Below are 71,683 nucleotides of genomic sequence, written 5' to 3'. Positions count from 1 at the left end.
CCGCCTGATGAAGTAGTTTTTCCTAATATCTAACCTGCACCTTTCCCTCTTCAACTTCTGACCATTACTCCTTGTTCTGCCATCAGACACCGCTGAGAACAGTTTTTCACCCTGCTTTTTAGAGCTCCCCCTTCAGGAAGTTGAAGGCTGCTAGGTTGTTGAAGGTTGTTCCCAGTTGGGAACAGTGGGCATTGAAGTCAGTGGAGCTACCCTGATTTATAGCAGCTGAGACTCTGACCCATCTGTTTTCATGAGTGACTACTCAGCTGTCCCCACTGTACCTGGCCCTACCACAAAAGCCCATTGAAATCCATGGGACTCTTGCTTTGCCTTCAGTGAGCCTATGAAATAGGCCCCCTTTAAAAAGAATCCCCTAGTAGCAATAAATGCTCCTGTAATATCATGGCTCAGAATTTAAACAGGAAGGTCACTTGTTATGATTCCCACATTGGACATAATTCAGATGTTCTGTAGATGAAATGTACTTGTTTAATGGTCATGCAAAATATTACAAAGGGAGCAATTCCTTGGAGAGTCGTTCGTGAATTTCCCATTTCTCATGCAATTAAGGTCTCTGCTCTAACTGCATTTGAGTCTCATTGAGGTTTGCCTGGACCCTATATCCAGAGGTACAGGGTGAAATCCTAGTCCAATTGAAGTCAATGGGACGCCTCCCTACAGTGGGGCAAGGATCGCTAAACGTATCTTTCCCGTGGGACTTCCTGCCGCAGGCTCACTGAGCACCGTACATGGTAATGCACTGAGCATGGAGGTCTTTGGACTGGGCTCACAGATAGGAGAAATGAAGCCGTAAGGAAAATGGCAGCAGGGTGAGGAGTCGAAGGTTGACTTGATGGAACCAGTGTAACCCACCCACCTGTGTGTGGTTCACTGTCCCATGTAGTGGTACTGTGACCACTTCACAGAGGAAAGAATAAGTGTCCTCTACGGCTTTAGCTGAGAGCCGGCTGGCCTTTAGCTCAAGCTGTAGAGGTGTTTGCGCTAAGCTCCCCAGGTTCAAGTCTGCCTGTAGGCAGTTACACTTGCTCCTGCCACGGTTTTCAGAGCCGTAGTCTGTTCATATGAAGAAGCATGTATGAGACAGGCCCTTTTACATTCTAGTTCCAGCATTGACACAAACTCCTCTGCAAGTGGACAATGTCCTATCCCTTCTCTGCCTTGCTTTCCCCTTCTGTGTAATGGGCATGAGAACCCCCCTCTCATCAGTGGGTGTGGTGAGGATTAACCATTTAATCCCCATGAAGCACTTTGGAGATAAATCCAATGTAATTGATTGTATTCTTCGGCGTGTACCCAAAAGATCGTTCGAAGGAGGAGGGAGAAAAATTGTTGTCCTTGACCTCTGAGGAGAGGACAGAAAGCAATGAGCTGAAATTGCAGCAAGGGAGGCTTAGGTTGGACATTAGGAAAAACTTCCTGTCAGAGTGGCTAAGTATTGGAATAAATTGCCTGGGGTGGTGGTAGAATCTTCATCACTGGAGAGGTTTAAGAACAGGTTAGATAAATATCTAACAGGGATGATCCAGATGGTACTTGGTCTTGCTGTGAGAGCAGGGGACTAGACTTCTTGACCTCTCAAGGTCCCTTCCAGTTCTAGTGTTCTATGATCCTATATTCTGCCTTCGCTTCTCTTCCCTTGCTTTGCCTGCCTTTTCATTATGCCTGAGCACAGAAGTCCTCTCGAAAGACGCAATTTTGGCAGCAGGCCTGGATTCTCAACAAGCTGCCTTGTCTCATCTTCAAGCCGTTAGTTTCAGCCATGCTGTTGAGAGACGGCAACTCGGGATGGATGGGGTTTTGCTGCTGCTTCCTTCCACGGTGAAGCGAAAGCACAACTCATGCCTGCAAAACTGCCCAGCGGCCTCCCTCTTGCAATGCCGTATGCAGGGATAGCTGGTTGAACGCAGGCTCCCTCATTCTGCACACCGCTGAATAAAACCAGGGATAAATTTCAGACAACACATTATCCTCAGCCCAGGCTGGTACTGGTGGCAGCCAATGTCCCCTCTAATTTTTCTCCATCCGTAGGCAGAATAAATTTTATGTGCGATAATTCCTTTTTCAGTAATTTGACAGAGACCTAAAGACCTAAAGGTATGTGTGTTACTGAAAAGGAATTATCGCACCGTTTTGGAAAGGGAAACGGCTGAGCTGGCTTTTATATTCAAATTCGGCACAATAACACATGGTTTAAATTGTGATGGGAACTTTCTGAGTCACTATAGGGGCTTGTCTGCATACTTGGCTCAGTCTAATTCTTGACCTTCCCCCCAACCCCTCCACTCTCTGATTTGCTCACCTTGATTATCTTTTTCTGATTTGTCGTCCTTGCTTACTGTTTTTGGTTCTCTGTGCCTTAAATATGGAGTCTGTTCTGGTCTGGCTATGGTCTGAAGAGGTGGGTCTGTCCCATGAAAGCTCACCTAATAAACCATTTTGCTAGTCTTTAAAGTGCTACTTGACTGCTTTCTCTTTTCCTTGTGTTTGTGCCTCTTGTCTTTCTATATCTCTTTCCCATTTCCCCCAGGATTTCAGTGGGGGACAGTTGGAGTGGAGCAGAGCAGATGCCCCAGGTGTCTGGTAAACTCCTCCCCCACCTTTTTGGCTTGGCCACTCCAGGGCAGGGTCTAGCATTTACCTGCCTTGTTGGGTCACCAGCTACCGCAATGTTGCAAAACACGTCTTCCCTGGCTAAGACGGAATCTTATTTTGTGAAAGGAGAGAGCTGGAAAGGTGAAGGAATGGACACATTGTAGGTTGTGGGGAGAGAGTGTCTCACCTCCCATGTGGTGGCTGGGATTCAGATGGAGTTGGTGGAGGTGGTGGTGCCATCTTGGTCCTGTTCACCAGCTAAGTCCGGTCAGAATATCTCTCAGGGTTAGTGATAGATAGGTAGCCGTGTTAGTCTGAATTCTATCAAAACAAACCAGCAGTCATGGTAGCACTTTAAAGACTAGCAAAATAATTTATCAGGCGATGAGCTGTCGTGGGACAGATCCACTTTTTTGGAAAAAGCTCATCACCTAATAAATTATTTTGCGAGTCTTTAAAGTGCTACATGACTGCTTTTTTTTTGTTTGTTTTCTCAGGGTTAGGATGAAGAAGGTCAAATGGCCATGGAGATGGAGGGGGGTAACAGCCATGGTGTGGAGTCACTCCTTCACCCTCTTTCATCCAGCTAGTAGATAGACTCTTCCCCCACCCCCAAAATCTCTTTAGGTGTGCCCCAGAATGGATCCCCTTGTTGCTTTGTCCACCAGGTTGATCTATCTTCCGACACACCTGTTTCAGTTCACCGTCTTCTGGTTCCATGCTCACCCTTCCTTAGCAGGCATCCACTTAACACAGACCTCAAGACCTTTGGGTTAGTTTTCATTCAACCTGGCTTCCCCCTTCCCCCACCTTTTCCAATCAACCCTGTTTGTTTCAGATTATTGTGACATTTTGTGAACTTTCCCATGTCTTGCAATTGAGCTCACAACTCGAATGAATTTGTAGGCTCCATAGTCCCAACACTGTCCAGCACATGTTGACTTCCATTGTATGGTGGGTGCCTAAACCCCTTAGGCTCAATAGAAAACAAGTTTAAATCCACTGAGGGTGATTTTTTTCAGGGGCTGTCAAATGTCAGGGTGAGCCTGTCCTTTCCGCTGAGGTGCTACATTTCCCCCCTCCTCCCCCACTCTCGGCAAATTACATGGACAGCTGTCAGAGGCTTAAACAAGAAACTAAACTAACTGCAGTCAAAGCACCTGAAGACACAGCAGTCAGGTATGGTAAGGGTGACATACTGTACATTCCTGGTAACGCAGCTGGGCTTAAATATGAATAAATATTAATGTCCACCTGTAATGAGGTCCTTTGGGCTTTGGGAAGCATCTTCCACTGACACTCTTCCTGTCATCTTTGCTTCTTCAGCCCCCATGTGACCGAACATCGATTCCAAATTCTGTTCCTTCGTAAGTGGCTTTGAAATCCTCTTTTAATTACTCGGAAACAGCGATGGAGATTGGCTTGACAGAGGCGGGCGGGGTTGGTTATATGTGTCCTAGAATGATCTGCTTTTAGTGGCAGTGCAGTTGTGTAGAACTGACACCGTATCTGTCACCACCAAACTCACTCCCTCTACTCTCTCTGGACAGGACAGAGCAGAGAGAGAAAAGATCCAGAGAAGGGCAATCAGATAATCGGAGGGTCTGGCAGGGGAAGTGGCTTTCCCGGCAGATAAAAATCAGTCAGGCCTATGCACAGTGTTCTGTCTGATTTTCTTTTTTTTTTAACCACCCCTGAGTGGAATGAAGTTTCTGTGAATCAGTATGGAGATGATGCATCACTTTCAGACTGGTGAACGTAACAACATTCATATGGCCAAAGGGTTCTGAGTGCAGGAGGGGTCTGAGGCCTGGGGCAGAGAGTTGGGGTGCAGGATTGTGATGGCTCCAGATGGGGGATGCAAGCTCTGGGGTTGAGGGGCTCAGGGCTGGGGCAGAGGGCAGGGTGAAAGGATGTAAGAGTGGCACTGAGGGCATGGGGGGCTCTGGACTGCTCTGGCCATGGTTCGGGAACAGCGTCTGGGTCTGGGTCACTTTGTGCTGCCCAGGCCACAGTTGCATTTGGGCCAGGGGAGAGGCACCTGGTTCAGACCATCCCTCTGCAGCCACCAGCCTGGAGGCTAGGTTGGGGTGGGCTAATGTGGGCGTGTTTCTAACCGTCACGATGGTTTTGTCACACAAAGGCATCATTGCGCAGCTTTTCGGACAGCAATTAGTAACGTTCTTGGAAGATGTTGAATTTAAAAATAGAAAAACTTTGCAATTTAGATAAAACTTATTTTTGATGATCATTTTTAATTTTCTTATATTTTTACGGACTACCTGCAATACCCTTGCAGACCCCCAGGGGGTCTGTGGGCCCCAGGTTGGCAGCCACTGCCTTATGAGATTCACGGATTAGTTGGTGACTGCTTGGGAAAAAGTCCTGAGCTTCCCTGGGACTGATCTGCCTTCCCGCCCTCGAGCCATCTTTGCTGATGGTGGTCCCTTGCGTGCCTTTTCTTCCATCGAAGAGATCAGGAGTCGGCAAGCCAGAGATGCTCAGCAGGTGATGCTCGGTCCTGGCTGGAACTGAGCAAAACGCACTAACATAGAAACTTGGTATAAACTGTCAGAACTTCAGTGGAAGAAAGGAGAACATTTGAACCATTGGTCCCATTACTTCTTTCTGCAAGTTCTAGCCCACTGAAGCCATGAGAGATCTCCTAGGGCTTTTCTCCTGACTTGGGGACATTCATGCTGGGATCCTGTCCAAAGCACTAACAGTAATGCTGGAAATAATTTGCCAGTCTAAATGCACTTCCACCAGCGTTCCCTGTAAGCTGCGTGCTTAGGCAGGTGCCCAGGAAAGTTTGAAATGCTGCCCGGTTGACACATATGCACCTAATAACATTTATTCTTCACACAGATGGGGGGGGGGGGGCGGAAAACTAGGTGGAAAATTGCCTTGGTTCCGCCTGGGTCTGGCTATGAAGATTAGCACAAAAACACGTTTTTAGAGGAAACTCATAAGGATAATACCAGCAGTTGGCTGTCCCTTCTAGACTGGGGAGACTTACCTGGTTCTTTCTTCTGGTCAATACTGTACAAAGTGTTCCCTGGGCTCTTGTGGGATACCAGAACAGCAATGTGAGAGAGGTCTTAAAAATGCTGCATCTCTGTGCTTCCCTCTAGCAGGCATCCCCCAGGACACAACTTTCCTTCCTTGTTGATACCGGAACCTGCCACCAGCTCCCAATGTGGCTTGTGCGTGACAGGGATTCCACAGCCTCCTTAGGTATTTTGTTCTAGTGCATAACGACCCTGATAATTAAGAAGATTTTGTCCAAGCTAAGCCATCCTTGCTGCAATTTAAACCCATTGCTTGTTGGGTTTTCCCCCTCCTCCCATGCTTTTTTATGCCATCTCTTCTCCAAATGAGCCACAGCCCCTTTTTTGAGCGCCGTGGAGTTGCAGCAGAGATGGATTGGGCCCAGCGTTGCCTGGTGAGGATGTGGCTGCAGCAACATCTCTTGGTAACTATGGGAAATGGATGTTGATGGGATGAGAGCGGGCAGAGGGAAAGCTGCTTAACATCCTTCAAATGATGCTCCCTGGAGGAGGCCAGATGCTAGGTTTTGCTTCATCACTGGCTTCAATTGTCTGAGCTTCCTGACAAAGCTTTGCACTAAGTGACATCTTCATTTCCTGCCGTCTAATAATGCTGGACAGCTCTGAAAGCTCCAGACTTGTGCTTTCCCTTTCCCCTGCTTGGCAGCATCTCTGTTTTTTTTTTTTTTTTGCTGGAGAAGGCTGGTCTCTTAACCCTCTCCCTGCTTTTCAGTGTAGGCACCAGGAAGAGAAATCTCTGTGCTCAGGTGGAACAGGGTTGCCATTCCCAAAGCCTGTTCTGGACTCTATATCGCTGGGGGCTTCTGGGAGTGCTGGGCTTCTTAAGATCGAAGCCCTTATCCAGGAGAAAACATGTGGACTGTGGAAGGTTCCAAAAGAAGCCATCAAAGAACCATCAGATGTGGAGGCTTTGGAATCCTTGGACCTTTTCTCTTGATGTCTTCATCCTGCTGTATCCTAATCCTCTGTCCCAGCCCTGCTCGCCCCCCATAAGCCAAACCCCTTGCCCCTGCCCAACTCTAAGCCCTTCTGCCACACCCACACTACATGAATTATGTCTACCAATATGGACATCCCCTCCACACTGGGGCACACACCACAATTCATTCTGCGTGTGCGCAGGGGAAAAAAAATAGAGGGAAATTTGCCCCTCTCCCACTAGGTCAACAGCCCTGTCAAAGAAGGAAATTAGGCTGGTTTGGCATTATTTGTTCTTGACAAATCCTTGCTGGCTATTCCTTATAACTCCGTTATCCGCTAGGAGCCTGCAAACTGATTGTTTAATAGTTTGCTCTGGTATTTTTCCAGGTATCAGAGTTAAGCTGACTGGACTGTATTTCCATGGATCCTCTTTGTTCAGTAGGTACAATGTTTGCCTTTCTCCACTCCTCTGGGACCTCTTCCATCCTGAGTGAGTGCTTGAAGATAATTGCTAGCAGTTCTGAGATTGCTTCGGCTCCTTCCTTAAGAATACTAAGATGAATTTCATCAGATTCTGCCAACTCGAATACATCTAACTGAGAGAGGCTTTAACCAGTTCTTTCCCTATGTAAGGAACAGTCTGCAGAAAATAGACACCATTGCTATGTGCAACACATGGAATCCCACCTCAAAACTTGTCTAAAGATGGTCAGTTCAGTGGTATGTGGTGCTGTCCCTTGCCCTTCGCTGACCAGAATCTAAATATCTGCATGCCAGCTCTTGCAATTTTGAGAGCCTTAGGTTACTTGTTTATCATAAATCCTCAGCTCCTGGAGGCATGTGATTTAGAGAAAAAAAATCCACTTTTCATTTACAAAAGTAAGTTTCTCGCCCTCATGATTGCTTTCTGGTTTGTGAGACTTAGGAATACATTTGCACCATATTTCCAAGCTTTTATATGCAGAGAGAAGGAAACCCCCCAGCTCCTCAAAAAATCTCGTGACTTCTTTTTGAGGCCTGACTCATGATTCGCTCCCCCACAGAGCTCACAGTACTAGATGTTCTGTAGCAGTTTAGCATCTCATGAGCCTGATTTCCCACCGGCTTCCACAGTGGAATTAGGCCAGTGTGATGCTGAGGTGAGAATAAACTTGGGTCCCTTGTCACTATGACAGCTATCCAGGCTCTCTGCCATACGACTTTGGGTTTCACATCTCTGCCTCTAAGATTCGTTCCCAAAGGTTAGTAATGTTGGTACAGACTCCTTGGAGGAAGGCCTGTGGCCATCTTCCCATCATAGTGAAGGCTGAAGGGGGTGGAAGAAATGTAACAGTTTTCATAAAAACTTGTTACAAGGATGAGGATGAAAAATTGCTCTCCTTAACCTCTGACGAGAGGACAAGAAGCAATGGGCTTAAATTGCAGCAAGGGTGGTTTAGGCTGGACATAAGGAAAAACTTTTTAATTACCGAGGTGGTTAAGCACTGGAATAAATTGCTTGCAGGGGGCAGGAGGGAACTATGGAAGCTCCATCACTGGAGTTTTTATGAGCCACTTAGACACCCACCTGGCAGGGATAGTCTAGTTCTTACATAGTCTTGCCTTGAGTGCGGGGGGCTGGACTAGATGACCTCTTGAGGTCCCTTCCAGACCTACAACCAGGTATAGACTTGTAGAAGTGTGGGACAGATGAACGGTCGGTCTGTCTTTGCATCCACACACTAGCGTGGTGGTTGTGTTACACCCTGGCACTGACTGGCAAGGCTACTCTTTGGACTGGTGGGAACTGCTCTAGGTAACATGCACCCATGCTAATCCCCACTTACTTGATGGATTATCTAGTGTGGCAACACTGTGGGTTAGCCACTGACACCTGAAATTGGGCAAAAGCCCCAGTGCAGGCCAGGCCTGAATTGTCCTACTCAGATTGTCCTTCCTGAAGGGAGGCTTCCAGCTATCGCTGGCGGATCGGGGCTGAGCACTTTTCCAGGGGGCTGAAGCTCCTTGGGATTATTCCTTCGTAGGTTTAAAGCCAGGCAGGACCACTAGATCGTCTTGTTCGATTCCCTGCCTAATGCAGGCCATAAAATTTGTGACTAAGCCAGGGGGTGACTGCTGCTTAATGGATGGTCCCAGCTTTCTGGTGGCCAAGCAGGAAGTCCAAGCAGCTGCCCCATTTACTGTGGCTGGCAAGGCAAGATGTTCTAGCTGTGCTTAGGGAGCCAGACTTAGGACTTGGGAGATGCAGCTGCATTCCCTGCTTTGCCACTGAGTTCTTTCATGCCTCTGGGCACGTCACTTAGCCCCAGTGGCTATTTCTCGTTGGTACACTGAGGATAACAGCACTTTCGTCCCTCACAGGTGCATTGAGTGCATATAGAATCAGAGGCTCTGAGATACTGCAGTGACGGCAGGGGTGGGGAGTGGGATTTTGATGGTGAACAGTAGCCCCTCTGCAGGGTCCATCATCTGCAAACCATCTCCCAGGAACAGTCCATGAAGTGTAACTGTACCTGGTTGAAAAGAATTTTGCATTAAAAAAATTTTTAGAAAAGGAAAAAGCTTCCAAATGTTGAAACTTTAAGCTCTTTCCAGGGGCTGGTCTACCAGCATGGGGGAAGGAGGAGGCTTCTCTTCTCAAAGGCGTTCCCTCAAATGCCGATGTTGGAGAAATTCCAAGCACCTCTAGTAGGGATTACACTGTACAGGAGGGAAACTGGGGGTATGGCCCTGTGCTGCCATTTATCCAATCACTCCAGCTGCAAAGACACAAGAGATGAAAACCTGCTGCCGCTGATGCCTGGGGGTGTGGGGGACAGAAGTTCACCCCTGAAGCTCTAACCCCTTCCTCTGTGCTTTTCCTACTAGACTATCTGCCCTCAAAGCATTTGCTTTTCACAAACCTTTATGGAAGAGAGCCAGAATGCCAAGATCTGGGATATTAATGTAAATCTGCTGAGAAATTAATGTAAAAACTCACAGGGACTCTCTTCTTGGTATTCCCCTAGGGGCACACGGTTCCCATATCTCTGTCTGATTAGGTATCTACTAAGAGATATATTTATTCTGCTCAAAGCCTGCAGGGTTCCAAACACGAGCTCTTTTCTTCAGCTGAGTTAAAAGAACATTTCCCAGTTGATTTCCTTAGGGATGGCAGGCAGCTCTCTCGTCCCCCAGCCCTTTCACAGAAGTAACACCAAATAGAGTAAGAGCTGAGAGGTGGGATGAGAACTGGGTTATGAGCAGAGGAGGGGCTGCTGGGTGACAACAGGTTAAATGAGGCATTTAAATTTTTAAAGCTGCAGCAGCAGTGGCAGCCATGACACAGGGGTGTGTGATTTGTACTCTAGTTAGTAAGACAGCCCTGCTGTCCGGCTGAGCAAGGAGAAAAGCACCGGTGCATTTTCTGGGGTGTCAGGGTGGCCGTGGAGACGAGGCACTGGCTCTTTCGCTAAAGACTGCCTGTGATCAAGTTTTTAGCCCTTGAGTGTCACGGCATGAAGCCCAAAGCCTGACAGCGTATGTGAATGATATGGCGCTGCTCTGGACTATTGCTAAGGAATACCACAACATTCTGGGTAAGGAGAGCCCCCAGAGACTGTGAGGCTGCTGGACTGTGGCTGAAGTCCTGGACAGAGCTGCACTGTTCTGGGATCCAACCAACCAAAGTCTCCCTTGTGTAGCACCTTGAGTTGTCCTTTTCTCTTGTGGAAAGTGAGTGTTCAACCACAATGTTGGCATGCAGGGGTGGGTGACAGCCCCTTGGAGGGGGCGCAATAGCTCAGCGGTTAGCGCACTGGCCTTGTAAATGCAGGGTTGCAAGCTCAATCCTTGGGGGGGGGGGGCTTTGAAGAGTCTGGGGCAGGTTAGATTTAAAAAAAAAAAAACCTGTGGGGGATGATGATTGGTCCTGCTGTGAGTGTAGGGGATTGGACTTGATGACCTCTCAAGGTCCCTTCCAGCTCTATATGTTAATCTCCATGTTTCTAATTGCAAGCCAGAGAGCATATTGTATTACAATAGCACCTCCTGCTCCCATTGTGCTAGTTGCTGTCTACATGCGTATTTGGACTGACCCTACCCCAGAGACACAAATAGGCAAGACAGACACTGAGTGGAGGAAAGGAAGAATTAACTGAGGTAGAGACACACCAACCACCAACCCCTACAGTCAAGGATATCACTCAGATCTCCCCTTGCCATGAAACCATCTCTCTTCAAGCCCTTGCTTGGCTTTAGAGCATAACAGTGGCCATATTGGGTCAGACCAAAAGTCCATCTAGCTCAATATCCTGTGTTCTGACAGTGGCCAATGCCAGGTGTGTCAGAGGAGTGAACAGAACAGGGAATCACCAAGTGATCATTCCCAGCTTCTGACAAACAAAGGTGAGGGACACCATCCCTGCCTATCCTGGCTAATAGCCTTGATCGACCTAACCTCCATGTATTTGTCTAGCTCTTTTTTGAACCCTGTTATAGTCTTGGACTTCGCAACCTCCTCTGGCAAAGAGGTCCACAAATGGACTGTGTGCTGAATGAAGAAATACTTCCCTTTGTTAGTTTTAAAACGGCTACCGATTCATTTCATTTGGTGACGCCTCGCTCTTGTGTTATGCTAATAGCATAATGAGTAAGTAACTCCTCTTTGTTCACTTTTTCTGCACCAGTCTTGATTGTATAGACCCCTTTCATATCCCCACTTAATCCCCTTTGTTCCAAGCCGAAAAGCTCCAGGTTTTTTTTAACCTCTCCTTCTATGGCACTTGTTCCAAACCCCTCATCGTCTTTGTTGCCCTTTTCTGAACTTTTTCCAGTGCTAAGATCTCTCTGTTGAGATGCGGCGACTACATCTGTGGGCATACCAGGAATTTATATAGGGGGAATAAAACACTCTCTTCTTCTCTACCCACTCTTTAGACGATTGCCTAACATTTCATTTGCATCCTTCAGTTGTAATAGGGCCTCATGTTTGAAAAACATGTTGTTTTAACAGCTCCCTCGGTAAGGTGAGGTTTGGCTTCCCACCTTCATGGCCATAGGGCAGTGTGAAGATGGGCTTGGAGAGGTGCCTTGTCATACTCGTAGATTGCAAGGCTGGTTGTGTTCATCTACCTGACCTCTTCCTGGATGAAAATGGCCACAGATCTTCCCCCCCAGGTAATTCCTGGAGCCGGTCTTTTAGAAATGCAGCCAGTCCAATGGGACCTTGAGCAGCTGTGGAAATCTGGGAGGAAAAAAATCATGGTTTTCCCCTTTCTCTGTTTGCCAGCGTGTTTGGGAGGTGTTGGTGAGATCCTCTCATGCATACAGAATGGTCAGCACTGCTGTATGTTCATTGCAAAAATCTGCCTGGAAACCTGGAGCTCTGTGGTCGCTCTGCCATGCCTCGTGGGGAACGTAAACTTTGGGCCACTGTGGATGTATTATAGAGGAGTCCTGTTGTGGGGGGAGCATTGCTGGATATTCTAGTGTGGGCTCCTTCCCTTTAGCCTCTTGTGGTCTCTTTCCATGTTCTCAGGTTCCCATGTACTGCACTAGCAGGTTGTGTTTTGGATTCAAAGAGCCGGCTCCCTCCCCACACTCACTCCTGGCATTGAGATTTCCACCCATGCCCAGCCCAAAGCACTCCACCTGTCTACCTGCGCAGTAGTAGTGTAGGCGTTAGTGGGCAGAGGTGTTGTCAATGACTGCCTGAGAGGGAGTCACTAAAGGGTCACATCCTAACTCTGCCATGCAAACCCTGCTCTTACAGAAGCATGTAACCATCATGGCATCAAACCATAGCCCAGATCCTTAGCTGCTGGAAATCAGCATTACTCCTTTGAAGCCAGTGCATTTATGCTGATTGTGCCAGCTGAGCACCTGGCTTACTGGTTAAAAAAACCTACTCTGGGGGTGCTAAACTCTGTGACAATCTCTCTGGGTGTGCTAAACTCAGGGACAATCTCTCTCTTTAATCTAGATTACAAGGATGGCCATGTGGTTTAGCCAGGAGACGGGATTGGATGTCGACTTCTGGCTCTGTCACAGACTTTCTGTGTACACTTGGACAAGTAATTTAGCCTCTCTGTGCCTCAGTTCCACATCTATAACATCCCAGCTTGCCCAGTATGATCATAAGCTCTTAGGGCAAGAGCTGTTTCTTATCATGTGTACGTACAGCTCCTGGCACAGTGTGGGCCATGATTGCAGTGGGGCATCAGAGCCTTCGTGAGATACGCACACTGTATAACACATGCAAGAACATCAGCCACACTCATTGTATACTCCAGTGCTGGGAACTCTGGGATGCGGTGGACGTTTCACCTGGCTGGTTCTTATCCACGTGCTGCATTCTCTGCTGGCAGTACCCAGGAAACAACTCCATTCTCTAGATTCTGGAGTCAGGTTTCAGCTGCCTTGCAATTTCTAGCCTTCCCCCTGGAAACTCCTTTGTCCAGATGCTGCTGGCATGTCACCAACAGCCCTGGCCATCCTTTCTTATCCGGTGAGCCATTCAAATATTTATTCCTCAGCGTATAAAAAGACTTCACTCAATTCATATTCTCTGCTGGTATTCCTTGGAGAAGAGTGCGTCCGCTCAGCACGACTCCTCTGACACCCGTAATTGACTTGAATAGATCGTGTCGCTCCTTGGAAATGTCGCTAGGCTTTTTCAAGCACCGTGCCGGCCACTCGGGATCAATATGTTTCTTTAGTTAAGCATATTAGCACATGATTGGCAGCCCTAGAAGATTAGCTCCTTTGCTGGGGCTTTCAGATGCTCATTTTTTTTCCCCTCTATGTCAGCAGTGATGCTGGGAGCGGAAAACGAACACTGGAGGGGAGAAACTGCGCACCACGTGTCTTATGGCTGCTTGTGCTTTCTTACAGGGCGCACCTCAGTCTGGCAATAGGAGCGGCCAGGGAGTACAAGGCTACTGGCAAATATGTCCTTCACCCTCCTCCCATTCCGGAGCACCCGCCCGCTTCAGTTCACCAACATTTAACACGCCCAGGGATACTACAACAATTGCTTCCATGACAAGGTAACAAGTCAGATTCTCTGCTGGCTGGTCACATGCCACAAGGTGAATCTGTGGGATTCTTTGCCATGAGGTGCTGTGAAGGCTAAGACTGTCTGGTGCAGGGTCCAAGAAATGAAGGAGATGGGTCCATTAATGACTCTTAGCTGGGATGGGCAGGGGTAGCGTCCTTGCCTCTGTTTGACAGAAGCTGGGAATGGGAAATAGTGGATGTATCACCTGATTCCTGCTCTGGTTATCCCTGGAGAACCACCTGGCGTTGGCCACTGTCTGAAGACCGCACACTGGGCTGGATGGACCTTTGGCCTGACCCAGTGTGGCTGTTCTTATGCGTGTGCTGAGACAGTGTTAGCTAGGTATGCGGCAGCTCACTGGCATACTTTAGGCAGTCCAAGGTAGTGTGGCAGGGCCACACGTGTGTGGTACATGCAGTGTGGTGCTGTGTGGAGGTTTAATCCGTGAAGCAGTGTCTTCCACTGGGCCCAATAGAGACTCCCCCAGGGCAGATTCATCCTGAGGTCGGGCCTACAAGACAAGGCATACAACACAGGCCGGGCGTACACAGGTGGTACACTGTGTTGGCTGGTGAAATTCGTCTGGTTCAGTTGGTGGGGTAGGAGCAAAGCATGATCACTGCAATGCCCTGAGATATTTATGCACCCAATTTATGCACCCAATTTGCAGTGAAACTACCAGGAGCGAGGCGCCTAGCTCTCTTTAAAAAAACCGGGTCCATCAGAAGGAACATGTTCAGTGCCTATGTCGTGGCATACGGGACAAGAATTCCGGAGAAGAGCAACGGAAACCATGAAAGGTCTGGAAGATGAGCAATGAGATAAGACTGAAGGAACTGGGAAGGCATTTCTTGAGAGGCTGGGAGGTGCCTGGCTCTGAGAGAGGGCATTCAGTTAGGGCAGGGTGGGAGGACTATGGCGAATACGGAAAGATGACACCTACAAGTGTGGCAATCTATGAATTCCTATTGGACCCTGCGGGGTTAGATGGTGCTGGGTCCTGCTATGAGGGCCCTTGAGGTCCCTCCCAGTTCTAGTGTCCTATGACTTAGCAGCCAGCCCCCCAAGTGGTACCAGCACCTTGTGACCGGCTCACTTCTCCAGGGGTGACCTCAGAGTGGATGAACCACAGGGTGAGAATCAGCATCATGGCTCCACCCTCTGTTGGCTCATCTGCTTGACACCAAATTAGGGTACGAAACCTCCTCTGCTTTTTGGTTTCCTGCTCTCTCCTAGTAAGGAGCTCTGGACCCCCCAGGCTGTGTCTATACTTGCCCCCAACTTCGAAGGAGGCATGGTAATCAGGGAGATAACTAACGAAGTGCTGCGTATTCACCACAGCCCTTTATTAGGCTAATTTTCCCCCGTAGCCACTTTGAAGCTTCAAACTTCAAACTTTGAAGCTGTGAGCACTTCACAGTTTGAAGCTTCGAAGTGGCTGCGGGGGAAAATTAGCCTAATGAAGTGCTGAGTATTCATCGCAGTACTTCATTAGTAATCTCCCGTGGCCCTGATTACCACAGGAAGTTGGGGGCAAGTGTAGACACAGCCCCATTGTTACAATGTCAGTGTGTCTTGGCTTCAGTTACATCCTTCCCACACCTGGGCGGTACGGCGGTGCTATTATCCTCACAAGAAGGATGGGGTCCTGAGGTTCAAGGTCGTTTTAAAGGGGAGGGACCTAAAGGATTTAGGAGCACAAGTCCCATGGCATTTTAAGGCAAGATTTCTTGCTCTTAAGCTGTGAAAGTGAAGGCGCAGAGAGCAGAGGTAACGGTGCAGAACCCTGATCTCGTGTCCCATGCAATGCCTCTTTCCTCTGACCTACCAGCTGTCTCCACTCAGAAAAAAAGCCTCCCACTGGAACAGGGAGGTTGTGCAGCTCAGAGCTAGGAGAAAGAAGAGAGCCTCAGAAGTTTCACGCCCTCCACACACGCACACACCCTTTGTACTGCGGGATGGAAGCAGCGGTATCACAGGAGCTCAAATCTCTCCTTTGTACTGGTGATGCAGGGGGGTGTGCAGCAAGGAATGTAACATCTTTAATTTATAAAGCGACTGATCGGCAACTTGGAAAATTTGGCCCATGACCTTCTCCCAGGCTTGGTGGCGCATTATCTGCCCGAACGGGCAGCCAGCCACCCGGCAAGTAGATTTTTAGAGAGAGAATCTACGCCTACCTGTACTTTTAGGGTTAGAATCCTGTATAGACACATGCTCTGAGGAATGCAGAGTGGAAAAACAGCCCCATCACATCACTGATGGTTTGAACGCTTGATCCCCTGGAATTGCGTTTCAGGTCCCATGAACTCGCAGGGCAGAGAGTAAGGAAAGAGTTAACTCTCCTGGCCTGGGAAGCAGCCAGAGCAAATGTATCCCAAAATTGTAGCCATCACAAGCCAGGGACAATTATTAACGCCTTGGAATTTAATGTGGCAGATCGCTTACGCCCCCAGTTATATTGGTTTGTTCAATTCCAAGGCACTCGCGGAATTTTCATTCTGCAACACATATATCATGGTGATCTTACAACCAAGCGGAGGGACTTTGCTTCAGCAGGACTAACGACCGGCCCCAGCCCCTTTCTTCCCATAATTCATTTCACATGCAGGAGTTCATCATGCAATCGACAAACAGGGTTAATTTCCTGCAAATAATTCCTCCCGCTGTCCGCAAGCCTCAAGCGCTCGTCATCCAGAACAGTAAAAAATGTTTGTATTCCTTCGTATAATTCATCACGCAGCCCACAAATCTCCCAAACTCCCTATAAACAATACCGGATGCAAAGGGCAGCATGAAACAGTTCATCAAGGCGTTGGCGCATCTCCAAGGGTCAGGCCGACGGAGAAGGGGAAGGGAAGGTGGCTTAGCACACCAAAGCTGTCAGCTGGGTGGGACAGCTCTGCTCATTGGATAGCTTCAGCTGAGTCCGCATGGGGTGTTTGGCGTATCTGCCTGCGTGAGGCTGGCCCCTACTGGCATCACTCCTCATGTGGGGTCTTTCTTCCAACCATGTCCCACATACCGCTTCTGCTAATTACCACTTGTCCCATAAGATTGGCGGCCTTTATGCTGTGCAGTTGTGGTTCAGTTCGCAGACATCAGGAGCTTGCGTGAGCGCTCATCGGCCTAGTTCATGGGGGGCTGACAGCTTTCACAGGCCCCCGGGTCAGGTGTATGTGGGGAGAGTGGCTCTGTGTGGCTGGAAGGGGTGGGGCCTGAGGGTGGAAGGGGTGGGGTCTGAGGGCAGAAGGGGCAGGGCATGCAGCCCTCAGCACTGCCTGGAGTGTGGCTGCTGTTATTGGTGCAGTAGCAGCAGTGGTGGCCAGGAACCATGGTGCACAAGGCAAATGCCCCCTTTTGCCCCCTCCAACCAGCGGTCCTGCTCTAGTTACTCTCTGTGGGGTGCACCATCTGCCCTTCCCATCTGAGCTCTCCCCAAATCCACCCTTGCCAAATTCTTCATTACCAGTCTGTGACAGAGGTCACCGGCTATGACCAAGGCGTGCCGTGGCTGTGGGCGCCCTGCTAATCAGCCAGGTGGCACTTGAATCTCTCCTGGGTGGCCATCCAGGTGCTCAGCTCACAGGGAACACTGTTTGGAGTGTTAGGGGCCAGGCCGTAAAATAGGATAACCTAAGGCTGCCATCCGAAAAGCACACAGATAGGTTCCCAGCAAGGAAGTAAGCAGAAGAGCCAGAGGTCCCTCGCTAGCACAAGGTGTGAATGACCACACAAGGTGCAGAGCGGAGGAGAATCAGCCTGGGCCTTGAAGTTCTGCTCCAGACTAAAGCAGGTGGGAGGTGAGGGGTGGGGATTTGCAGAATTTGTGTCAAGTTTGCAAAATAGCTTTGGTCATACTCCATATGCCCATACTCCTTAATCATAGGCCCCTGCAAAGCTCCCCCATGTTATTGGTATGATTATTACTTATTTTATTGCATTATACAATTGAAGTAAAATTTCTAAATAAAAGCTTAAAGCTCATGAAACCTTTTGTTTTGGATCAAACAAAAGTTTTTTTTTGGCTCAGACAGTGATCTGAAAAATCACTAATTCTCTCACGGCTCCACTGCAGACTCTAAGTCTGGGCACGTTCAGATCTAGGGGTCTGATCTGAACCCACGTGTGAATAAAATGCCTGCACCTAAAATAACATTCAGGAATGAAATCAGTCACCCGCCAACCTTGGAAATCTTCACCAGTTTCCCAGCTGGTTCAGAATGAAACTCTTTCCTTGTCCTACAGTCTTGCAGGTACTTAGAAATGCGCCATTCCCTTGTCTTTTTGTCTCATGTGGAACCTGCAAGGAAAACGCAGAAGAGGAGGACCTTGGACACTGTGGAGAAAGATCTACAGAGACTGAGGGACAACAACTGGGGTATTCCTTGGAGGTGGGGGTGGGGGGCACACCAGCTAGAAGATTTGTCCCAAGACAGAGTGAAGTGGAGGAGAATCATAGATGTCCTATGCTCCACTTGGAGTACAGGGGTTTGAGTCAAATGAGCCAAGTCTTGTCTTTTTGGGCTAGATCTTGGCTTCTAAGCTGTTATTTCACTGTCTGCTGGGAACACATTCCCTTGGTATGTCTCACCTCATACAGTTCCCTCTCAAACGCTGACTGAGGCTTAAGGCTTTGGACCCAACTTTGAAAGTCCTCTATGGATATGGCCCAACTAGTTATGTGAGTCCACAGGGGATCATTGCACCAATAATCTTGGACACACACCTCCCCCGGCCACCCAGCACTGGGGTAAAAAGTGACTTGTACTAGTGAACAGCCTCAGACTGAGGGTAGCCACTGAGGCGTCCACCCCTGTTTCTATTAGTGCAACATAGCCTTCTAAAAATCTGCAGAAATGGTCTTACCCAGGAAAGCTCATTACCTGATAAATAAGTGTGTTAGTCTTTAAGGTGCTCCAGGACTGCTTGTTGTTAGGGCAACACAATTACACCATGTGCAGAAATTCCCCTGTTTACGCAAGGCCGTGGTTAGCACTGTGACGAGCACAGTGGATCCTGGGTTGCACCAGGAAAATGCTCTGTTCTCATTTGGAGTCCCCTTGATTTACATACCAGCTTTTTCAGTCTGAAGCTGTTCTAGGTGACCCCAGTCCCTGATTGCTATTTCTTCCCCCTCGTCCCTCATTAACCCTCCCAGCCGCACTTCAGTGCCATGACCCCCTGTCTCCTCTGCTGCATCTTTTTGAAATGAGAGGTTTTTAAGTGTGTTTCTAAGCAGCAGCTGCTGCCTGGCTTTTATGAGGAGCTGCAAATTAATTTCTTATCCAGTGGCATCGGAGCTATCCATTTCCCACCTGCCACATTCTCAAACGAGCTCATAATTCTCCCCTGATGGCTGAGCGGCTGTGTGATGGGCCTCTCCCAGCCTCAGCTCCAGGCCCTTTGAAAGCCGGGACTCTCTAGGATCTACTGGTTGAGACCTCTTGCAATCTGCTGCTGCTCCTGGCTCTCACATGAGGTCACTGACTGGCCTTGGGGTGACCCGGCGCCTTTTGGAGGGGATAACTCACTCCAATTCACATCTAGGCTTCCTGAAACTGGCTTTGCCTACCCAGACACAACCAGTGCTAGCCCATTCATGAGGCCAAACCTTAATAAAGAGCTGCTTCCCAGAGAATTGTCAATGTCTTTTGCAAAGGGGAAACTGAGGCAAATGGTAGCTGCGTTGCGTATGTCAAGGTCACTTACAAACCACCCGGCTGTATACATAACTGGCCCATGTCATCTGTCTTCCTTACTTACCTTCAGAAACTCTGTTTTTTCCTTCAGAGTCCGTGGGGTTAAGCCTGCACTGTCTGGTGGTGCTGGCCCTTTCCCATTCACTGAGGTCTGAATGTGGATCTGAATTTCTCGCCATGTGCAGTGGTGGTGGTGGCTGGGCCTGGGATCTTTGCTGGTGGAGAAAGAGGCCTTCTGAAGTTTGGATTCGGCTGCAGCAGTGTTCAGATCTGAGGGCTGGTCCCAGAACACCAGCATTTTCTGCTTGCTGTCACCTTCCTCTTTCTTCTGCAACAAGAGGAATTGGTGAGGTCACCCTACACCAATACAGAGGTGGAAAAAGTATCTCAAAAGTTATTTGAGTAAAAGCAGAGCTGGTTTTGGGTGGGAGTATTCCTAAGTACAAGTAACCAGTGTCCCTCTGGAAAACTACTTGAGTAAGAGTACACACATCACATCGTGATAGTACTTAAGTATCCGGAAGTAAAAGCAGCTGCATTTTTACTCAAGTAACTTCTGGGGTACTTTTTCACCTCTGCACCATTCCAGACCTTCTTACAGGGACCACCTGTGAGTTCCTAAGGTTCAGAGGGATTGGAGCAGAGGAAGTAAATGTGACCAAGAGGGAAACTGTTTTTAAGTCTGTTAAAAAATCTGAACCGATATGTATATTTCCATCTAAGTGCATAAGCTGGTGTCTCCTCCATTGATCTTCCACATCTGTTAACTTTCACTTACACAGCTCTGAATGGCACCAGACAGCTTCTTCAATGTGTAAAGTACATTTCTAACTCTTGTGGTTGCCCAGAAAAATCTAGAAGACCTCACCTCTAAAGGCTCAGAAGCCAGATGGTAAATACAAAGAACCTGCCATTTGCTGGGTTCAGGAATGGACCACAAGCTCAATAGGAGTCGACAGTGTGACGCTGTTGCAAATAAAGCAAATGTGATTCTTGGATGCATTAACAGGAGTGTTGTGCACAAGACACAAGAAGTCGTTCTTCTGCTCTGCTTCACACTGATTAGGTCTCAGCTGGAGTATTGTGTCCAGTTTTGGGCACCACATTTCAAGCCAGATACAGAGAAACTGGAGAAGGTCCAGAGAACAACAACAAAAGTGATGAAAGGTCTAGAGAGTGTGAGCTATGAGGGAAGACTGAAAAAATTGGGCTTGTTTGGTTTGGAAATAGGATGACTGAGAAGGGACATGATAGTGGTTTACAAGGACCTAAAAGAGTATTACAAGGAGGAGGAGAAAAATTGTTCTCCTGGGCTGCTGAGGATAGGCAAAAATCAATGGGCTTAAACTGCAGCAAGGGAGTCATTAGGAAAAATGGCCAACAAGGTTGGTCATTAGGAAAAACTTTCTAACAGCCAGGGTGGATAAACAGTGGAATAAATGACCTAGGGAGGTTTTGGAATCTCCATCCCTGGTGAGGTTTAAGAGCAGGTTAGATAAACACCTGTCAGAGGTGGTCTAGATGGTACTTCACCCTGCGGTGAGGGCTGGGGATCAGACTTAAAGACCTGTTGAGGTCCCTTCCAGTTTTAGTATTCTATGATTCTCTGACTGCAGAGCAGAAGCAGGTGGTGGGTGGAATGAAACCAGTCGGGAGATAATTGGAACTCTGTAATGTTGGGAAATACAAGTGGTCTTGGGAATGGGAAAGAATGATGCGCCACAGTCAGTAGAGTTTCACAGCTGGGGAAAACATTGGTTAAAAACAGAAGTTGCTTTGAAACTTAATTTGCGTGGAATGAATGCCCTCTCCCTGTTCGGATCAGGGGCTTTCAGTGGTGAAATCGGGGATTAACTCCATTTTTTCAATTTCGAGGTTTAATTTCTGTGCAAGCGATTTCAGATTAGAATTTACGGGTTAGTTTATTCCTTTCATGTAACAGACCTTCACTGTGGTATTTTTGTTTGTTTGTCTTCCTTTCAAAACCCAGATCCAATGGTGGTGTAAACTAACATAGCTGAAATATTTGAAGCGAAGCGAGCCGTATCAGAATGCACCAGCTGGGGCTCTCACACATTCTGTGATTTCAAAATACAGTAAGTACAAGATTATTCTGCTGTGCCGAGGGCCTTGGATTATCAGACTATAAAAAGAAAGGAGTAAAACAGGGTGAGATGTTTAAATATAAAAGAATCCAATCAAGGACAAGAAATTATATAACAGACCTGGTGCAAGTTAAATAAGAAAAAATAGATTCTTGAAATAGGTCCGTGTCAATGGGACTTGTTGGGAAAACGCAGGCCTGGGAACTGGATTCTGGGTTCTAAATGATTCTGACACCTGCTTTTCGAAAGAGCTCAGGACATTGGGCATGGAACTTATGTGACAGTCTGGCAGCGAGTGCCACAGTAGGAACCTCTGGGTGCTAAACATTTTTGGGGGAGGAGAGAGTGTGGAATTCCATTTGCCTCAGCTTCTCCTTTGTACGAGGCATTGATAATTCTCTACGCATGGGGAAATAGCTCATGTTCTGTGCTGCGGAGGTGTCACAGAATCATGGAATCTTAAGGCTGGAAGAGGCATCAGGAGGTCATCAAGTCCAGCCCCTACCCAAAGCAGGACCAACCCCAACTAACTTATCCCAGGTGCTGGAATGGCTCCAAAGGTGGCAGTGAAATTTGCATGTCAAGGAGAGATTGAACCTTGCTATCATGTGTGACTAGTGAGTGCTGTCACTTCCTCAGACAGGCAGCATTGTCTTCTTGAGTACTGAGTAATGCTGGAGAATTTACAGTTCAATCTATTCATTAGGCTAAAGTGTAATGGATGTGATGTACTATGGATGTGATTTATCTTGACTTTAGCAAAGCTTTTGATACAGTCTCCCACAATATTCTTGTCAGCAAGTTAAAGGAATGTGGATTGGATAAATGCACGGTAAGATGGATAGAAAGCTGGCTAGAAGGTCGGGCCCAGCGGGTAGTGATCAACAGCTCGATGTCGGGATGGTGGCCGGTTTCTAGTGGAGTGCCCCAAGGTTCAGTTCTAGGTCCTGTTCTGTCCAACTTCTTTATCAATGACTTGGACGAGGGGTTGGATTGCACCGTCAGCAAGTTTGCGGTTGACACTAAGCTAGAGGGAGAGGTAGATACGCTGGAGGGTAGGGACAGGGTCCAGAGCGACTGAGACAAATTGGAAGACTGGGCTGCAAGAAATGTGATGTGGTTCAATAAGGACAAGTGCAGAGTCCTGCACTTGGGCTGGAAGAAACCCAAGCATTGTTACAGGCTGGGGTCCGACTGGCTCAGTAGTAGTGCTGCAGAAAAGGACCTGGGAGTTGTAGTGGACGAGAAGCTGGACATGAGTCAACAGTGTTCCATTGTAGCCAAGAAAGCTAATGGCATATTAGGTTGCATCAAGAGGAGCGTTGCCAATAGATCCAAAGAAGTGATTGTTCCTCTTTGTTCGGCTTTGGTGAGGCCACATCTGGAGTAGTGTGTCCAGTTCTGGGCCCCCATTTACAGGAAGGATGTGGATACACTGGAGATGGTCCAGCGGAGGGAGACCAAAATAATTAGGGGGCTGGAGCATATGGCTTATGAAGAAAGGTTGAGGGAATTGGGACTGTTTAGTCTGCAGATGAGAAGACTGAGGGGGGACTTGATAACAGCCTTCAACTTACTGACGGGAGGCTGCAAAGAGGCTGGAGAGAGGCTGTTCACAGTGGTCATGGATGGCAGAACATGGAACAATGGTTTCAAGTTGCGGTTGGAAAGGTCCAGGTTGAACATAACGAAGAACTGTTTCACGAGCAGGGTGGTGAAGCATTGGAATGGTCTACCCAGGGACGTAGTGGAGTCTCCATGCCTGGAGGTGTTTAAGTCTCGCCTCTACAAAGCTCTGGCTGGGCTGATCTGATCTTAGAGCAGGGGGCTGGACTCAATGGCTTTTTTAGGTGTCTTTCAGCTCTGTGATTTTATGATTCTATGATTCTATAAACATTTTAAATGATCCATTTCTAAAAACGTCTTTGACTTGATGGTGGAGTCTAGCCTTCGTTCCTGATCTTGCGAGCAAAGTGAGGAGTGATGTTGCTAAGAGGAAAGGAATTCACTTGTACACTTTTTTCCAGAATGTCTGACGTGGGCTGAGGTGTAGGAATTTTTTTGTTTTGTTTTTTGTTTTTACATTTAATCAATGTGTAAATGTAGAGTTTATCAAGAGGGCTGCTTGCAATCATTTCTGTCCCCACTGCGAGGTTCATCAGCTTGTGATTTTTCTCTCCCATTCACGTGAAGTGCATTTTGAGATGCACATGGGGCCGTGGGATGGACTCATGCAACTTGTAACTCCAGGTCCTGCTACGTGTGGTGTACTGTCCCATCTAGTGGCCAGGAGACCACTTACAAAGAAACCGATGAGTATGCTCAACAACCTTAGTTAACACCTAGCTTTAAGCTCCAGAGACCCCCAGTTCAATTCCATCTGGAGGTGTTACACAATGATTACTTTTGGAGAGAGAATGGCTTGTTTAAAGGGCTTTTACGGGATCAGTTATTTGTGAGGAAGTTGGCAGACAAAGCATTCTTCCTGCCAAGGGCTTCCCATGCCGTTCAGTGCATCATTGACTAAGCTGTAAACAAGACCCGGTTCCCAAGCCCCCGTTCAGGGAAACCTGTCCGTTCAGCACGTGCTTGTGTCCCAGTGAAGTCAACAGTACTTATGTATGTCCTTGAAGTGCTTACCAGAAGCTGCATCCCAGAGCTCATCTGCTGGCCTAGGGGGAAGGCTGCTCTCTTGTGGGTTTGTGAAGATCTGATGGAGGCTAAACTCCCCACCACCAACTTCCTCATGTTCCCTGTGTTCTCTTTCCCACCTTGGCAGGGTTGGACACAATCCAGCTTGAGCGCCTAGGTTGGGGTCAGCATCCAAAATAGCAAGAAGAGCCATTTTTTCCAATTCGGTAAAAAGACTCAATAATTCAACAGCTGCAATGCATGTGACTACAAGACGGTCCTTAACATATAACATCAAACCAGACTTTTTGTAGCCCCTCTTTTAAGAACTGCACATGCACACACACACACACAGTGGTTTGTAATGCGATACGTTTACTGCAGGAAGTTCACAAACTTTTTACATATTCTGTATCTTCACACTTTAGGGGTGTGTGTTTGTACCACTGTCTTGCTGACTTTCACTCCCAAACCTTCTCTCTCTCTGGAGGACACTAGGGGGAGGTATCCGACTTTTCGAGATCACGTCTCATTTGCTATTTAGATATGAGTGGCTCATTTTGGGGCTTTTAGACATTCACTGTTTATCAAAAATAACCAGGAGGGATTTTTTTCCCTAACTTTGCACTTACAGGCTACATCTACACTAGCCCCAAACTTCGAAATGGCCACGCAAATGGCCATTTCGAAGTTTACTAATGAAGCGCTGAAATGCATATTCAGCGCTTCATTAGCATGCGGGCGGCCGCGGTGCTTCGAAATTGACGCACCTTGCCGCCGCACGGCTCGTCCCGACGGGGCTCCTTTTCGAAAGGACCCCGCCTACTTCGAAGTCCCCTTTTTCCCATGAGCTCCTTTTTGAAAGGATCCCGCCTACTTCGAAGTCCCCTTATTCCCATGAGCTCATGGGAATAAGGGGACTTCGAAGTAGGCGGGGTCCTTTCGAAAAGGAGCCCCGTCGGGACGAGCCGCGCAGCGGCGAGCCACGTCAATTTCGAAGTGCTGCGGCTGCCTGCGTGCTAATGAAGCGCTGAATATGCATTTCAGCGCTTCATTAGTAAACTTCGAAATGGCCATTTGCGTGGCCATTTCAAAGTTTGGGGCTAGTGTAGACACAGCCATAGTGTCGGGAGCCCCAAAGAAGTCCTTAAAGAGCTGCATGCGGCTGTGGAGGTGCAGGTTGCAGACGCCTGGCCCAGTGTTAAAACTCTCTCATTGACTTCAGTGATGCAGGGACAGGTGCTAAGATAAACAACTTGGTTAGGAATGCCTCAGGCCAGCAGGAGGCTTTGGTGTCCATTGACTTGCTTTCTGAACAAAATCTGCTTGAGCATTCTGGCCCGTGGATGAAGGTTCGGTGCCTTCGAACCTCTACCAAAGGGAAGTCCGACCCAGGTGATAGAGAACTTGTTGTGGTGTGATAATTACATGTGGATGGCAACCAAGATGCATGTTCTCGGTGGGGAAAGCAAGTGGCTGTAGAGGTGCTTCATGGCAGGGAGGCAAGGGACAAGGAGGGTGATTGGAGCCTTAGACTAGCACATCTAAGGCCCCCAACTGGCCGTGAAAGGGTCAGTGAAAGCCCATGGACCCAGCTGGCTCTGCCTCACAACACCTGCAGCAAATGTTGGGTGTGCTAGGGAGGGGGTGACCTAGCCCAGGTCAGGGCAGGTGTGATGGAGACCAGAGCTCTGCTTCTCCTGATAAGAAAGAAGTGTGCTGGCAGCCCAGCTGAGCCTCTGCTAGAAGGGACAACCAGATCCCCATGGATCACTGGAAACGTAGACTGCTTTGAGACCAGCCTTGGCGACAGGAGTGGGGTCCCACAGCAGGCTTGTGTGATGCCCCTGATTTGAGTTGTGGGTTCTTTTTGTTCTTGGTTTTCTTTGGACCTCAGCATGGGTTGGACTGACCTGTGCCTTGGCTCAAGTGAAAGCACCGCTCGTAACACGGGCCTCCCAGCTATGGGTTTGCTGGGAGTCTGAGGAGTTTCCTTTAACAAAACGGGGTTTGCTGAAGACCTGCATGAGATCTTGTTCAGTCAGGGTCCCAATGAGTGGGGCAGTTTATTCAGGTAATGTGTGTACTGCAGCTCTATTTCTGCTATCCCCCATGTCATATCCTCTTGGTCATGAATATAGCACTTGGTGAGGGCTGTCAAGTTTTGCTGGAGATATTTGCTCCCCTTTGAGTTGGCATTGGTTGTGCCTGTTTCCTGGGAGCATTTGAGCCGTCACATTTTGTTTGTGGAACACAAATACCAGCTTTTAAACCAGCCAAAGCCTGAGCCAAACCGCTCTGACTTCTCCTCCTCAGCCAGAGCAGCACGTGCGTCAACTTTTGGCCAATGACTGAGTTCAGACAATCACAGAGTAGTAAACCCAGTGGAACTGGTTCACTTTATATGGGATGGGAGTCACAGGACATAGTCCTTTGGAGAGAATTCCCCAAGCCCTTTGCTGGAGCCTTGCTCTGGAGAGTGTTAACTGGGAACTCGTAGAGCTAAAACCAGGACTTCTCTGTGACCAGGGATCACACTTGTAAAGGTATTAAACCTTGTCCACACTAGGTGCTAACGGGTGTTTACAAATGAGTTATCTAACATGGGTTAGCTAGTATGCTTTAAACCACGGCTTGGTTTTTCTTGTCTGGAGCTGCATCCTAGCACTAGCAGTGAAGAGCAGGGCCAGGCCTGTTTGAAGTGGCAGGGGGATTTAGCCAGGATACCAGCGGTACCATCCCTATCCCTGCAAATAGGGCATGCGAGCTTTAAAGACTCAGTTGTTGCAACACCTGCGTTGGGCCTAATCCAAAAGCTGCCTGTGCTTGGGCATTGACTTGCTACTATTGATATACTTGGGAGTCAAAGAACCATAGCTTCCCGCCAGGCCAATGAAACCCAGGTTTGAAAGTTATTTGAATTGCGGTTGTGGGCCAGGGCCCCATTGTGCTAGGTATTGTACAGGCACAGAATGAAGAGGCACTCCCTGATCCCAGTGGGTAAATGGAACCTGGATTATCTCCCTTTGGGGTGTACACCTCTAGTATGGTCAGCTTCAAGCCCATGATTGCGAGTCAGTCTAAGTCTAATATGGCCTTTGCAGTCAATGAAAACCCCTCAGGAGAGCACAGTGTGTGTGTGTGTCTCCTTTGTAACAGGCTGCAGTAGCTCAGTGACTACATATAACTCTGAAAACCCCGAGAGAGCTTACAAGGTACTGTATTTGGAGAACAAGTTGTCACACTTTGCTAGTTACATGCCATCCCTGCTCCATTATGGCATTGTGTTATCACTAGGCGCTCAAGGCAAGCTGTGCTCATAGTGTGTCTTGTCTGAGCAGAAAGAGAAAGGACTAGAAATCTTATGAGTGTGCAAAGTGCTTCAGGATCTTTCAGATCTGTACCAAATCATCCCGAACGTACACCTTGTGGGGAGCTGAAGGAAACTTCCTGCAGCTGCTGGAACCAATCAGCAACCACTTTCCAGTTGAGACATTCAGTTTCGTGTAGAGGTTGACCAGGCTGAATCAATAGCAAAGTAAAACAAGTCCAAGAAGCATGGAGTGAAGGGCAGGGATTTAGAAAAACAACCGGCATAATATACAAATGCTTTCCGTGCATCCCACTGGTCGATTTCTGGGCTGGGGCCATGGGGGCAGGACAGTGAAGGTACTTTAATTTATGTCTGATCATGGGGACCAGCTGTGGCTGTGCCACTGCAGTTATTAAAACTCACCTCTGTCAGCGCAGCCTTGTTAGCTGTGGATTTACAGCGCACGGGAGAAAATATTGATATTTCATTCCTGATGTCACGCGCAGTGAACGGCTGGCACTCTCCTCTCCCCCACATGCTGGCGTCCCCACATGTAGGCATTTAATTCCTTCTCCAGGGCACCATCAGAAGGTGTGTGTGTGTGTGTGTGTATGTGTAAATTTCATTCTGCTGTCTGTTGAGAAGGCTTCTATCTGCAGCTGTGACAACCCTGCTTCTATTGAAAGCCACATTCACGTCTCATTTAAGTAGCTCTCATGTCAGTGGAATCTTAGACCGATGCTTTAAAGTGTTCTGCCCGTCGCCAGTAAACATTAGGTCCCTCCCTTGAAAGGTTTGACTTTATTTACATGGTGTCTGGTTTTTTTTTTCCACTTCGACGGGAGTGGAAGAAGCTGGCTGTTGTGAAAAGCTAGAGGTAAGTGCTTCAGAAGATCTGGCCCTCAAAGGGCCACTAGAACAAAGATTAGAAGAGTTAGCTTCATAACAGGGGACTCTGTTGCCCATGTAACTGTTGCAGAAGAATGTTCTCTAGGCCTTCTTTGCTGCACAAGCTGAGGGTACGTCTTCGCGACAGGGAAGATCAACCCTGCTGCAGTCAATCTTTCAGAGTTTGATTGAACATGCTTAATATGGATGTGCTAGATCAAACTTACAAGCATTGGTACTCCTAATCCTCATTAGGAGTAAGGGAAGTTGACAGGAACATTTGCTCCCATTGACCTCCCTTAGTGGAGATGGCACAGAAGCCCAAATTAAGGCACACCGACTCCAGTTGCGTACTTAACGTAGCTGGAATTGCGTACCTTAATTCAACCTTCCACTGTAGTGTAGACCTGCCCTAACTATCCCAACACAATGGAGCTAAGACTTTCTAAGGCATCTCTCAAATCTTTCATCCAGACGTCTTCCCTCTTCCCGTCTTCCCTCTTGTAGCCCCAGAACAAAAAAACAGTCCAGTAGCACGTTAAAGACTAACAGAATAATGTATTAGGTGATGAGCTTTCGTGGGACAGACCCATTTCTTCAGATAGCCCCAGAACTAGTTTTAAAAAGTACTCGGGCTTTCTAGTGCTCAGAACAGCAGCTCCCATTAAGATAATCATGGCCAGATGTTTCAAAAAAAGTTTGATGCTCAGTTTTCTGGGTTCTTTTGAAAATCTAATCCAAGGTGATGAGTTACTCGAGGACAGCAACTGTGTTAAGTTTGACTGGGTGATTATTTTCCTGTCCACTTTGCTATTTGCTGATGTAGAATTTTAACTTTAAACTTGCAAAATTTCTTCCTTTTTTGTATTCACTGAGAAAAAAGATATTTTAAGGTTGTAAATTTCTATCAGGAAATTCCTCTGAAGTACAGGTTAACATAGTATTTTGCCTGGGAATTTTAAGTACACTACACTGTATGTATCATCATCCCACATATATATGGACAAATCTGCACTTCCCCCTGCCCGTTGTATCAGACTACATAGGCACATAATTGGATGATACTGAGAACTCCTCTGCTGCAAAGTGTTAATGTGGAAATAAATGAAGTTTATTCAGAACTAATGGCCCAAGCCATCCCTGGGCTGTAATTAACAAATAGGGCATCTGAGATTTATATGGGCAGTTGAGAATGCTGCTGCATACAGCTCTGGTTTTTATGGCCACGGGAGGGCAAGATCGATGGGGAATCCATTCATGCCAAAGGTTTAATGGATAGTAGAAGACTAGCTCAGCGTATCAATTACTGACTCCCCCTTTCTAGGAGAGATGGGGGTATCTCCTGCCTCCACTCCAGCCACTGACAGGACACCGAATGGCAGGACAATGCAGAAGGTTGCTGCTGATGTTTGGGGTGACACTACGAGAGGACATTTCCATATTTCCACTTCTGCCTTTTGCTCCCCTCTTTCTTGGCTGTAGGCGAAGATGCAGGGAGGAGAAGTTTCCTTTTCTCTTCTCCACTACCTCCACCCCAGTCCTCCTGGGCAAGATGGAGCTGGCTGGCAGAGATATGTTCTTGGAAGCAGCTGGATTTATGTGAATTCTGGGTTATTGCACTTGGTGCTTAATTAGAAGGCAAAGTGGAGTCACGGTTTGTAGAAAGGATCATTCACCCTGGAGACCTGGTTCCCAGGGATCAAGCAGCAGAAACTAACCAATGCAGCATTGTCCCGTTTTGACCCACATGGCCAGTCAAAGTTTGGGGACCAGTTGGGAGCAAACATTGGTGGCTGCCAGCTGTTTCTCCGAGGTGCTTGTTTATTCAGGCTTTTTGGCTTTGAATGAAGATGGAATCAAACAGCAGGAAACAGCTGCTTTTGCTCACAAGACAGACCAAGAATGCTCTCTTCAGCCTGCACTCTTGGCCCCAAACCATCTCTTTAGAGTCCACCACAAGCTTTCAGTTGCTTGTAGTGGAGTGGCTGCTCCACTTCACCTAGGGAGGGCTTGAAAGCAGGCCAGAGGGAGCCTGCACAAACCCAGTCAGAGAGAGGCTTACAGAGAGCCACTTGAAGGGCTGCTTGCTGGGACCACTCTGATCTAAGGAGTTGCTCAGCTGAGCAAAGGTCAGTTAGGTTCTGACCGGGGGGGTGCAGGACTGGTTCCCAGGGAGAAGCACCAGGAGTGGAGTGGGGCTTGGCAGGCTCAGAGAGAGAAGCTCTAGCCTGATACCTGTCAGGTTGTGGCCTTGACACAAGGGATGAGAAGGTGCAAGGATCACAGGGAAGTGGCCCAGGGAACATGGAGGGCAGCTGGGGGAAGTGAAAGAGGGCAGGACAAGGCTGCCCCAGAGGGTCCCTGAGCTGGGACCCAGAGTAGTGGTCTGGCCTGGGTCCCCCCCTCCTCCTAGCACTGCACCTAATACTCAAACGTTGAGAATGATTCACGGGAATTCTTCAGCTGCTGACTTTGACTAAGTAATGCAGAACATCTTAATGTGTTTGCAGACAGTTTGCACACAGAAGAGTCAAAATTCATCAAGTTCTTGGCTGTGAATAATTCACCCACCCCTCCTACTGACGATTACAGCTCACATCTTTCCATGGCAACACTCTGTAGAACAATGGACATGTTATATGCTAAATATTCTGGGAACTACATGTGAACTATCAACACTGTTTCAACAAATCCATCTCAGGTCTCTCAGTCCCTCTCTTCTGCTCTGAAGGACAGGGGGCATCTAATATGCATATGTAAACTATTTAAAGATCTTAGTCTGCCCATGACCCTATGGAAGCTATGTAGTTTTCTGTGGCAGCTGCTGTTTGGCTGATCACAAAGCACATCACTGAATTAAAGCCTCCCCTCATTTCGCAGGAGATAATATTAGCCCCTGTTAACAATGGGGGAACAGAAACACAAAACACCAATGTGATTTGCCCAAGTTCACATAGTCTGGCCAAAGCAGAGGGGCGATGAGAATTAAGTCTGTATTCTACGATTTCATGACAAGCTCATCTCCTTTTCCTTATTCTGCCCTACAGCTTTCAGGGGGCGGTGGATGTGGTGGAGAGAGTTGTTCTGAACCCAAACCTTGAGCCAGAGTTATGCCAAGGGTGGAAAATACTTCAGCAAACTTTGCCCAAACTTCAAAGGAGTTATTGGGCTTGATTTGAATTCATTCAGACTTGGAATACAGGGGATTGTGAGTGAAACTGACCTGGTGCCAAACTTCCAAGAGAAGCTCCCAAATCTGAGGGCTTGAGATGTGTGAAGGGAAAGATGATGGGCCACACATATTATCCATGCCAGAAGAGAAGGGTGCGGTTACTGGCTGCTTAGCAGGGAAGAGAGAGCTGGGCCACGCAGACAGAGCTCTGAGTAACCAGTGCCTAGCAGGGAGGATTCTGCTAATGGCAAGGCTTGATTTTAGGGAAGTGAGTGGAAGGATGAAGTCAGAACTGTGCTTCTTACCTGCCTGACACTCACCTGCACTCACCAAGGAGTAATTTGCTTCCCCCCCCTCCACAGCTCATTGCAGCATCTCTGCCTCAGGGGCATAGGAGCTTTTTATCTTCAATTGTTTCATTGAAAATGTAGATGGAAAGAGGGGGACACAGTAGGTGGCTTGGTTTGGAAAACCAAACCAAAAGCAGACACTGCTGAGACCTCCATCCCATTATATCCATAGAGCCTAAATTTCATGGGTGTGGGTTGGTAAATTGCTCCTGCCTATTCTGAATAGAGGCCACCTGGGTTCCACCCAGAAGGAGACAAAGCAGCATGAGGAGACGGCAATAGATTATGCTAGCTTCTTTCATCCGGGGAAGTTTATTGCCCTCGACAACAAACACAGCAAGGTCAAGTCCCCCAGTGGCCCCTGGCTCCCAATTACATGACAAACAAAACCAACCGAACACTTCTCCCGCAAGTTGTCACCGGAGAAAGGCATTAAAATTAGTGCGGGAGAACAAGGTTGGAGGCGGTCAGAGACTGGACTTCCAGCTGTCGCGGTTCTGCCTGGCCCCAGGGCGCCTTCTGGGGGCAGAGGAGCAAGAGAGCTCAAATCCACCTATTCCAACAATGCGCAAGACCCAGTTGGGCTGAGAGTCAGGAGAGCTGGGTTTAATTCCTGGTGTGGTGGTGAGGGGCTTAATGAGAACACCCCAGTCCTGCTTCTGGGTCCTGTATCCTACTCTTGTAGGGCCACGCACGATACCTGTTCCAGGTCAGGGCTGTACAAACTCCCAGAGCAGCCCAGGGTAAAGCTACCTCTGCCTCCCCAGGCTGCCTCTTCTGAGAGGCACAGTGCACATGCAAGCCTGGAGAATGTGATTAGCTGGTGGAGTAAAAAGCACCATCCCACTTCCTGGCTGCAAGGGGATGAGAGCTTAGAGTGGACCAATGGCTGGGTGCTAGCTGAGCACAGGGATTCAAGGCTCTTCTCTGCCTGGGTGACCTTGAGCAAGTCACTTAGCCTCCCTGGGCCTCTGGTCCTCCTCTGTACAGAGGGATAATAGCAGTGCCTGCCTCACAGGTGCAGTAAGGATAAATACTGCAATGATTATGAGGGGCTCAGATGGTCAAGTGATGGTGGCATGTAAGTCCCTGGCAGAGAAGCTTGCTTGTCGTTTTATTGTGTGTCCACATGGTAAACTCCCTTGCACTCAGCTGTCAGACTCTGCTTGGGCCCTCTTCCTAGGAAGAAGAGGAATATGTGTCTCCTAACCGTGGAAGCTATTAATGTTATGTGCTTTAAGCCTGAACACTAGAGCAATAGCCCTGCCTTGCATACCACACGGGCCCTTTGGTGCGGCAACACGCAAGCCAACAAATTCCCCCCTCCCCACCCCCAGCTGCCTCACATCCCTGCAGCGGGCCTGTCTCTTGCCTTTCAAGCCTTAGCAAACAGACTTGGCTGCCAAGTGGTCCATCCTGTTGTTGCTGAGCGGGTGCAGCACAGGGAAGATGGGATTATTGCAGCTCAGTTTTGGACGGGGGGCGGGCAGTGGAGGCATTGAATTCAGCACAACAGCGTGTTGCACCTGTTTGTGCAAGTCGATCCGCTCGACCTAAGCTGCCGGCGCTAGATATTCACGGCACAGGACTCAGTCAAACCAAGGAGAACTTTCAGGCCCAGGCGTCAAGCGATGGCTGGTGTTTCCAAATGTGTCCACTGGGCCCAGCATGGAAAAGAACAGCAGCAGCCTCCTGTCCACAGAGCATAGCCCTGTTGGACAGGGCCCTGGAGGACTCCTCAATTCACAGCTGGCTTGTGCTGTTGTTGAAAACCCCGGAGCTCAGGCTATGGCGATAGGGTCATATTTTCCCTCACCTCTCCCTCTACTCCTTGCAGGGGAACTCCACACCCGCGACCGCGTTAAGATCCCAAAGAACCTAACAAGAAAAGATGGGGCGGCTGAAAGGTGACGGGTGCCTGCAGCAGAAACCCCGAGATGGAGCGCCCTGATAAATGTCTCTAGTGAGCGTAAGGGAGGTGGAACGAGACATCTAAAGGACTTGCCAAGCTCAGAGAGACGGTTGCGGGACATCACTGGTAGGTTCATCCACAAAGCAGGGTGGGGTAGATCTAAGCAGAGTTTTGGAATGAGCCTTCCAGCATGCGTCAACAGACTTGGGTTAATGTAACCCAAACGCCTCGTAGGTGTGGGTCACTGACCCATGGAGTGGCACCTAGACACCCGCTCTACAGCCTTATCGGAGAGCCAGCTGGCTTTTCATGCAAACCATCGAGGCTCTTGCACTAAGTGCCAGTGGTCCTAGACCTCTCCACCGTCACAGTTTTTTTTATTACAAAAGAAATGACCAGCCCTGTTCAAGCAATCTGGGCTCCATTCCCGGTGTCAGCCACCGGCTTCCTCTGTGTCCGGGATTCTTGACCTTCTTCTTGCCAAGGCCCCACAACAGAACTCCACAGCCCATCTGTGCCTCATGAGCTGTTTTTCAGCCTAGGAAAGCCAGGGTCCTGCAAAAGCAAGTTGCTCAGACTTTGACGCCAGCTCAGGCAATGGGGCTTCAGTTTTCTGCCTTGGGTCCAGCCAAATCTAAGGCTGGCCCTCCTTGGTGGGCCACCTGACATCTGCTTGTAGCTTCCCAGTGGGCTTCAGACCCCTGGAACCACTGCTCTGTGTGATGAATGGCTGAGTCACACAGTCTACCTAGCCTCACTTTCCCATCTGCAGAGTGGGATAATAATTCGTTATCTATTTCGGCTGTATTTTTCTGCCCCTTATGATCCACGTGTGGATTTTATTTTCCACCCATGTGTGGAATAAAGTTTATGCGCACTGAGGCATGTGTGAATGTGCACCGCCAGTAGAAACAAAAGCCCTAGCTGTGGGCGCTGCGCTAATCACCCGGATGGCGTTTGAATCTCACAGCTTACAGAGAATGCTGGGCTGGGTCCGTGCATGCCCTGCCTGTCCCTGGGTATTTCTCAGAGGTGTCTGCACTGCAGTTGCTGGCTGGGGTTATAGCTGACTTTAATGTAGCTGGCTTCAGTAACCATAGCAGCTTGGGCTTTGGTGTGAGCTTGCTCTGTGAGTTGTTACCAAGGGTTTTGGGTGGACTTCGCTGTGGATGGAACCCACACGCCTATGTGTGGGTCACCGTCCCATATAGTGGCACCTCAGGCACTGACAGAGTGGAAGGAGGCGTCTCCTCTCCAGCCTCAGAGGAGCCAGCTGGCTTTTGGTGCAAACTCCAGAGGCACCTGCATTAAGCTCCCGGTTTGAGTCTGCCCATGGACACATCTTAAGCCTGAGAGCCTCCCCTGGCACAGGCTGACTGGACGCTCATCGACAGGCAAAGCTCCTTTGGAAACAGATGTTGCAGCTGGGGGTGCCAGCAGAGGGGCAGTGCCCTGCAATGCTGGCGCAGTAGCGGAGAGATGCTTGTCAGGGCTAGAGCAGCCGCCTCCCACGTAGGCAAACGCTGCACGGGCTGGCAGATTGAACAGGTCGACCACCTTCTGCTCCCTGCCCTACCAACATCGCCGCTTGGCTGCTCACGCGACAGCCCTGCCTTCGCCCTGCACACATGCCACCCCTTCTAAAAATAGCCCGGCAGGACACAGGAGCGCAAAGCCACCGCAGATGGCTGTGAGTTCCGCGCGCAGCCAAGTGTGAGACTCCAGACAGAGGCTGTCAGTTCCTTGCCTAAAGCCAGCCATGAAACCTCATTAAAAACGGCCTCCTCTGCCTCCCCACAGCCCCCCACCCACTTTGGCTTGCCTGCGCTCCAGCGCACTGATTGAACATGCACTTTTAAGCAAGGAGCACTGCCTTCCCCTTAATTGAGGCATAATAATTAGAGCATTAACACATTAGGAGGGTGAGACGGCATGTTTAGCTTTTGTGATTAATTATCTGAGGATTGTAATAAGTTGTTCAGACATTAATTACTCTGGCATGTTTATTGGTCTAGATTGCAGAACAGACACGTTGCAGCAGCAAGTTGGTGCCTGTCGGAGAAGGGGGTTGGGAGAGCGGGAGGGGATGGCTCTCACGTGACAAGTTTTAGCTGCTAGAGAGTGAGGAGCTGTATTTGTGTGTGGCCTTCAATGTCCACCAACTCCCGTTTTCATTGCCTGGATTCAAAATCCCCTTGGAGGGGAGACATTGAGGTGCTTGATTCCCTGGGGCGAGCAGGGGTGATGTGATTCAGTGACTCGCAGGTGTGGCTCGTTCTCCACCCAGCCTCTTGCTCCTACAGCTGGCGGCTCTCACAGCAGTTCCTAGCAGGTGCGCACATTAGAAAGGTGTCACCACACTTGGAGCGGATGGCCCTCCCTACTGGGAGGTTTCAGCAGAGATCAAGGACTGACTGGGTGTAGAACCTGGACTTCGTATACATCCTTGGAGGGATGTCTTGGATGACCAGGGTTTGAACTGAGGCCACTGACCTGAGCGCACAAGTCTCTGTGCTACAGCCTTGGCTAAGAGCCACCTGGCTTTTAGCTCATGCAGTAGAGCACGTGGCTTTAGCCCCGAAGGTTGCAGGTTCATTCCCTTCTGCCGTCAACCCAGGTCTGTCGTCCTTATGTATACCATGGCTTTTAAATGCTGTGGTGGGACTGCCAGGGTACGTCTACGCAGCAGACTTACAGCAAAATAGCGGTTGAGATTTCCAAATAACTTTGTGAGCATCTACATAGCACAACCGCTATTTCGAAATAATTTCAAAATAGTGGTCGGCTTATTTCGAAATTCACAGAATCACAGTGCTGGAAGGGACCTCAGGAGGTCATCCAGTCCAGACCCCTGCTTCAAGCAGGATCAACCCCCACTAAGTCATCCCAGCCAGGACGTGGTCCAGCTGGTAAATCTCATTGTACGAGGAATTGCACCTATTTTGAAATAGGCTCTATTGTGTGTAGACACACTATTTCAGAATCAGGTTTGCTGGTTTGCTTATTCTGGGGCTTCTCTGCAGTGGAGATGCATTATTTGGGAATAGCTTCTTTTGGAATAACACCTCTGGAAGAAGGTCTTCTGGAAAAACTTTGCTGTGTAGACATACCCCAAGGCCCACACTGCCTCAGGCCACTTCTCACCGCTCCACAAGTCCAAGGCCGAATGATTGAGCACCGTGGCTCCCTGCAGTCAGCTCAGCTCGACTCAGAAGAGAGTGGTTTTCCAAACAAGGTGGCATTGATTAGTCAGCAGGAACCCAGGTTGAGAAAGTCCTAAAGAAGCTTAAGTCAGGTGCCACATTGGCAGGGTGAATTTGTTGCGAAGAGCCAGGAGCCTCACATGTGACTCCAGTTGAGATGATGAGCATTAACGCACCAGGATGGCACAGGACTCCGCACCCAGTTTGCTTCCAGTCTGCAGGTGGTGGTGCAATTTGGCATGGGTCAAAGGCCTGGTTGTGCAGTTGCTGGTGGGTCACTGGAGCGCAGCCTGTGGTCCAAGATTCCCTGTAATGACGGATGAAAGGATGCAAGGTGCCCAACCTAGTTTTAAACGAAGAAAAGAGGGAGGCTGCTTGAGGCATTTAAATGAATGGGAGCAAGTAATGATGGCAGACTCAATATCAGAACCCAGGCCTGCAATGTTTAATCGCCCCGGTTTAGGGCCTCAAACTCTACACTGAGAATCAGTACGTTTGCTGGTGTTTTATGGCTGCTGTTTTGTTCACGCATCAGGGACTTCCTGAGCTGAGAGGGTGCACTAGTAGAGCTTGAGATGAAGTTCTCCCTGTGTAGACGCGGCCTTGTGGAAAGAGCCCACCTGCCCGCCTACTGGTCAAAAATTGGAAAAGGGAATATTGGGGTCACCTATTTCAGTTGTTCTCAGCCAGGGGTACGTACGTATGCCCTGGGAGGGCTCAGAGCTCTTCCAGAGTTTATCAACCTATTTTATGAGTGAAAAAACTGGACTTATTTTATGTTCATCTAATCTTGTATTTATCCTTTTGCACAATCCTAAATCGGATGGCAAGTGGCTTGCCCAGAGGCCATTAGTTCCAACCAACCAGTTACGGTTAAGCTGTTTAAACAAATGTGTTACAATGGTAGAAAAAGTTGTGTCTGAAAATTGTAGGCACTGGGGGGTACTTAATTTTTTTTTTTGTTGTAAAAGGGGTACTTTATAAAAAAAAAGGTTGAGAAACACTAGTATATTTCACAGTTTTGGAAAACAAAAAACAAAAACACTTGTGGGGAAAAAATACCTAAAAACCCAAACTAATTTTTTCAATTGAATTTTGCAAATGTTGGTATTTTCCTTGGGTTTTTTTTCCTTTCTTTTTTGACCACTTAAGGCACAGAAATGAATGATGCTTAACTTTTTTCATTTAGTTGTTGGAGATAATTTTCCAGTTACCCGCCATTTTACCAAGCAGCTCAAGGAAAACTGAAGGCAAAAAGTGAAATCCCCTAAACATTAGGCACTGTGTTGGCGGTATCAGAAAAAAAGAGGGAGGAAAAGAAGGGGGGGTAAAGCCAACATTTGAAATTTTCATGAAAACCTGCACAATTTTGAAGTACTGAATGTTTTGCTTTTTGGGGCAAAGGCCATTTTTATTTTCTCCTACCCCCACCCCTTCTCTTCCCATGAGTGGTTCGAATGCAAAATGTCAGCTCTGTACTGAGGACCCAGCTCTGAGGAGATCTTGTAATGTAGAGGAAACCTAAGAAAAGCCATGCGTGAGGCAGACTCCTGTGTTGTGTGGCTGCCTTTGATTTGTCAAGACAGATTGGGATGTCCACCAAATCGGGGCCCGTGTGCTGTGCTGAGGCTTTGGCGGAGACTCACAACCAGCAGCCCTCTCAGGCACACTACAGATACAAGAAGAGGAGAGCGAAAAAGAATCAGAAGCACCCCCAAAGCAGCAGAAGGGAAAAGCAAGGGCATATTCTCAACCTGTCCTCTTTGCATAGAACACTAGAACTGGAAGGGATCTCGAGAGGTCATCGAGTCCTGTCCCCTGCCCTCAGGGCCGGACCAAGCCCTGTCTGGACCATCCCTGCTAGGTGTGCATCTAACCTGCTCTTAAATAGCTCCAGTGATGGAGATTCCACAACCTCTCCAGACAATTTATTCCAGTGTTTAACCACCCTGACAGTTAGGATGTTTTTTCCAATGTCCAACCTAAACCTCCCTTGCTGCAGTTTAAGCCCATTGCTCCTTGTCCTACCCTCAGAGGCCAAAGAGAGCAATTTTTCTGCCTCCTCCTTGTAACACCCTTTTAGGTACTTGTAAGCTGCAATCATGTGTCCTCTCAGCCTTCTCTCTTCCGAACTAAACAAACCCAATTCTTTTACTCTTCTCTCATAGCTTGTATTTTCTAGATCTTTAATCATTTTAGTTGCTCTTCTCTGGACTCTGCATCTTGATTTATCTCTGCACAAGCATAGTGCATGGCTGTGGGGCGGGACGGGGAGGAACTTCTGTTGTAAGTCACACTCATCTTGTGCTTGGGCAGGCCTCCAAGTAGAAACATGGTGATTAATGCTGCCAGACAGAGCAATTACTCCCCTCTCCAGCTCCTTGTCATGGGCGGGGGAGGTGCTAGCAGCTGCTCCCTTCCTGCAGGAGGGAGATGGATGCTGTGCAGTTTGTGAACTCGGGTTCTGCTGGTGCTCTTCCAGCTCTGCGGGACTGGTTTGCAGGCAGCAGCCCACTCTACAAGATGCTTGTGTCCCCTTGCACGGCTCTTTCTGTTGGAAGGATGCAAAGCCTTGTCAGTGTCCTTCCTTTTCCTGCCTCCCATACTATGGAAACACAAGGTTAGCCTGGGAAAGAAATAGTGGGTAAATTAGAGCCAGTCAGAAGAGGACATGCATCATCCAACCCACAGACAGCTAGTGGAGCTCACCGGGGAAGGTCACAGAATCTCATAGCTCTGGCCTTAAAAAGGGATGGGTAATTGGGATAAAATTTTCATAAAGCTGACAGTCCCCGGTCTCCTCCCCCACACTTTACAGAGAAGGTCTCTTGTGGCTGCAGATCAGAGGTCAAGAGACGTGAGCACTGACATTTGCATCTGCAGGTCACTTTGCGGGCGGTTCCCACGGGACAATTTACAACCCCAGAAAGGGAGCCTGAGTTTCAGCCGATCTAAAAATGTACTCCTTCCTGATCAATGTTTTTAATGGGGTGTGTGCCTGACTTTGGATAACCTGTCTGAGAAGGGACAGGGTCTGGAGGACAGGGCCCCGCACTGGACTCTTGTCCTGACTCTGCCACTGAAGTGCTAGTTGCCCTTTGGCAAGTCACCTTGCCCCAATTTCCCATTCTACTCTTTGTCTAGTCAGACTGCAAGGTTTTCGAGCTAGGACCTGTCTCTCATGTACCGCACCAAGCACAATCTCAGCTGGGACTACTAAAGTTCTGTTGTGATAGACATAATGAAGGAAAGGTCTCATGCTTCAGGGCGAGTACTGACAAATTCACTAAACAGGAAGGAGTGTTCTCCTCCCAGGCACAAGCACTGCACCATTAGCCTCGTACATTATGCAGGAGTGCTCATTTTTCCTCTGCAACCTTGGTTACTGGCCATCGCAGGAAGCCTGGTACTAGATCTAAGGCCATGTCTACACTAGACCTTGAAGTCAATTGTAGCTACACAGTTTCAGCTATGGCAATTGCCTAGCTGGAATCAACTTATCTGGCCATCCTCCCTGAGGCTTAGTCTACACTAGGCAGGCAAGTCAATTACAGAAACACAGTTCGAGCTACAGCAATTGTGTAGCTAGAATTGACTTATCTGCAATCAACTTACCTGGCTGTCCTCACAAAGGAAGCTTGACGTAAGAGTTTCTCCCGTTGACGTCCCTACTTATTGTTATACCGAGGAGTACAGGGGCTGACTGCTGTCCCCTGATAGGCTGATTTTGTGCATCCCTCTCAGGCACATGATAGTGAACCCTGGAAGACCCACCGTGACTGGGTCAGTTTTCCAGGTAACGTAGACATGGCCTTAGGGAGGTTGGTGGGACATCAACCTCCTTTACTCCTCATGATATTGAGGAATACCAAGTCGACTGTCAATCCCTGATAATTTGATTTCTTGTGACCCTACTAGCCATGCAAAATCCAACCATGGAACATTCACCCTGACTGGGTCCATTTCCCAGGTAGTGATGATGTACCCACATCCTCTGATCTACTCTGCTTGTTCTTATGTACCTAATCTTTGCTCTTTTTTTTAATCTTGATTTCACATTAACCTAACCCATTTAAGCGATTTGATGTATTGTTTAATTGTTCCAGATAAACCCACGAGGTGGAAGGTGCTGTTATAAAATGTGGGTTAACTCTTCCACCTGCACACCAAGGAATCTAACTGTGTCAGCGGAAAGGAACCTGCTTACATTTGCACAACTGGGCCCACAGCTTACATCTCACTAACCCAGATTTAATTCACTATTCACAATCATGCACATGATTTGTGATTCTGAATATAGAAACTGCCAGCCTTGCATCCCTCCTCAGCAGCCACGACCAAGGGGTCCTGCCTTCTGCGTTTTATCATTAAAAATATAATTTTCCCTCCTTGTGCAGTAAGGTCTCAGGTCTGACCTGGGATCTCAGCATGATGCTGCATTAATGAGTCTCCTGGCAGGTAATAAGCAGGCACAAATACACTTTTTTTTTTAATCACTTTGTTAGATTTTTTGAGGATTGCTGACTTACCGGGCTGCACTTAATTAGCAAAACTCATTTTCTCAAATTGAACGGACTTATGTTGTGTAGACCTGTTCATTGAACTAGCGCCGTGATAGTTGCACTGATGCGATTGTTCCATTAACATTTAATACCTTGCCAGTCATATTCTCAGGTGGTGCGCATTAGCTCACGGTAGTGCTGAAATAATCAGATTAGACTGGTAGTGATGGGAGCCTGGAAAATACGACTTTTGTCTTTTTTAAATCCTAGTCCTTAATTGACTGATTCACCCAGGTCTGTAATGCAGGGACTTCAGCAGCTGCTTAACGGCATCCATGAATAAAGATTAACTTCAACACATGCTTACATGTTTTGCTCACTCGAGGGCCTAATAGCAGCATCAAATTGGCCATTCTTGGTCCATGTTGGTCACTGGAATGCCCATAAAGAAATAAAATGAGTAAATCCTGTCCTGGACCTGATGGTGCAGAGAAAACCTCCAGCATTGTACATGGTCAGTTCCAGAACATTGCATGTGTGGGCTGGGCAGAATTCCTTCCTGTTTCCTAACACACAGCCCCCAGCCAGGGGATCATGTTAAGCATGAGACTGACACATCTGATTATCTAAGGCACTGGTTCTGCACGATGTTTTGGGTGAGGGAACCCATAATCTCTGGGGCACTACCTAAGAAGAGGGGACTGCCTGCTTTGCACTCCTGGCAGGACTGGCGTGTCAGCTTGCGCTCCGGTATGACATTCTGGGAGGGGGCCCTCTAACCCCCATCTTCTTCGCATGGGTGTAATTGTGATATTGCAGTACAAAGCATGCCATGCAAGACATTCAGGGGGAAGCATATGGTCTGCTGGAAGTCACTGTTCTGTCTCGATAGGAATAGCCTTAATGCATAGGATATTAGAAGAATTTTGTGTATGGTTTTCACTAAAATATGCTGTGGGTTTGGGAGATGCCCAGATCCTTGCTCTACAGACACAGTGAGCAGAGAGGTGAACCACCCCTGGAGGGGGGTGGTGCAGTTGGTCAGACATCATCAGCCATTGTCCTGCAAGCGAGCCACAATACAGCAATTCACTTCCAGAAGGCCACACCAGGGGAATTGCTCAGCTTTCTCTGGAGACTTTGCAATGCCCCAGATATGCCTGGACTTGTGTTTTCCAAGCACATGGACTACGGGTATAGAAACCAAACAAAGGGGTCCCTGCTGGGCCTTTTTCCTTCACCCATTTATGCTGCAAGCCACCAGGACGCTGAGAAGTGGGAAGACTCCAACTGAAGAGATGGGCCCAGATTCGGTCTGTGTACAGGCTGAACTGCTCTAGTTTGGCACGCTCGGGACATGACTGGGCCTGAATGAGAGAATTCATTGGACCGCAGGCAGTCAGTATTGTCTAGCAGCATTACCCACACTTCCACTGCCGGCTGGGCTCTTAGAAGGCATTCTGGGGTAAATTACAGCAAAATAACAGCACAGAACACTGAGAGCCAGGACTGGGGGCCATAAACAGACTTTATGGGACCGCGGGAAACTTGGCCGCACCCGTGAGAAGTGGCCATCCAGATAACTAGAAACAGGCTGGATTACGGATGTTGCCAGACGAGAGAGTTCTGGACTTGAGGAGTCCACGCTGGACTATGGACTGCAATATCGAGTGGCCGGGGGAGAAGCAGCGCTTTATGCAGTTGCTGCCCTGTCTAAAGGGTCAAGAGTTGAAAATGTGTGTTTTCTAGTTTTTTGCCGAACGTGTGTAGTTATTTAAATTCTATCTTTGGAGTCAGTGAGCTTCGTTCGGTGTGTATCTTTGCCGGTGCATTCCTGTGGCACAGGTGGGAAACCCGCTCAGGCTTCGCTGGGGCAGGGCATACCTAGTTCATCCACTGCAAGGAAGGAAGGGCTATAAATGAACATTCCGTTAAGTTAGATGGGCCATCTGATTGGATCATGACAACGAGGCTGAGGGGGAAGACCACTGAGAAGCTGCACGCTGGCGTCGTAAAGCCACAGGCTGCAGCTCGGAGGAGAAGGAACTGAGCTCCAAAGTCTGCACTGGTTTCCCACTTACCTTCAGGCTGGTGATGCTGAGCTGTGAAGCTCTTGGTAGGCTGGGCGCTGGCTACAGGAGAGATCTCCTCGCTCCCTCTGTGCTGGCATGAAAGCTGAAGTCACTAATGGACACAGAGGCAGGGCGGTGTGTGGTGGGACTCCACCCTGAAGTTTGCTTGTCACACTGGACCCACAGACTTCTACTCTATTGACCTTCTGGCATGCTGTACAATGCCACTGGGCATGTCTCTAGTTTAGTGGCATGTGCGTCCCTGTTGGCCATGTTTGCCGTAGAGGATGTCACACATGCAAAAGCCAGTGGAGGGGTCTCTGTGTGACAGGTGTTTGCATGCTGGATATGCTGGCCCACCTGAGCACCTCAATGCTGGAGAGTGTCTCCATCCAGGAGATGCCAAAGATTCACTGAGAGCAGCGCATGTGAAGGCTGTCGAGCCTCTGTTCCTGATAGGAGTGTAAGGTACGTGTCTCACCGCCGCACCAAAGTGTGCGTTATCCACAACAACCCTGCAGCCCTCGCCCCACTGACACCCATCGCCTCCTGGGTCATTCGGCTTACTCCATTCCCTTCCCCCGCTGCAGCCTGGTAACAATAGGATCATAGAACACAAGAACTGGAAGGGAGCTCAAGAGGTCATTGAGTCCAGTCCCCTGCTCTCATGGCGGGACCAGGCACTGTCTGGACCATCCCTGATAGGTGCCTCTCTCACCTGCTCGTAAATATCTCCAGTGGTGACGATTCCACAACCTCCCTGGGCAATTTATTCCAGTGTTTACCCACCCTGACAGTTAGGAAGTTTTTCCTAATGTCCAACCCAAACTTCCCTTGCTGCAGTTTAAGCCCATTGCTCCTTGTCCTATCCTCAGAGGCCAAGGAGAATAATTTTTCTCCCTTCTCCTTGTAACACTTTTAGGTACTTAAAAATCACTATCATGTCCCCTCTCAATCATCTCTTTTCTAAACTAAACAAGCCCAGTTCTTTCAGTCTTTCCTCAGAGCTCATGTTCTCCAGACCTTTGTGCAGATCGTTCTTGTTGCTCTTCTCTGGACCTTCTTAATTTTCTCCACAGCTTTCTTGAAATGTGGTGCCCAGAACTGGACACAATACTCCAACTGAGGCCTAATCAGCGCAGAGTAGAATGGAAGAGTGACTTCTCGTGTCTTGTTCACAACACCACACACAGTACAACTCACAGGCAGCAGGATTCCGTTGTTCTTGTCCACCTTTATTGCCCTGCGGACAAGTCTCCCAGTGACCTGCGAGAGACATTTCTGCAGCAACGCTAGTGATCACACCCACACTGATCTGTGAACACAGCTGTCTCCATGTTAAAAGCTGGCACCATGGGAGAGCCCAGAACTCCACTGGGTGCCCATTTGAACTAAGGCCTGTACTGCTTCTTGAGCCGTTGTATTCAGCCCTCTTTGACCTCAGTAGCAATTGCACTCAAAAAGCTGGTTTTGAGTGTAAGCAGTGCAGGGATCGTGCCCTCTCTCAGCTCTGGTGTACCACCCGGCAGAGGACTGTACTATGTGGTTTTGTGTGGCTGAGTGGTTTTGCGTGTGTGTCTACAGCATTGGGTGTATACCTGTACTCGGGGCCTGCTTCTCGGTACCTGTCATTTGGGCCGTTATGTTTTGTACAGACTGTGGCTGACAACTACTTACCTGCAGACTTAGCCTGGGCTCAGCTGGGTCCTGCCGGAGCATGACTTATTCCCACCTCACAGTTATATTACAGCAGCACTCGAAGGCTCCCGGTTTGGGCCAGAGCCCCAAAGATCTGGGGCCTGCCCCAAAGGCCTTACAATCTCTGGGGGCCCTATTGTGGGCCAGCCTACACAGCATAGAAGGGCATAAGTAAGATCCGCTCCTCATGGCCCACATCACCACTTGAAGCTCAGGGTGCTCACTAGATACATTCATGGAGGTTGAGTCCCCCAGTGGTTGTTAGCCAGGATGGGTAGGAAAGGTGCCCCTGGCCTCTGTTTGGCAGAGGCTGGCAGTGGGCAACTGGTGAAGATCACTCAAAGATTCCCTGTTCTGTTCACTCCCTCTGGGGCACCTGGCATTGGCCACTCTCGGCAGACAGGACACTGGGCTGGATGGACCTTTGATCTGACCCAGCCTGGCTGTTCTTGTGTATGTTCTTATGTGGGAGGAACATGGGAACCATGTGCAGGTGGGTGGGGAGTGAGTGCAGAGGAGCAAGGAAGGGAAGACACCTTGGTTCTGGTCCCCGAATGCGTTGGCTGGCACAGCTGAGCTGGTGCGAGGAGACAAGCAGTCTGTGATTGGCCAGGATCGATGGCAGAGTTTTACCTCCCGGGAATAAGATGAAGAAACTGCACCTTTCTGAGCAGCTTCTCACTGGGCTGGCGGAAACCCAGAGTGAGCTGCAAGTTTCTGCAAGGGAGGGTGGGGAAAGTGCTTCTGCCGCAGTGTGAGAAACAGGGCAGGACCAGAGCCCCTTGGAGTTCCGGCCTCCCAAGTCAGCCAGCAAGGAGTTACCCGAACAGAGGGCATGATTGTGAAAAGGGCTCGTGCGACGTGAGTGAAAAGGCACATTCCCTCCCAGCCCAAACCCAGCTCCACAGTAGCGTGATGGGGGCTCAGTCCAAACCTTGAACTCAAAGAGAGTCAATAGGGTTGTGGAAGAGGCCCAGAAATAGATTCTCTGGTTGGCTCTGAATTACCCACGCAACATTTCCTTTTCTCTAGATTACTTAATACTTCCTAGTTACCAGGGGGCGCATACTGCGTAAACCGAGGTTGTTTAACTAGAAGGCTGTGGTGTTACAGGGTTTCACCTACTGGGGTGATTGCAGTGGAGCTGCCGTGCACGGTAGGGGAGAATTAATTAGTGTTAATTGCCTGTAATTGAAAAGGTGTTTTTTCCCCCATGCCTCCTTAATTTCTCCCTCTCCACCGGGCTGAGGTTGTCAGAAAATGCATTTCCACTGGCTCACAGAAGTGTCCCAGTAGTCCAACGTGAAATGAAGATAAGGCTGCGTCAGAAACAGTCACTTACCTGAGGAGGAGGGCAGGGAGGAGAATGAAATAAAAGACCCGGTTTGCTGAGGGTGACCTCTAGAAAGGACACATTTAGGGGAGGAAAAAAGATGCAGAGCATCATGGGTATGACATGTAAATTAACCTGAAAGGCGATCTGGTTGGTTGTCCTGCCATTCTCAAAGGTGCTGGTAAGGGAAGGAGCAGAAACGGAACAGGCAGTGTGATTCAGTGGGTAGAGCGCTGGCCTGGGATTGGGTCCAGGTCTACACTAGGCCCTAAAGTCAATCGTCGATATGCAATTCTAGCTATGGTAATTGTGTAGCTAGAATCGACTTATCTGCAATTGACTTATCTGGCCCTCCTCTCAGAGGGAGGTTGATAGAGAAACTCTCTTGTTTACCTCCCTTCCTCCTCCCAAGATTGAGGAGCACAGGGGTCAACTGTCAACCCCAGAAAGATGGGTTTGTGCATTCCCGCTAGGCCCACAAAACAGAACCCCAGAAGATCGGACCTGACGAGGTCGATTTTCTGTGTTGTGAAGACATGTCCCGAGAGATGGGTTTTAGTCCTGCCTCTGACACTGACTGACTGGGTGAGGCTAGACAAGGCCTGTTGCTTCCCTGCCTCAGTTTCCCCAGCTGTAGAATGGCCGTAGTGATCCTGAGCATCATGTGGAATCCAGGGGCGGGAATAGCTCTCGAAACGATGGGAACTGTTCTTTCCTTGGCCTGTCTCCTTCCCCTCTGCCCATTCCTCATCTGCCCACTTTCAGCCGCTTGCTTCTTCCGCGCTGAGCAGCTGGGTCAAGAGAACGTTTCACAGAAAACCCCAGGAAAAGGAAATGAATGCGTCTTTCCGTTTAGCAGTTCCTACCTAGCCAAGGACTCCAGCTACTTTTTCAATCTCCGGTCTATTTCATGCTCCCCCTCCAGCCGCCCACTCCCCTATCTCCTTACACAGTAATGAACTACAAACCGCCTGCACTCCGTCTCGAAGGGAGACCAGGTTTTGCGTCCCTTTCAGCAGGTGGTTTGAAGCAGTGCGCACACCCACAGAGCAGTTTGTTCTCTCTAATTGGCTCCTGAGCTGGGATGGGAGCGTTGCGTGGTATGTGACCCATCCGTATCCTTAAGTATCAACAGCCCAACAGTGGGAGAACAGCTTTAGGGGGAGCAGAAAGGGTGGAGTTGGGGGAGCTCGGTCTCCAGCCGCAGACAGCATGCAATTAAGTGGATTTTCAGGATGCTAAATTCCAGCTTCATCTCGAGCGGCGAAAGGAATTCATTTATCACGTGGAAACATCTGGAGGTGTCTTACCAGAGCCATTAAAGGGCTGACTCGGGGGAAGTCTCCATACATCACCCGTGTCACAAGCACCATTTTGCCAAGAGCTGGAAGGAGATTAGCCTTCAATCACACCTAGGTGGGGACACAGCGAATGGGTCCTGGGAACAGGCAGGAGAAATGTTTTCATTTGCTGGCAGACCCTGACAGATGAAACTCTGTCTTGCCCCATATGGTTGGCAGTGGCCTGGCTGGCTCCTTGCGACGGATGTGAACACATGTACGAAGCAGCTAACGAAGGAGTCCCTGACAGCTGCAGCTTCTTGAGTGCTTGGTACTTCCAGATGCAAGAAGCAGGTGCAGAGTAGATAAGTAGAACGTTTAAGAGCCCGGTGGGGCTGACTGGACTGCAGTTTGTCTTCCCTCTAGCTCTGGCGCTGTCTTCTTTGGCGGTCACTTGGGAGCTGCAGAAATGATGCCCTGGGAGCGCGTCGCTGCCGGGAAGCTATGGGTCAGGGAGGATGCAGCCTGGGCATGGTTTTCACTTTGGGAATCCTCAAAACCTCATCAATAGGTTCCACAAGTGGATTCTCGGTGACGAGACACAAAGTTCCAGGCAGAGACTTTTGATCTCCTCGGGGGCTCAGTGGCCCCAAACCTATTAATCTTTTAATCCTTAGCTCATCAGCAGCCATGAAAAGCTATTCCCCAAACTTCCCAGCTCCTCTGACTCCTTCAGAATTGGGTAACACTCTTCCTACTGCCAGCACATTCTGTCACGACAGGAAGGAGTGGGGAAGGTGTTATAGGTTGCTAGGGCATGCTATAGAGGAGTGAACCTGGGGAAGCTGCCCATGGGAGGCTGGGATGTGCTGTGTCCATTGTACAGAGGGGGGAAACTGAGGCACAGGACTGTTAAGTAACTTGCCCAAGGTTCTGGGCAAATCATGGGCAGAGCTCTGCTCCTGATGTCTAGTCCATTGCCCCAGCCTTTACGCCAGGGGTCAGCAACCCCTGACACAGTTGCCAAGAGCGGCACACGAGCCCATTTTCACTGGCATGCAAGGCAGGAGCCCAGCCCCGCCCTTTCTCCTCCAAAGCCATGCCACCTGTGGATTAACAAGAGACCAGCTAGTGCTACCTATCACCATCTACACAGGAAAGCTCTGCATCTTCCTTTATTTATTAACAAACCTGTTGTAAGTAGGACTATTAGTGACTTTAAAAAGTGTCAGCAGCACTGGGACCATACACAGAGGTCAAAAGGCCAAAGTTCAGCACTCCGCCTTGGAAAGGTTACTGACCCCTGGTCTGCGCTATCTGCTTATCACACAGCTGTAATGAAGATGGGCTGCGAAGCCCCCTGTTCAGTCCCAGAGAGAGAAGACGACGGTAACGATTTATAGTACGGTAGCTCCTGGCGGCCCCTGCTGAGATCAGGGTTTGCCTGGGCAAGGCAACATGTGATCGCGCAGTCCTGGCTCACAAGAGCTTGCGTCTAGCGGGCAAGGCAGACACAAGGGAGGAGGCGGACCGAGAGGTGTGGTGACTTGCTCCAGGCGGCCCAGCGGTAAAACAGGTCACAAAGGCCCCTGCGCTGCCCACCAGCCCAAAGAAGCACGGGCTTTCCCAGGTGCAGGACTGGGTCTGGCTGCAGACGAGCTCTGCCCACTGAGCTGCTGCAGTCAGCGTTCCCCCTTCGCTTTGCCTCTGTATGACAGGACGTGCGTACCCTGTTCTGGGCCAGAAGGGGTTAAAACCCTGTGGGTGGAGGAAGTCCCGCCCCTCCCACCAGACTGGGCACGTGCTGGGTGCTGGGGCAGTATAAAAAGGAGCAGCTCAGGGGCGTGTGGGTTGGAATCTGGAGCGAGTGGTCCTGGAGCACAAGTGGTAACCCAGCCAGAGGCCCAGGAGACAGCAGTGAGCTGCCAGAGCTGGTGGAGTGATAGGGGGCGAGGGCGGGGAATGGTGTGGTGGAACCCAGGGGACCTGGAGGACCCTGCAGCAATGTGGATCGCAGCCACCCCAGAGCTGGTAGGAAGTGACCTGGGGGTGCCGTGTGAGTGGTTTCTCCCCCCCCGTGTAAGCTTAGCGTGTGGTGGTGGGATGCCCCACTGAGTGAGTGGTGGAGTGTGTCCCCACTGCCAGGGCCCTGGGTGGGGTCCTGCTGGAGCAAGGTGGCCCCCAACTGGGGCTCTGGGCCCCCAACCTCCTGCCTCTTGACTCCGTCCATTAGGCTGTGCTGCCAGCTCAGGCTGTGAAGTGACACGCACTCATGGAGTGATGGGCTGCGTCAAGCCGCGGGCAGAGCAGCAATGGTACAAGCGGTGCCGACACCCCCTGTGCCCCAGCCCTCAAGGGATGGGGGTGTGTGCGGACACAGTGACTCTCTGCCACAGCATGGCCTTTCCCTATTGCTGCTGCATACCCCCTGATGTCCTCAGCCTCTGCGACGCCGTGCGGTTGGGCTCTGGGGCCCAATCCAGCCTCTCTCCCTGGAGGTGGAAGGACGCCTTTGTCCAAGTCTGGCCCCTCCAGGCAGTGGGCAAACACTGAATTGTAATGCCTTGGGAAAGGCCATTACCATCCCCGCCTTTCCCCCAGCCACTGCTGTCCAAGGCTGCCTTACTGACCCCTCCACACTGTGCCTCCGAGTCACACTTAAACAGCATCTTCCAACCAGGGGGGTCCCAGTGCACATGAGGGCTTTGGGTAGGGCCTGGCTGTAGCCTCCTGCTGGGTTTAAAGGGCAGAAGGCACCCTGGCACCCAGACGCAATCGCAGTTCTTGGGCTGCCTCCTTACAGGGACCATGTTACCAAGATGCTCACAAGTGATTTTGAGTTCTGGGGTAGGCTGCCCTAAAGGGAGGCAGTGCGGCCTAGTGGATCATGCAGTGGCTTGGCCTTAAGGAGAACTGGGTGATCTTCGGCCGCCCGTGACGGAGCTCTGTGCCTCAGTTTCCCATTCGGCGTAAGCGGGGTAATGGTGTGGACTGCCTGTGTAAAGCTCTGTTGAGCTCTGCAGATGAGGAGTGCAAGGTCGCAGCTGTGGAATTGCCTCGTTAAAGGCAGAGGAAGTTTGTTCTACAAGCCTGGGTGCTCCATACGGTCTAAAAATCTCAACCTGGGCCTCTAAGACCTGAGCCATCCAGGGTCACTGGGAGATCTGACCCCTCTCCCCATCAGTTCCAGCACTGCAGGTGACCTTGGCACCTCCTACCAGGGGTAGGCCCATTTCTGCTCTACAGTCTCAGCGGGGGCGTTTACGGTGAGGTCATAGGAATGGAAGCCGACGAAAGGACAGGCCTGAGGGAGGCGGGAGCTGAGGTGGCTCCCAGGACAATTTTATTAGGGAGCGAAGCTGCCTGGGAGTGAATCTTTCTTGAAAGGCGCCCTGTTGGGCGGCATTTCTACCAGATCCCAATGGGAACCTTAGTAGCGCTTCAATACTAGTTCCTCCACATCTGTTCCTTGAGTGGGAGGCTAGTGTCAGCTGAGGCAATGCCCAGGGGTCCCTTTTCTGCCTCTGCTTGGGCATTTCCCTTCCCTCTGGGGAGCTGCATGCAGGGCCATGAAAGGGGTGTGTGGTTTGGTAGTGCTGATGCCTCGGGAAGTCAAACACAGAGGGTTTGGTAACAAATGGGGAATCCTGCAGAGGGGGATGAAGGGGAAAGGGGCGTCTAAATCTGCACAGGCAGGAAGCGTAGGCTGCAGTGAATGCGTCTGAGCTGTGACGCCAGGAGCTGTACAGACATGCCTGCCAGCAGGTGGGGGCAAAGGGGGAATCGCCTCAGGGCTTGATGATCCAGAAGGGCGCTGCTGCTGTGGTGGTGTCCAGAGCTTCAGGCCTTTTAAATTGCCTCTGGAGCACGGTGCCGGGCTCTGCAGAGCCCCGGGTGGTGCGCTCCAGGCAGGGCTAAGGGGAATGGCGGCGGTCCAGGCAGTGCTAAGGGTTGGCTGCCCTGGCCCCGCCCCTTCCACTTGAGGCCCCGCCCCTTCCAGGAGCACGGAGCCAGCCACCCAACCAGTGTTCCCTGCCTGGGCAGCCACCCAGGGCAGATGCCAGTGCTGCCCAGCTAGCAGAGCACCTACAGTGGGCAACAGTGCCTTGAAGCACGTAACGATTAATTCGGCCCACGAATGGAAAGAACGAGAGGAAACGCTCCCTCCCCACCTTCTCACCCAGGTGCCTCGCGAGGCTGCCGGCTCACCTGCATGCAGAAAATACGCATCAGTAATTCTCACACAGCATGCGCTTCTTATCGGTCAGGTGAGATGGAACTGACCTCTGCGCTAGTGGTTACAATGGAGAACTCAGTATTCATCGCAGACAGCTGGCAGGGAAGTTGCAAATGGAAACGCAGCTCGCTGAGCAAACCAGCTGTAGTTTGGAATAGCAAATATGTTCCAGAAAGGAGAGCTCCCAGGCCAGAAAAAGGGTGAAATCCAGCCACTGAATTATTTGCTCTGAATTATTCACTTCACCTCAGGCCAGAAGCTGATTTGAGATCTCCCTACACCACATAGTTCACCAAGTAAACTGCGTGAAACCTGTGGCTTTCTCTGCTCCTTCACAATATCCTTGCCAAAGTGCATTTCGCACTGTGCTGGGGATGCTAAGGCTGAGGTCAGTTGTGACCATGAGAGTTTTGCTTGGGGGATGAAATGTGCACCTCTCTAGTCTGAAGGTTTTCCTGCTTCTCTCTTTCTGGGACGACACGTCTTCTGGAAGGTGTTTGGATTATAACAGAAACCACAGGCAGGCCTGGTCACACGCGATGTCTCTGTTACGAGTCAGGTTTCAGTAGCCCAAGGGAAAATATTCATTTCTCACCTTCAGCAAACACGGATGCAGCTCCGCAGAAGATCACATTCTGGAAGACGTCATCCAGATGCCCCAAGAGACCTTGCTTATGGATTGAAATATCTCCCCCACCCCCGGCCCTCTGACTGCACATCCGTAGTTGTCTCTTACCACGCCACACTGGACCCCTTCCAAGATCTCCTCAAACTAACTCCCATACTCGATGGGGATTTCATCCTGAAAGAAAGGTACCCTGAACCAGTGGTCCCTGTAGGAAGAGGGCATGGGTGGCCTCCCAGGAGAAATTCTGTTGGTGTTGCAGGTCCTCACATGCTTTGCCTGTCGATAGTTTTTTCTATCTATAAACTTTACCTATAGATAGAAAAAAATTAGGCAGAATGCAGTCCCAAACCTCCTCTTCTGGCCTTCAAATTACTGCACAACAAATCCGAGCTCGTCAGCAGATGCAAACCCCCCAGACCATCTCAAAGCGGTATCAGACTCTGCCAGAACAACTGATACGTAACCTGTAGGCATCTCTCCACTGCAGAACTTCACATTCTTTTTTGGTGAAGAACTTTTTAATTCCTAAATACCAACACCCCTTTCAGGTTCCTGAGGTCCTACGCAGACCCTTCGATGTGTGGTGTGCTTTGTCCAGGGCACCACTGCCCCAGTAACACCAATGAGGGTGAAACTAGAGAATGACAAGTGAACTCTTGAATGCATTCACTTAGGGAAATGATAACGGATAAAACCCCTGTCGTCACCTGTGGGGGAGCGCTTTTCACGAGGCGACCTCGACCCTCTCATCTCTAAAGGAAACCTGCTCAACGCCTTCAGAAGGTGAATGGGGGAATGTGATAACTGTGCTAGACAGTAAAAATCATGGGCTGAGTAGAGCTGCTGGCTCATTACAACAGCTTTTTCCTCCCATGGCTGGAGAGAGAGAAACTAGCCACTTCACCACGAGTATGCTAAACAGTAGGTTGTGCCTTGCGTTTACCTGTGGCAGTTGGAGTACCTTTGCCAGGCCTGAAGAAGAGCTCTAAGGGTATGTTTAGTCTACATGGAAGATCGACCTAGTCAGGGTTGACATTCCGGAGTTGGATTTCATGCACCTGGTGGAGACGTATCCTCATCGTTTTGGATGGGTAGTTGGGATTGTTTTTTCCAGCGTGCGTTACTTTGCATTTGCATACATGAAAAATTAATTTGCCATTTTGTTGCCCAATCTTGTGGGCAGCTTTCCCACCCCACCCTCCTGGGAAAGAGGCAATGGCTGCTGTTTCTGCGTCTCTGTAGCCTCGTCAAGCCTTGATGAGACTGCCAGAGAGGCGCCCTGATTGTTCATCACCTGAGAACAGCCATGGTCGTGCCGCAGGAGCATGAATTGGCTTTGCATGTTCCCAGGGCCCCTTTGGGTAGCGCCCAATGAATTCCTATGTTTTCCCAAACAGCTGCAACCCACCATGTGACAGTGTCTGGGTATCATGGTGGTTTGCAGCTGCATGGTCACCTAGGACCTCCAAGAGAAAGGGGTGGTTGTGCTGGGGAGTGGGGACCTTCTCTGCTTATGAAAGCTGTCGGGAGTGGGAGGTGAGTCTGCAGTTTCCAGCCCTGCTCGGCATTTAGAGTCTCGACAATGGGAACGCCGTCTCCTGGCCCCACGCGCCAGACCCCATCCCCAGTCGCTCACAACACAGCTCCTGCTCAGAACTGGGTTGTGTTTCTCTTGTCCTCCCCAAAACGAGCTAGGGACTGGGGGTCCTTGAGCCACACCTGGGACTCTCGGCTTCCCATGAGGCTAGAACTGTTGCCTCTGTAATGGCAGAAAATGGGGACTAGTGGTTCTAGCACAGCAGTAAGAGTCCAGAGACTCCAGGCTTTTTCCTGTCTCTGCCACAGGCCTCCTTGGGCAGGGCACAATTTTTTCCGAGTTGTATATGCCCAGGGCTCAGCACAGCCCAGGCCTCTTATTTGGCCTCAGATAATGTCTCCTCCTCCATTCTGGTCATCTTTGTTCCCCTTATCACTGGGGCTTGTTCACTCCCCTGGCCACACATCAGCTGCCTCTAGAACTTGTCGGAACAGCTGCAAAGTGAGACATTCCCACGTGATTTTCAGAACAAAAGCAGCACACCCAGTGGGAAGAGCCGCTGGCTGAGAGTCTCAGGGTCTGTTCCCAGCTCTGCCTGTAGTCTTCGACATGAACATTTATCGCACGGTGCCTCAGTTTCCCCGCTAGCCTTTATTTTCTTGTCCACTTAGATTGTGAGCTCCTTGAGGCGTGGCCTGCCTGGCTCTGGGTTTGCACAGTGGAGGACGATGGGGCAGTGATCTCAGCTGGGGTGTCTAGGGTCTGCTGTAATACACATGGTAAGGATGAAAACTGGGAAACCGCTTGCATTTCTTTCCAGTGTGCAGTAGAATGGCGCAGCCGCAAGAACAGAGCTGGATTTTTCTACTGCAGGGCTACGTGTGCAGGGCGGATGCCCCAGCTGCTGGGAGCACCTGGCACCGGTACGAGCCCAGTCACAAGGTCACCTGCTGGATGGCACACCATTAGTGGCAGACATTCCTGCAGAAGAGAGATTGCTCTGGGCTTAGCAGCAGCAGTGAGGTATTATGGCAAGCTGTAACAAATGGGCCTGAAAGAGATACATGTGTAATTGCTAGCTACCTGCCATAGATTTCCATTCTGTCTGTCTGTCTGAGTCGAGCAGCCCTGCATGCCTCTCTGCACAGTATGCTCATCTGTCTCCTTCCTTCCACTCCCTTGTAAATGCCACATGTCTTCCAGCCTCAGACCTCACTGCACCTGTTTCCACTGGCCCCACGGTGGCCACGGACAGCACAGGATGGCCCCTGCTGTTGTGCTTTTGTCTTTCAGATGGAGAAGTGTTCCAGGGTTCCAACTTCACCCACTGGTTGTCAATTTCCCATATCTTCCCAGCCTGGGGAGAGGTCTTCTTTTATTTCCCTTCTCATCCATGTTCCTCTGCAGCCAACCTTGTCCGTGATACCTGGGCCAGGTGTGGTCAAAGGCCTTCGTGTACAGGTTTGCAGCCTGATTCCTACTCTCCGGATCATCCCCATGTCGTGGTGAGCGGACTTGTGTGTTCCAATGGACCCAAGAGTGAGGCTGTAAGCAGCCTTGTGCTCCCAGCGGGGACACCCATGGTGGCAAGATCAAGGGGAAGAGTCCAGACAAAGAATGACCTTAAAAGACCTTAACGGCAGAACAGGCGTAGGACAACAAAGGTAATGGTGTAACGGCCGTGAAGGCAGATGAAGGCTGCAGCAGACAGGAGACTCCCGGTTGTCATGCATTCCTTGCCATTGGCCATGAGTTTTCGGTCCATCAAGAACCATGTGGTGGCTGCAGTGCAAGAGTCCCACCACGTTAAAACAAGTCACGCCACAAGCGTCTTCCTCTGTGTGCTACTTTCCTAAACTTAAGCCCTACGGCGACTGGGGAATGGTGACGGGAGCCGGATTGTGCAATCTCGAAGCTTTTAGTCACGAACCAGCAAGTAGGCGGTGGATGGATGTATCGGTCATTCTGTTTCAAGGACTGAGGTGCTAGAATGGTCCTGCTGCTGCATCCATGACTGAGCAGCCCTATTTAGGATCCACTCTGCTCTCCCCACATGAGGAGGGGGCTAGAAAAGGTGCCCTAAACATAGTCCCACCTCAGTCCCAAAGACTGGATAACCGCATCCAGTGGGTTCACCTCCATGTGGTCGAAATCAAACAGTAAACTTTGGGACATGGAATATTCAGATTCTAATGGACAACCCAGACAATGAGTGACCCAAAAGATGCACTGCAATTTTCGCCCACAAGCTGCAATGATTCGACAGGGATATCGCTGCCCAGGGAAGGAATATGTAGACCAGTAGACGGACAGCTGAGAGAAGAAGGTGGAAGGTCCACATTTTTCTGGAAGGGGACCCCACAGGAAGAAAAACAAACGAATTCATGGAGCAGGATTTGCCATCAAGAATGAACTGACAAAGCTCCTATCTCTGTCTGCATCAATGAGCATCTCATGACTCTCCACTTGAAGCTTTCCAAAATCCAGCAGGCAACTGTCATCGGTGCTTGTGCACCTACTCGAGATGTCGAAGACGATGTGAAGGAGAAGTTGAACACCCAACGGGACACAGTCCTGAAGGACATCCCCAAAGAAGACAAGATTATTCTCTTGGGGGATTTCAGTGCCAGGGTCGGAAGAGGCATGGATCTTTGGCAGACTGTCATTGGGAAAGGAGTTAGCGACAGCAACACCAGTGGTGTGTTCCTCCTTACAAAATGTGTGCAACACAATCTAGTCATCACGAACACCCTGTTCCACCAGAAAAACAAATTTAAGACCTTCACGGCAATACGCTTGATTGAAGCACTAGCACCCCTCATAAACTATCATCGTACATGCTTGGGATCGGCATGGTGTCCTTCTCACACATGCAGCGACTAGTGCTGGTGACTGTCGGACTGGTCACCACCTTACTCGATCCACAATGGCGATTAGGATTGTTACCAAATGCAGAAATCAGAGGAAACCGATCCGATGAAAGATCAATGTACAAGGCTTGACGGACCCCATCAGATGAAGTGACTTCCAGATAAGGCTGCAAAGGAAGCTGCTGACAGTACACCCTGAAGATGTGTAAGAACACTGGTGCCAATTGAAAAATCTCAGCACTGGAGCTTGTGGAGAAACCATCGGCTAACAGACCAGGAGGCATCAGGAGTGGTTTGATGAAAACGATGTGGAAATTGAATGCTTGAAGGAAAGCCTTTAGGACCTGGCAAAGCGATATCAATTGCACGACAAAGAGAGAGGTACACGCCAAGGGCAAGGCAGAAGTGCAACATAAAATAAGGACTCTGAAAAACCAGAGGTGGACTGAGAATGCGTGAGAACTCCAGCATCTTGCAGACATGAACGATAACAAGAGGTTTCTTCAATGTTACCAAATCTGTTTATGGACCAAGAAACCAAGGAATTGATCCCCTGAGCTCAAAGCTCCTTGTATACCGTGCAGTGGTTGTTCCAGGGCTACTATTTGCATGTGAAACCTGGACAACATGCATGTGTCATTTGAAGGCACTTGAACAATCTAATCAAAGCTGCCTCAGGCGAATCCTAAATATCTCTTGGGAGGGCAGGCGCATGAACACTAGCGTCCTGGAAGAGTCGAACATGACCAGCATTGGAGCCATTATCATTCATCATCAACTTCGTTGGGCTGATCCCATGGTTGGAATGTCTGATCAGGGCCTCCCAGGACAGATTCTGTTTTCCGAGTTGGAGGAAGGACAGAGGAGGGTTGGAGACCAGGAGAAGCGACATAAGGACAAGCTGAAGACACACATAGAAAAGTGCATCATTGGTGTCAACACTTGTCCCCAGTGGAGAAGGGTAATCCATGAGGAGGTGGTGCAATGTGGGAGGTCCCGCTGCAGTGCAGACGAGGAGTGGAGGCGAAGAAGAGAGCATCAAAAACTGCCCCGTGCCCCTCCAACAGCTACTAACACCTGTGTCTGGTGTGATAAGACTGGCAGCTCCACAGCTGGGCTGATCAGCCATCAATGGGCTCACAAATAGGAGGGTAACATGAAGACGTCCTACTCGTTATCGAGTGACCTCCAAGAGAGCAGAGCAGCCTAATGCCTCCATGTTCCCTTCGTTCAAGTGGTTGGGTGGGGCAGCATGAGTGGTGGAAGCATTTAGGCTCCTAGGAATAGGGTGCAAAGCTGCATGTTCCATGCAATGGGTACATCCTGCTCGGAGCTCTTGCCTGTCCATCCTGGAGACGCTGACCCAGACTGACTGACAGCAGCTCAAAGGGGGCAGCCCATCCACTGGAGGGTGTCAGGTCAGGAATGCCTCGTCTGGCCTCCTGCTGGTAGTGCCTGTCATAGCTCTTTAAACAGAAGCTATGTTTCGGGTGCTGCCTCTGCATACGGCCGGTATACTTCTGCACAGAGGCTCCCCGCATGAAAGCTGGGCTATCCACCCAGTGACCTATTGCTGGCGACTGTAGAGGTGTTTAGGGGGCGGATAGAGATCTCTGCCCAGCAGACCAGCGTTCCCTCTAATTCATTCCACACACGGATGGAAAAAATTGATGTTATGCGCACCAAGGCGTATGCAGATGTGTGTCAGCAATAGAAACGCAGGCTGCCCACTGTGGGCGCTCTGCTAATCAGCCGGGTGGCCCCTGAATCCCTCCTACACGGCCGCCCGCCCAAGTGCTGAGCAAACAGGGGACCCTGCTGCAGACCAACCTCTGTAGCTTCACGGTCTTTGCCCCACTGTGCCCCGCTCCTGCCCCAGGGGAGAGCAGAAAGCACAGGGTCCTAGAGGCGGGGGAAGATACTGAATGTTTAAAATGGAGGGGCCACATTCAGACTGGGTGTGAGCTGTTACTAATCTAATGGCTGTACGTGGCCCAGCAATGGCTAATGTAAGGGGTGGAAGGGAACACCCTGGAGTTTCCCCCTCCAGATAAGTCACAGTTCATGAGTCTGCGTTCTCCGGTCTGTAACCTGGCAGAGAGCACAGGCAGGCCTGGGGCCGGAGGACAAGGCAAGCTTGGCTTGCAAGATCCAGAAGATCCAAAGGTTACAGAGAGCACCTCTGCGGGGCAGAGCCCTGGGAGAGCTGAACAGATGCTAAAGCCAGAGCTGAGGAGGGATTCTAGGCAAGAGCTCCGTGAGCCACATCCGGGAGAGTCAGCGCGTATCTGATCCTTTTAAGAGCTATCCGAGAATCTTTCAACGAGCTCACCTGTGCCAACACAGGAGCTGTGGGTTCTAGTCCTCTTTTCGTCACTGAGCCACTGTGTGACGTTGGGTGACTCTCCATGCCTCAGACACAAGAAGTCCTGTGGCACCTTATAGACTAACAGATGTTTTGGAGCATAAGCGGTCGTGGGCTGAGACCCACTTCATCAGATGCATGAGTGGGGGGTTCCAGAGGAGGGTTAAAACATATGGGCTTATGAAAAGGAGGGAGTCTCAGTCTTGGGGAGGGCCAGAGTTGACAAGGTCCGTTCAGTCACGGAGGATGTGGCCCATTATCAGCAGTTAAGGTGCAGTTGTGAACATCTCTGTGCCTCAGTTTCCCTGGGTGTGACTCAGGGAAGGTGACCTCTGTCCTCCTTTGTCAAGCGCTTCTTGAGATCCAGAGTGAAACACAGCATGGAGGGGCTGCGTGGGATTATTTTCATGTGTTTCTTTTCCAAAACGATGGAACATTTTTTTGAAACATCTTGAGTATGTGGCAGAAAAGCAGAAGCTTGACAGACCCACAAGTGGGCCTTGGGAGACAGAAAAGGACAGACAGATCAAGTGGAGACAGGGACAGAAAGATAAATGTGGTACCAGCAGAGAAAGAAAGAACGACAGAGTCTCAGGGGATGGGCAGAATAAGGACACGTAAAGCCAGATCAGGAGTGCTTCTATTACACTGAGATGGGGTGGGAGGGAAGCCCTGGGAGAGTCTGTGTAAATACACTTGCTCCTGCTTTGCTAGATTTGTTAGATGTTCAGCTGGTGGAGCAGTGTTTTTGCTCCCTGTAATCAGCTTGGCTGGGGTTGGATCACAAATTGTATTAATACTAATTGCAATGTCTCTAATCATTGTGGGAATACCCAAAAAAGTCCCTGCTTAACCTGGCTCAAAAGGAGGCTGGGTGCATGCCCATAAATACAGTTTGCGCCCTGCGCTTGGATTTGTGAGCTATCCAACCGATGCAGCGGTGTTTTGCTCATTGTAATCCGATTTGGTGGTGGCAGGATCGTGAATTATGTTAATACGAAATGCAGGAATTGTGAAATATGATCCCCCCAAGGCTTGCAGTTAGCGTGGGAATGCAGAAGGGGCATACTGTGTCTAAACCCATTTCAAAAGGAGAGAGACCCTGTCAGTTTAAAGCGCTTCAGACAAGGGCACCCCTGCTAGACTGCTGTGCAGATGAAGGAGGGGCAAGCCACCACACGGCTACGGCTACGGCTACATACCCACCAGGCCTTAGCTGTATGACTGACTTAACCTGATTCTCCCCACTGTCTCACTGATGGAGTTAAAATAGGCTCCCTGGGGAGTCCCTGGTTGCTTTGAGTTGAGGGGAATCTAGAAATGTCTTCCGCTGGACTGAGCTTTGGGATGAGAACTGAAATCCCTGGGTTTGCCAGAGTCATATCCAGCATAAGCCAGCAGGAGCACTGAGTGAGGTGGTGGCCAGAGGAGGGGGCAATGGACATCTGGCAGGGGCAGTGAGCTGGCTGGCATTGCCCCTGTGCACACGGGGAGAGACTTTATGCCCCTGAGCTCTGGATCTGTGCTGACAAGACAGAGCTGTGAAGCAAGGGGAAGTTACGCCATATGCATTGGGTGTTGGGTGAAAACACCCAAAGCAGAAGAGCTGAGACTCTGGGACAGGGCCTAGCTTAAGGGTTTTTCTTCCTTTCGGAATCCTGCATCTGTTTCCTTAGATTTCTGCTCAGTCACTCTGTTACTGAACGCACGATTTCTACCCCACTGTGCTTGCGAGAGGGGCAGAACTGCCTCTAAAGGTCCCCCGGGGAGAGGCTGACATTTTCCTGGGTTACTGGTATTGTTCCCTGCAAGCTGAGCATCTGGGCGGCTGCCCAGGAGAGATTCAGGAGCCGTCCAGCTGATTAGCAGAGTGCCTGCAGCTGCCAGCTGTGTTTTATTGGTGGTGCACTGCCGCACATGGCTTGGTGCGCATAACAAAATTTATCCCACCCTGGATGGAAAAACTGGAACATTGGTTACCAGGTGGGGGTTGATTATAGTACTAACAGTCCCCTAGAAACTGAACCCCGCCCTTCTTGCTGCCACCGGCTGCTGGCTTAAGGGTTGCAGCTGGGAAAGGACAAAACAGCAGGAACAAATTCATCCTGACCCGCACTCCATTATTAATTATTATAATCGGTGTGATTTGTGCGAGTACCGACAATAGAGTCTCTGCGGGGCTGAGGCTGAGCCCTTGTTTTGGATGGAGACTCTTGCAGACAGAAGGATTCCTGGGGCCTTTGAACCCCCAGGGAAAACAACAAGCAGGTTTCTGCCTCAGAGTTGCTGTATCCCAACACGTTCTCCCTCCTTCTCAGGCGCTGGCTGCGTGTTCTCTCCGGTCCTTCGGTGTGTGGCGGAGGGGAGGGATACATATGGCCGGGAGAGGCCCCAGGGCTGACTGCCTTTGGGACCCCTTAGGTGAAGAGCAGGAGAATGAGCCGGGGGAGGCTGTTCTGTGACTCTTCTCCTCTCTAGGGCAGAAGAGGGCGGGCTGGAGCTTCCTGGCCTGCTCATGGGATGGGGTGACCTGATGCCCCACCACTCCAGGGGCTCAGACGGTCCCAGCTTCCTCCATCTGGGTAGGGAGTTACCTCAGTCACTCCCAGCCACCACTCTGTTCTGGGAGTGGTGCTGGCGGGGGTGGGGGGGCAAGGCTCTCCCTGCTCCCCCCATCCCTCTTCCCCACAGGTTTGTAATGGGTGAGTCTCCTTCCCACCCCACCCCAGCCTGTGACCATCTTCCCCTGCACCCTGAGGCTGTGGCCCAGGTCCTGCTCAGCTGCAGCAGGACATGGAAGCAGCTCTGGGGCCCAGCACACGGTGGGCTGGCCCTTCAGCAGCAGCCGTCAGGGGACTGCCGTGGCATAAGGAAGTCCTGGCCAGCCTCCCTTTGTGGCCCCCATCCTGCCACAGGGGTGTGGGGGGCGACTCTGGAGGAGGATCCTGTTGTGAACCCAGAGGCGGTGGGTTTGCAATGTCTTTGTCCCATGCAAATGGGCCCCAGAAGACGATATGCTGGAGAACTCTGGCTTTGTGGGCTCAGCAGCTGGAAACTCTGCAGCAGGGAGGCACTGCAGTGTGGCTGGGAGCCTACAGGGGCCGGCTTGATGGGCGGAATACATTTTATTCCGTGCAACAAGGCACAGGCAGAGGTGCACCACCAATAGAAACACAGGCTGCCGGCTGCGGGCGCTCTGCTGATGAGCTGGGTGATATCTGAATCTCTGCTGGACAGTCGTGCAAGAGCTCAGCGTGTGAAAACACTCCTCCCGGGGCTGCCTGGGAACCTGACTTGCGGTACACTCACCTGTAGGCCAATAGGTTCATGCCTGTGTCCGTGGACACGGCTTGCAGTGCAGTGCTGGAGGGAAGAGGAAGCGGCCACTGGAAAGCTTCACTTAGGAAGGAAAACTCAACTACACAGCTACAAAACGGGGAGGCCTGGCTAGGCAGGAGCGCTGCGGGAAAGGGTCTGGGGGTGACAGTGGATCGGAGTTTCAAACTGCTGGCTCATGGGGACAGCTGCTGGCTTAAGGGTTATGGCTGGGAAAGGACAAGACAGCTGGAACAAATTCCTCCTGACGTTCAGGGAGGAGGGTATTAGCAGACGTGCTGTGCATAAGTCAGGGGAGGTAATTGCTCTGCTCTACTACAGGTTGCACCTCAAATTCAGGACTCTCACCCACCAACATCTGCAGTACTGCCAGACCACGGATGTGCCAGGACCAGAGAGTCCCGGGGCTGGGGCCAGGACTGGCATCGTGGGCTGGTGACCGGCAGCCTGGCTAGAGCTAGCATCTGCAGGGCCTGGGCTGGGGCCGGTGTCTGTCTAGCAAAGGCCGACCTCTGGCTGCCCAGCTGGAGCTCAAACCCCCTCACCTTCTTCCTGTCTACCCTGTGGCAGTGTGGGGCTGGGGCTGGAGCCCCCTAATATGCCGGGGGGTGCAAGGCCAGGGCTGGAGTCCCCCAGGAGCAAGAGGCTGGGGCCACAGCAGCCCCCAGGAGCATAGGGGTTCCTTGCGGCAGAAGCCTTGGACGGTCTCTGGCCTGGCAAATTCTCAGGTCTTGACCATGCCAGATCAGGGAGGTGCAACTGGAGACGGTCTGCAGAAGAGCAGCACTCGGAAAACCTGACCTGCGAGGAAAGGTTAAACAGCCTGAGCAGGTTTAGCCTGGAGAAAGGAAGACGGTGGTCGGGGGGGCCTGAGAACTCTTGCAGTATGTGATGGGCTACTCTAAAGAGGACAGGGATAATTGGCCTGCTGGCCCACCGAAGGGAGGAGTAGTCGTTACGGGCTGAATGTGCGATTTTGCCTTGGCACTGGAGAAAGCTGCCTAGCTTTCCCAGGCGTTCCCCTCTGGGACAGGCCTCCGGGGGGCGGTGGAAGTTGGTACGAACAGGTTGGACAAATGCCTCTGGGGGACAGTCTCGGTTCACTGGTCCAGCCAGGCCCACCGACCGGGGGCAGAGGGGGCAGTTGCACCCCAGGCTCCTTTAAGACCCCCCGGAGCACTGTGGTGCCACTCTGTGGGTGGGGCTGAGGGACCACAGGTGTGGGGTACCACGGCTGGATGCTCTAAGCCCCACTGCTTTCGGGTGCAGAGCCGGGTCCCCCTTGCATCTTGCCCTAGGGCCTACAGGGGTTATTGGATCGAGCTCCAATAGGTGGACCTGGACTTGATGACCTCTCAAGGCCATCCAGTTTGAGTCAGATATAAAGCACTAAAATCATCACCTTCCTCTCGGGGTGTGTGTATAAAAGACGCCCCCCTTGAGTACGATTTGAACAGCATAGGGGATAACCCCTGTGTCCTGGCCAGCGTCCCCTCCTGTAAGCCCAGCCCACCTCCCAGGAGCCAGCACCCTGAACGCAACAGCTGCTTTGTTTACCTCCATAGTCCCTGCACTCCCGTTCCTCAGGGGGAGGCATGGTTCTCTTCCCTGAGGTGCAGAAGGCATCACAGAAAAGCCCCATCCAGGCTGTTCCGTGGATCAAGGAACGCTGACGATCCCCCGAAGACGTAAAACGGTTATACAAGGAGGACGTGATGAAGGGGGAAATGCTGAGGTGGGGAGTAATTACCAGGAAAGGTGAAGGACATGCAGGAACTGAATAATTGCCATATGAGGGCCAATAATAGGCTCTTTCTGCTACCTACTTGCAGCAGTCTGAGGTCCTGGGTGTGTGGGATTTTTTTGAAACATCTGCTTGGCTCCGTTCTTCTGTGCATCAGCTGCTTCTCTGGAGGGGCCTGGAGGAGCACGCTGTCATTGGTGGCGCAGGGTAATAAAGATTCCGTTTTAAAATAAGCTTCAGTTTCTCACGGCCGGGCTTGACCTTGGAAATCTGAAGAGGCAGGGAAATTAATCTCTGCCCTTGTCGGTTTGGAAGGCCCTGGCCGGGGAGCTCAGCAGTCCTGCCGGGGGTTCTCGTCTCCCGCTGGACGTCCCTTGCAGGGAGCTCTGAGAAATCCTGCATCCCATCACTACCAACGCTCCCATTGGCTGCAGTGGAGAAGGTGCCCACCTCTGCTGTTTGTGCCCTGGACTACAATGGATCAGAACCAGCCCCAGGGCTGTGATGGGGGTGGAATTGTTCTTCCAAAGGCCCTGTTGTAGGCCTGGCTGCTCAGAACGCCTGCGAGGCTCGAACAGGAGGCTCCTTGTCCTCCCACAAGACACACAGACGATTCAGTGGAATGGGTCTGCGAGCAGGACAAGCTCCGCCAATGGCGCTGAGGCGTAATATCAGAGGGACCTGGGCAGTGCGGGTACAACCTCGCACACGCTGCCCTCACGTTGGGCTGGGGCTCTGATCTCTCCGTGCCGCAGCCCATTGAACGGCCCTTCCCTTGCCAGGTCACACCGCCAGTGTGTATGTCGTGTATGTCTATTGGTGGTGCACATGTGTACATCTCTTGGTGCACGTAACAAAATTTATTTGGACCCTGGGTAGGAGAAATTAGAGGCACCCCTGGCCGGGGTGAAGGTAACTTAAGATTCTTACAGGTACTGTCCTATTGCAGCCCAGGTCCCTGCCGGTTCTTAGACGGCTCCTTGCTGGCTTGGCGGCAGCACTTGCTGGAGCTCACAGAATCCTAGGGCTGGAAGAGACCTCGGCAGGTCATTAAGTCCAGCCCCCGGCCCAAAGCAGGATCAACCCCAACTTTCACCTCCGGCTCCAGCCCAGTTCCCTGCTGGGGGATAACAAGCACCGGACCAGCCCTCAGCCCTGCCACCTGGTCTGTGTGAGCTGGGCTGTTGCAGGGCAGAGCTGAAGTTCCCCTCCCGCCACAACCCCTGTCCCCCCACATGTTCAGGTGAGTTCCCCCCAGCACGCCAGGCAGCCGTCTGGCCCGACATAGACATTCACAGTACTACGCCTCATCCGGGGTAGCTCCCTTAATGGTACGTGCTGCCAGGGGCAGACTCCTGCCTTTCGACAGCGCAGTTACAGCTGGGGGCTGATTGTGCCCGGCTAGGTGCAGAAGGGACAGGGGAGGGCTGATAAAACCTGCCCCTCTGTGGTGCCAGGGCACAATCCCAGCCCATGTGCTCAGCCAGCAGTGGGGTTGTGCCTAGCAAGTGCCCTTGCTTGAGCTGAGAGGCACCATCCTGCCCTGAGCTCTCCCCTGGGGTGGCCGCATCTTTAGGGCACAAGCGAGCCCTGAACAGCCTGGAGCATCACCCAGGGGCTGCAGGGCCCTCGGGTACCACGGAATTCAGGGCTGCTCCCATGCTCTGAGAAAAGCAAAGCCCCCAGGGTGGATGGTGGCTGCAGGGGGGACTGCACTGTGGCTATCCCGGTTCCTGTGCCATACATGGGAGCAGAGCCTGGCCCCAGGCCAGGAGCCTGGGTGTTAATCCTACGTCTCACACCCCTCCCAGTACCAAATACACTCTGCACGGTGGGGGGTATCTTCAAAGAGTCCTGAGGTTCCACCCGCCCTGGGTCATGAGAGAGATGTCCCAGGGTCTGGGCTTGGCCAATCTGTGTGGCGCGAGGTTTTCCCTGGAGCTGCCGCTCTCCACCTGGAGGTGTCTGGTTTTAGGCCCAGGCCCTGCTCACAGGAGCCCTGCAGTGTTGCTCCCAGCGGGACACTGCTCATGTCTCATGAGCAATGAGTGACCTGGCCGGGTTGTAGGAAAGAGCTTGTCCTTCGTCGTGCACAGAGGCCATTGTCCACACCAGGAGAGCTCCTGTCCTGCTCACTCCACTCCAGCTCGCTGGCAGGGCAGGTTGCAGGGGCAGAGCCCTCGTTTGGAAACAACTTGGACAAGCTACCAGTGGGGAAACAGTCGTTACTATTACCCACCTGCTGCCAGACAGAACCCGCCTGGCTTTGCTCATGGAGATCATGCTGGAGCATTCATTGCAGCACCCACCTGCTCGCCCCTGCAGCCTGACCCCAAGGCGTACTGTTCTCTCTGACCCTCCCCTCCCAGCCTGCCTCAGATAACTGCTGAGCACGGCTGCGGGGAGATTCGCTCTGTGTTTGGGTTGGCCGGCCAGGCAACCTGAGATTGCTGCACTGGAGAACGCCGCGTGCTGAGAATCAATCGGAGGCAAGGGATTGATGGCTGCAATAGTTAGTTAAAACCTTGGTATCCTCCTGGCTCATTTCTTCTTCCTATTGAGGGGCACATACCAAAGGCCAAGCACGTGGTCTCTGATCTATACAGGGCTTAGGGGGCCTTCCATCAGGCTCATCTGACTAACTTCCAAGGTGTTTTTTCTGATTTACACCAGCTTCTGTACGAGCGACAGCAGGACTGTTGACCCCAAAGACACGGCTGACTCCATTCCCAAATATGTCACACTAGGGACCAAGCGTGCTTTACTACTGGTTTCTTATCCTAACGCGTATCAAGGCAAGAGACTGTGCCATGTGCAGAACCCATGGTGCTCAGCCCGGTACAGAAAGAAATAGGGGTCTGAGGAATGTACTATCTAAATAGGCATGGCAGAGGACTTCTATCCCCTTTTGCAGTGGGATACTGAGGCATAAGGAAATCAACTGACTCACTCCAGGTAAGACTGGGGGTCGACAGCCGAGGCAAGATTTGACTTTATACCGCATGAGGCTCAAGCTAACATTGCAGCCACGAGGCTGGCCTTAGCCCTTTTGCTGCTGCAGTAATACAACTCGTAAAGAAGTAGTTACAGCCATCACAAGTGGCCAGGTCCAGCTTTTACAGTTCCTCCAGAAAGATGCCTGCAAAGCAGCTCAGAACGAATTGATTGGTAAAGTTGCCAGCTGTCAGGAAAATGAGCCCCCCCCCCCGAGTTCTAAACCTCTGTCCTTCATCCCCAGCCCCTCTTTACAAGATGCAGAAAACCAGAAAGCGGGTGAGAGAGCTGTTACAAAGCATAAAGCTGTCACACAGCATCGGGCAGTTTATGTGCTGCGCAGGATATATACGATTTTGCAGTTTGTGGGTAGGAGGAGAATTTTTTTGGTGATAAATATATTTTATGGGTCTTTTCTGGGATTTTTTTTTTCTAAATGGCTGTCCCAGTAAATTATTTGCCAGGGCAGTGGGAAATTGTTCAGCCTGCATCTCTGAGCAGCTAGCGCTCAGAGCTTTCTGGGGTGCCCCAACTTCCCACGCTCTTTTCAGACTTTCCCCAGTTGCTCTGTTGCTCCTTTTTCCCTGAAAGAGGCCCCCGCTGGTGGAAGATTTATAGCCCCTCCGTTGGCTTCAGTGGAGTTGATATATGTCAGCTGGGAATCTGGCCCCCAGGCTGAGTCTGGTGGTCTCTAATCACCAGTCGCTCTTCGCCATTATAAACTTCTCTCTACATCTTTCTTTCCAAAGGACTCTGACACTGCTGCTCCCAAGCTGGTGTAAAAGCAGCCGGGAGGAGATGGAAATCAACTGGAAGCAACATGGTTTGGGGGCCCAGCAGCATTTTCTCCCCTGCAGATGCAGGGAGGGTTCATAGGGTGTGGTCTCTACCACAGACTAATAGTATCCTGGCCAGACTTGACAGAATTAAGTTAAACCTTCATGAACTCTGATTAATACCTTGGGAGCACATTGTGTGGTAAGTGTGGTTGTATCTGTGATGTTATGGCACTGACTGTACCATCTCTAATGGTCTGGGATGCTAATGATCTTCCTCCACTGCTGGAGAGAGATGCAGATGTGAGTTCAAACTGGATTCTCCGGAGACCAACAAAGAAGAGCCTTTTGGATAAATAGCAGCAGTTTAAACTGACTCAGGGCCTCCTTTCCTGAGCTAGTCACCAGACAGACCTCAGTTCCAGAGAGGGCACCGGTCCTCAAGGAAGGCCTTGGCCTGCTCAGCCTCCGTAAGTCTGAGTGCTCATACTGAGCAAACACTGCGATGATCTTGTAACCACAAGCAAATCCCTAGGGTGGAGAGTTGAAAGGCTGCTCCTGCCCATGCTAGAGTTGGGATGAACTCTGGCGACCTTTCAAACCTGCATGTAGGTTTTTTATTGTTTTTAGCATGATTTTTATAATAATATATAAGCATCCAATGGCCCAAAACATACATCAAGACATGCACTTGGAAGAAATCACACATATACCAATTCCCGTGTTCAATAGTTGCAAAACCTGGAAAAAAAAACCCAAAAGCTGAATGTGTAAAAATCATACAGGGCATTAATTACTTCAGTAACTAAATAAGTGAGAACATAGTCTGTGTTCCAGGACTAATATATTAAGCTGCAAAGACATGCAGTAGTTTCACGTTGGACCAAACATCCCTGAATCTTTCTAAGCATTTCCATTAGTTATTTTTTTCCCATCCATGTGGTAGTAGAGAGCTCTTTCAGGCCGTCCGTACAGGAAGGAGGGACTACAGATTTCCCATGTCTCAGATCAATTCTTTTGGGCGCCATTTCTTAACATTAATCGGTAACTCCGACTCATCCAGCGCCTCTGAAATACACGAGCTCAGAGAATGGAAATCAGGGAGCGCAGAGTTGAGGGTGCCAGGACACATGCACTTTCTGACAGGCCCAGAGCACGGGCAAAAAGTTGGCAGGTGGCCACGTGCATCTCCAACAGTGCAGCATGGTGCAAATCGGGCTTTAAACAAATCTCTGCAGTCCCGTTGTCCCTGTTTAACATCTTGTTCTGGAAACATCTCAAGGCTCTAAAATGTGAAGTGTCCTTTCTGCTAGGCCAGGCATCTTCCCTGGTTTCTGGCCTGTGAGTTCTTTTCGCTAAGTCTGAGACTCAGCAGGCCCTACCAGAATCCAGGTGTGAGGAATTCCTACCCAGTAATATTGGTTTCATATTTCTTAATATGTTCTTCTAGCAGGGAGAGAGTTAGAACAGACCAGCTGTCCTCCCCCAGGTCTGTGTGAATTCTGGAGCATGTGCTCCCTGCACTCACCCAGACAGGCTGAACGTAGGCCAGATGGGCCAATTAGCATGCAAGCTGGGGATATTTAGGCTGAGAGGAGAGGCCTAATGAAGGGCATCTCACCTTTGCAGGAGCAGGCTGGGTTTCTACAGAGCCAGGGAGCTGCAGCCCTTCTCTGCAGGCAGAGCACAGTAAGGGATTGTTGAGTAGGCTCAGGCTATAAGGGGCTTTTAGCCAGAAGGGTGGAGAAGAATGTGAACCTGTCCTAGGCTGGATAGGAAACTCTCCAGGGAAGTGGTAGGAGGGTTTGTGCTTGTACAGATCTTAGCTGCTGGTGATAAGCCCTGAGAAGAGGCTGGACACCAAATGCGTGGCACAATCTGGGCTGTGAACCTGGTGGCTGTTGAGGCCTGGAGGGAGAGGCTTAGCCATGGCAGTGGTGTGAGGGCTGGCTGGGATGGTGTGGAAGATGGTGGTCTCCCTGGATGGGGCTGACCTCTGTGATGTGGCCAGAGAGCTGAGCTATGAAGAGCAGGTGCTGCAGCTCCTGAGGCACAAGAGAGGGGCTGGTGAGCCAGGTGGTGCTAGGCTGGCTGAGCTACTAATACTCCAGAGGTGGCCAGAAGGAGGTACTCCAAAGGTGAGTGGAGGCACCTGTGATGCAGACTGGCCTCTTTTGCTTGACTCCTATCACCTTGTGTTAGATCTGTAATGGTCTGAAGCACAGTTGGTGTTGACCCTGAGGCTGGCTTGGAAAGGGCCGTGTGCAGGCTTTATGGCGGTGTCAATCTCTGCATTGTCAGTGCCTGGCAAGAAAATGAGCAGCTCTGTGTGGTCTGAGTGCCCTGGAACATGCGTGGTGGTGGTAGGGAGTGGTGCAGCCTGTGAATACCCAGCTCAGAAGGGACACATGTGAGTGCCCTTCACTGGGAGAGGCAGCAGTGAGGGTGAGCAAAGCCTGAGACTGGTGCCTGGGAACTGCTGGGGTGGAATTACCAGTGCATTGGCCCTGACCTGTGACCCTCACCTAGAGGAGCTGTCCTGAGAGCCGTGTGATCATGGGCCAGGGTCTGTAGGGGTGGACTTGCCAATTCATAGCCCCTTGTAACATGCAGAGCTGTTGTGGTGTTTGTGGGTCCCCCCACAATTAACTGCCAAGGCTTTGGGGTGAATTTACAAGGAATGCTGCCAGGCTGTGTGGAGTGAGGTGCAAATGTGATGTCCATCTTGGGGAAACTGTCAAGCAGGGCACAGCCCCCCAACCTAGTCATAGGTTCTGGAATTAGATTTCGCTAGCCAAGTAGCCAGTGCGAATTCCCCAAGAATTGTGACATCCTGGACATGGAGTCATGGGCTGAGTGTGTAAGGGGCCAACCTGGCCACCCAGACCTGCCTGTCTTTGGGTAGATGGTCCCTTACACCAAAAGTCACACCCACGTCTAGGTTGCTTGCTGTCCCAAAGGACCTGTCTCCCCCCCACCCCCGGCCCCAGAAACTTTGCTCCGATAACTTTTAAATGACGTGTAAGTGACCTGACCTCCAAGGAAAGGTGCTTTGATTAGGCCTTGGGAGCTGGAGAGTGAAATTGTCTAGGAATGGAAAATGAAACTTGGTGGACTAGTGTCTGTGTTGGGGAAGCCAGTCTCTGCAGTTCCTCAGACTTAACCAGGGGGAAAAATCCTTACGCTTGTGTAACCAGTAACACTGAGCTTCATGCAGCCAAAGCGCTGAAGCAGACCTGCTGCTTTGAGGGCATGAGTAACCCCTGAATGAAATCATGGTGGGGTGAGAAGGGCCAGGAACATGTCAACAGAAGTCTTGTCACTGGCTTCAAAAGAGTTGGGATTTCTTTTGCTCCAAGTTCTATTCTCCTGCTTACCTGCGTTGCTGGAT

This window comes from Carettochelys insculpta, chromosome 9 (genome assembly GCF_033958435.1).
Source record: "Carettochelys insculpta isolate YL-2023 chromosome 9, ASM3395843v1, whole genome shotgun sequence".
Taxonomy (NCBI): Eukaryota; Metazoa; Chordata; order Testudines; family Carettochelyidae; genus Carettochelys; species Carettochelys insculpta.
This window is presented reverse-complemented; position numbering follows the sequence as displayed.